Genomic DNA, 67,652 nt, shown 5'->3' on the forward strand with positions numbered 1-67,652 from the left:
CCAAACCATCACTAGCAGTACTATGAACCGGATCACGTAGGAGGACAGATCAATTTAATGGTCATATAAACGTTCACACATAATTGGAAAGTGAGAAAAAGCTATTTCATGCTTATTTAGTTTCAAAAATAATTAAGCTGGAATGCCATTGAGGAGCATTTCAAGTCAATGACAAGCAACTAAGTTAGAGCCATTAATCTCTTTCACGCACGCAAACACTTATACTGTATATATACTATACACAGTTTATAATCACAGAAAAGTTAATAATAGGCTGTCAAGCATACAAGCTCATGTTACTCTGTTACCCTCCAAGTGCTAACGGCAAGGGGATTGATAGAATTAAACAATTAGCATTTAACAATTCAAATAAATTGCTGCACGCTGAAGGGGAACATGAAATTGAATCCATTCCCCCCACCCCCACACACCCCGATTTGCCTCAAATACAGGAAAAATAGATTTAGGGCATTTTAAATTAAACCAACAAAACACATAACATACATCACAGCACACAGGCAATGCAATAAACATTTTTTAGACTGCATAAATATAAACTCAGAACATGGAAGTACCGCATATTATCTTGTACCGTATTTTCACGACCGTAAGACACACTTAAAAGTCTTAAATGTTCTCCAAAATGGACGAGGTGCCTTATAATGTGTGACTTTGATGAGCGCTCCGCTTGACTGACTGGGAGCATTTCCTGCCGACATGCTGATAATATATAGAGGAAATGCGGACGTGACTGAGGACAGCATGCGGACGTAAAGGGGGAAGGGTGCGCGTGAAGGAGGACGCTAAAGGCACGCCCCCAGTAGGTATATAGTGCCGGAGTGTGCATTGTGCAAAACAACATCGGTTTAGCTAAGGACCCCCGACAATGGCACCTATGAAGACACACGCTTAAGAAGCACAGTTTAAACTGCAAGCTGTCAGTTACGCGGCGGAACATGGGAATCAAGCAGCCACGACAGAATTCAAGATCAACGAATCCATGGTTCGCAAGTGGAGGAAGCAGGGAAACGAGCTTCGCCAAGTCAAGAAGACGAAGCTGAATTTCCGCAGAAACAAGGCGAGGTAGCCTTGGATTAATGAGCAAAGAACAGCCGGGAGAAGTGTCTCGACAGTCACCATTCGACTGAGGGCAGTAACGCTTGCAGAAGAAATGAAAATCGAACATTTTCAAGGAGGTCCGTCTTGGTGCTTTCGTTTTATGAAACGGCGCCATCTATCCATCCGGGCAAGGATTATCGTGGTGCAACAATTTCTGGCAGATTACAAGGAAAAACTGGCCATCTTCCGCTCCTACTGCAGTAAAAAGATTGCCGACAAACACATCCAGCCCAACCATATCACCAACATGGACGAGGTGCCGCTCACTTTTGACATCCCAGTGAACCACACTGTAGAGAAGAAGGGGACCACCACGGTAGCGATACGCACAACGGGGCACGAGAAGTCAGCTTTTACTTTTATGCTTGGTTGCCATGGTAATGGACAGAAACTGCCACCTATGGTGATTTTTAAGAGGAAGACGCTGCCTAAAGAAAGGTTTCCAGCCGAAGTCGTCGTTAAGGCCAATCAAAAGGGCCGGATGGATGAGGAGAAAATGAAAGAGTGGCTGAGTGTGGTGTACGTAACTCTGACTCTGACAATGACGAGAGGGAACCCGGCGTTTGTTGGAGAACTTGCCCAGCTGTTCATTTCGGATACAGAAGATGAGGACTTTGATGGATTTGTGGATGAGGATTAATCAAAAAATAACGTGAGTACATTGTTAAATACTTCAATAAAGTACAACCGAACTCAGTTTTGCTCCCGCTGCCTTTTTAAAAACATTGTTTTAGCGTGCATGCATGCTACCGTATGTTTTAAGCTAGCGTATGTTTTACCATGCCTGCGCCCAATAATACGGTGCCCCTTATGTATGTGTTAAATACAGAAATAGAGCCCGTAACTGAGACTGCGCCTTTTAATACGGTGCGCCTTATGGTCGTGAAAATACGGTACTCCTCTTTAAGAACTTTACTTCACATATATATTCACAAATTAATCACAGTGACCGACTTGATGTTTGCTGTGACCACAGCCGCAGTTATGTGTGGATGCTTGAGATGCAGAGTGGTTTGGAAGGAATAGTGATTGTTACTGCACAAGAATTGGAAGCATGCTGGATAAGAAACTGAACATCAAACTTGTGCCCAAGGGCCATGCCGATAGTGCCTTATTAGTGTAAAATAACAAACTCTTGACAAACCAATGAAAGGGCTCGAAGTTTACCGATTCCCGATTGCCCGGGGCAATTTAAAAATATTCATGGGCAAGCTTGCAAAGCATACATTTGCGATCGGGCAATCCATCCATCCATCCATTTTCTGAGCCGCTTCTCCTCACTAGGGTCGCGGGCGTGCTGGAGCCTATCCCAGCTATCATCGGCCAGGAGGCGGTAGTACACCCTGAACTGGTTGCCAGCCAATCGCAGGGCACATACAAACAAACAACATTCGCACTCACATTCACACCTACGGGCAAAAATAAAAATTGAAAGTGTCTCAGCATAAAATACTGAGCCGTTGTGCTTAAAATTATGTTTTCTTGCCGATTATATGAAGCCAGGCAGCTTAGCCAGGCTACTAGAGAGCTTCTCTTCCTCATTTGAGTGTAAATGCACCTGATTGGCTGTGTAACCCATGTGACCGTGTGTGTACATCTACAGAAATACACTGATTGGCTGACTGGCCCGCTGGACTGCAGCGTTGAGTGCGTTAGCATTGCAAGTTGCTACAGCGTACTACGATACGTCAGAGCATCGCTTCACAATGGGCTGGGCGAGATAGAGGCGCCTTGTTGTTCACGCCGGCCTCTGTCCCAGCAAACGCAGATCCAAATAAATCACTGTTAGTAGCCAGTCGTTTTTTATGTTAGTTTGAATAGAAGCAATTTTTAATGTTATAACTTTAAAAAAAAAATTAAAAAAACACAACCAATTCTGTTTAAGTAATGAATAGACAATTTCTCAATAGACAATGGACACTTGCTTTCACCTCTTCGCCCCACCTGCACCGTCAAACTTCTTGCAATACCGTGAGCTTTCCCACAATGCTGCAATAATTGGTGTATTGTGAGATTGATACCATGATAAAACCAAAGCGTGAGATATAGCAAATACTGGAGTGCACTTAACCAAACAGGGCAAGCAAAATAATTTGAATATTAAAAAGTTCACTTCGAGCCCTGGGCATTGGTATCATTGGGTATAGGTTATGTTTTGATTATTTTTTTTTTTTTGTAGCAAGTAGCTGAAAGTATAAAGGAAAGGAAGTGGATCTCAAAACTGAAGCCAAGCACAGCTTTTCATCTACTGAACACACTTTCTACTTACTCTTGAAGGGCAACTATTGTAAGAAAAACAAAGCACATAAAAAGCACAAGAAAATGTTTCTTCTCCGATATTGCAATAAATCAGTGGTTTACCTTGCAAGCTCCTTTAAGCCTTAAAGGAGCATAAAGTACAGTATAGTTCATGGATTATGGTCCCAGCTTGAGTAAAATAAACCATCACCACCAGAACACTGCAAAGGCCGCAGCTCCTTGAACGAATTGGCGAGAAAGAGACAACTATCAAACGACAGTAATGAACGAGGGACTGTGGAGAACTGCAGAGTCCAGAGGGAACATGCATTAGCACGCATGTTCCGAGCTCGTTCATTGTCAAATTTTGACGAATATGCGCAACTAATTAGCAACTTGCAGTGTTTTAAGACACACCAGGTGTCCAGGTACTAGAAACAGAAGAATAAACGTTGTTATTACGGTCATGAACATGCATATTCATGTCCCCCCCAACCCCTCTGCATTTATCCTATCACAGGAGTCAACACAGCAAATACACACTGTTAGTGGCATACTGGTGTAGGGCGCGGCTTTTGCAGTTCTAGCCTTTTGGTGTCTTGCTAAAGGAATGACAGATGTGGCTGTGCATTGAAGGGGATGAAGGATGATTCGTTACTGATTTATTACTGTTTGTTCAGTGATGCAGCAGACAAATACATATTATGGGAATGTGGAGGGATAACGAGGTACCCTCTAAAAACATACAAGTACGAGGAGAACATGTAAACACACAGAGAAGAAAGGCATGAATCAAGATTCTTGTGAGTCAGATGAGTTAACTACTGGGCTTAGATGCACAAAAATTTCTCACATTTTTATTTTCCCTCCCTAAAAACATTTAGGCATTACCATATGGCATTACATAATTTTGTTTGTTGTTTGTCCAGCCAAACCTGGTTTAAGTCTACTTATAAATCTCAGCAATGCATTTCTTGTAGTAGCTGAAATAGATTAGTATAATTTCATTCAAGTCAGAAATCCATATCCCTTGAACCAACCAGATGTGACCATACAAATAGAGCCATAAAACATTTACACGTCAGCGGACACGCACGAGTTATTCACAAAAACACATGCTCATTACACATGTAAAAGATAAACTAAGCTGAGATTTCATTTTCCCAGAGGGAAGATTTAGCACACTTACGTAAATGTACAAACATCTTTAAACATACTCATATATTTAAGTAGTTCTCGTGAGTGTTTGCCTGCTTCTGATCCCACAGGCCAACTGACGCCGCTGTGTCTTTTTCTCATCTAAGTTGTCCAGCCTCTGATTCATGAGCTCAGGCTTGCATGGAGCCAAAAAAACGCCTTTGACCTCTTTCACCACAGTTTTCTCCTCCTCCGTCCACCTCGGTTGAACAAAAATCTTTTGTAGGGCCCCTCATGTTAAAGCGTCAGGGTAGTTTTTTTTTTTTTGTAGGCCCCACCATCCATGAACCGTGAAACAGAAGATGTATGCATGTGTTTGTTTTTTGCTTAATTCAACGCCAAACGAAGCAATTATCACTAAACTATGTGGAGGGAATGGCATAGGAAACCATATACAATATTTTCTGGCAAATGCAGAACTTTTTTTTTTTTTAAAAAAGGTATTCTTAAAGACATGCTTCTTGTCTTGTTTGGCATTACTGTCACCTGCTGGACAAGAGGGGAATACTGTACAGTAGTATTGACCGATTCTCACAAATGTCGGTGGGGTGTGGTGGGTTTTTTTGGTTTGTTTTTTGTTTTATTTGCATTTACAGCAGAAGAAGTTTACACACAACTGTTTCCCTACAAAAATGTTGTAAAATTCATTTGTGGATGCAGTAAAACCCTTTCAGATCGAATTTGCTATGTTCCACGACACTGGTCAACCTCTGATATTTTCTTCTTTATATATATATATATATATATATATATATATATATTCTCATTGGGAAGGGTCCAACTGTTGTTATCATAAACCCTTAAACCAGTAAGGACTGTTAATAGTAAAACATAAAAACAGTAGCCTATAATTTCATACAGAGATCCATTACGACTCTGATCGTGCCTAAAAGATCTTGCATCATTACAGCATTCAAGACACGTGACTTTAAATGCAGTCGCATGCTGAATTTATATGACCTCAGGGACATTTGCCTTTAGAGGTGCCTCTGTATTTTCATCCACTCCGTCTATACTTAGAAACCATGATAAAAATGTCAGAAATCTTCCTTAATGTGTTTTAACTTTCTCAAAGAGCGGAAAACTCTATGGGGTGCCGTTTGTAAAACGGCTCACACTGAAGATAACAGCAACATTTTGTCACATTTAGCTTCAAACATTGTTTAAAAATATCATGTGAATTTTCGAGAGTCACTTTTTTGCACATTTAGAATGATATTTGTCAACTTTATAGTTAAATCCAAATTTTAAATGTTGCATCTAAATCTCAAATCTAAATGCTAAATATATATTTAAGTGTTAAATATATATCTAAATATGAATCTTAAGTATAAATGTTAAATACATAAACAAATCTTAAATGTAGATTTAAAACTAAATGTTAAATCTATCAATGTGAAATCTATATCTAAATATAAAGCTTACACTTAAATATAAATCTTACATTTAAATATAAATATTGAAACTAAATGTTAAATATATATGTAAATATAATTATTAAATGTACATGTTAAATCTAAGTATTTCAGGTTGAACTAAATATTTAGCTACTATGCTAATTAACACAGCCAAAAAAAAGGAAAGAACCAAAATAAAAGCTGTTGTTGTTTGTAGTGTCAAAAAACTTAAAAACATTAAAAACATCTTATACAGGGAAATGGACCCATGAACATGGATGATCACTATCTGAAATAACAAACCAGTTAGGGAAACTTTATTTGACGATTACTTTGAGTGTTTCGTGTCACTTTTATGAAGAAGTGCTGCTTCGCCACAGCTCTGCAATGGGTTATGGCTGGAATAGGCCCCTTCTCCTTCCGGAAATCCTCGCTGGCTGGGACCTCATTCTCCTTTCTCAAGCAAGGAAGCTAGCGAGCTAACACAGCCACCGGCATCTGCCTCAGTGCCTCTGCCATCGGCCGCCATCCACCTTCAGCGCTGGACAACCGAAGCAGAAAGCAGCCATTCGTGTGGACACCGCGGGAGCGCAAGGAGGGAAGGAGGGAACGGGGAGACGCTTCATGCTGAAAAGCCCGGGGGGAAAAAAGAACCACAGCAGCAGCAACAGTTCTTTTTTTCTCCCCTCACCCCCCTTGCCACTTGTTTTTCCAAACCCACCTCCAGGGCTGACGTCCGCACTCTTGCGGCTGGCGAACAAGCACTCTGAGGTAGGAAGGCCAGTGGGAAACACCGGTCACTGGCTGGCTCTCTTTTCTTCCCCCTGCTTTCCCGCGACTTCCATGCGACACTTATTCATAGAATGTGACACTAAACACTCAAAATACATAAAAATAAAAATAAAATAAATACAAATAAAGTTTCCATAAATGGTTTGTTATTTCAAGGAGTGATAAAATATTTCCAAGGCTCAATTTCCCTGAATAAATGTTTTTTTATTTTATTATTATATTTTTTTTATGTTGTTATTTGATGCTACAAACACACAGCTTTTATTTGGTACATCTGTTTCTTGGCAGTGTGGATTTGCATATTGCCTAAATATTTAGTTCGGCCCAAAACATTTAGATTTAGCATTTAACATTTATATTAAATTTTTATATTTGGATTTATATTTAACATTTCAATATATATGTACCATTTAGTTTTAATAAATAAACTTAATAAACTTAAATTTAAGATTTATATTTAGATATAGATTTAACATTTATATATATATATATATATATATAGAGAGAGAGAGAGAGAGAGAGAGAGAGAGAGAGAGAGAGAGAGAGAGAGAGAGATAAACATTTAGTTTGTTCTTTTCATGTTCTCCCCGTGCCTGCGTGGGTTTTCTCCGGGCACTCCGGTTTCCTCGCCCATCCCAAAAACATGCATGGTAGGTTAATTGACGACTATAAATTGCCCGTAGGTATGAATGTGAGTGCGAATGGTTGTTTGTTTGTATGTGCCCTGCGATTGGCTGGCAACCAGTTCAGGCTGTACCCCCCCTCCTGCCCGATGATAGCTGGGATAGGCTCCAGCAGGCCCGCGACCCGAGTGAGGAGAAGCGGCTCAGAAAATGGATGGATGGACATTTAGTATTAAGATTTATATTTAAAATTACATTCATTCATTCATTCATCTTCCGTTCCACTTATCCCCACTAGGGTCGCGGGCATGCTGGAACCTATCCCAGCTATCTTCGGGCGAGAGGTGGGGTACACCCTGAACTGGTCGCCAGCCAGTCGCAGTTAAATTTACATGTATATATATATACATACGTATACAGGAAGTCCTCAATTTATGAACGAGTTCCGTTCCTACGCAGGCGACGTAGCACAAACTTCCACGTAAGTCGGATTTCACCGTTAAAGTCGAAATTTACGGCGAAATACTTCTGTTACGGGTATTGGCCCACGTGATTGTGACAGCACGCTCAGTGTGTGTGGGCGTGTGCGTCGATGTGTGAGTGAGACGGGACTGCGCAGGCGTCGTCCGGCGGGACTGTGAAGGTTGAAGGAGTGCGCGCCGGTGCGAGTGTGTACAGTAGCAAGTGTAGTGACGGCGACCGGGGAAGATTAGCGATTAGCGGAGGACCCGTTGACGTTGAATGTACAGAGGAGCTAATAAAGCTATTAAAGCAGCAAATCGGTGCTTCGTGCCTTTATTGTTCAGCTCAGCTGTGCAACGAGTGAAGGGAGTTAACCCCTGCGTCTCCCGACCACGGTCAGGTGATCGTAGCAGCAAAGGTTAACACTTCGTATAAAGAAACTAAAATACATTAAACTAAAAAATTAAGATGATGTACTTACCATTACTGCTGAGAGTGTGAAAAAAGCAAAGATACTCCCGGCGCACAAACACAGACAAGCACTATGCACTAGCTAAGCAGAAACACTATGGTGCTGGGACAAAATGGCAGACGAGGCACGAGCATCGTAAAGTCGAAACGTCGTAAGTCGAGTTGTTTTGTTGTTGTTGTTTTTATGTCACCTTTTTCATGCCTTTGGTATTTGCATGTCTGATAATTGGCCGGACAAAGACGTGACTACAATCTCAAGACAAAATTGGCAGCATGTTACAATGGACTAGTAAAGTTAACTGTTTAAGAAGTTAATGGCAAGAGGGAAGAAGCTGTTGGAATGTCTGCTTGTTTTAGTTTGCATTCCACCTACCTGAGGAAGGAGCTGGAATAGGTGGTGACCAGGATGTGGAGGGTCCAAGAGGATTTTGCAAGCTCTAGTCTTAGTTCTGGTAGCGTGCAAGGTCAAGTGTGGGTAGGGGGGTACTGACAATCTTTTCAGCAGTTTTGATTGTCCGTTGCAGTTTTTCCTGTTTTTGTAGCAGCACCAAACCAGACTGTGATGGAAGAAGACAGGACTGATTCAAACACATTTTGAAGTACAATGAGAGAAAATGAGCTTTACAAATGGCACCACATAAAACTCAAAATACCCAACCAAATAGTAAAGCTTTGGACAGAAGGTATATGGTGCTGCTGAGACCAAGTTGACCAAACTGAATACAGTTTGCGGGAGAGTCTCATAAGCATGCAGTATTTTGTGGTGTTGGCCAGAAGGAATGCAAACAAGGCCAATGACGTAACACATAGGGATTTTAGCCTATGAGGTTAGGTGTTATAAGATGAGGGATGGTCACGCCAACGCCCTCGATCCCTTCCAGTGATTGACAAAGGAGCTATCAGCATCGCCCACCCTCTCACCTTTTTCTACTCATCTTTTCCCCATTTGTGATGGGCTTTTTTCTTATCCAATGACGTTCACTTGCGATCCGGTAACCACATATGTGTGCACAATTACACGTATATAAACACCTTAGCACTCTTATCAGAAACACATGTCTTCTAGTTCCTTAGCTCTCAAAGAGCAACACAAATATTATGGTGACTACTTTGTTGTGCAGGAAGAGTAATGAGTAACAATGGCTAAATTTAAACAAGCATCTTAATTCTGTTTTTTTTAATCTTGCCAATAGCAAGCAAACAAACGTCAACCCCTAGTCACCCCAATTTCTCCCCTCAGAGAAAAAGCTGATTTGGCAGAATTACTGGAAATGACATACTGGCGTCTGTTTTATCTAAAAACAGCGGGCCTGCGAGAGAAACACAAGATTACTGTTGGAAAAAAACTCTTTGTTGTCTTAACTTCTGCTGCCACACGGCACAATGTTATATGACTTCTTGTTTTAGTAAAACAACTTTACCCGAGTTCCCCTTAATTCCTTGACTTTCGTTTCAAACGATACAATTTGCCCTAAAGGAGATTACAAGCCCTTTTGCACGGATTTAAAAATGGGATTCTCATTTGTCCTCGTCCCTGAGCAACTTCTGGGTTTCTGTCCATATAGTGTCAATTTGCAAAACAAAACATAATATTAAAACCAACAAAAACATGTTTTATAACGGCATGTTTAGATTAAAATAGCAAAACATTCAATGCATTTTTTTACATAAGCCAATGGCTGTGCAAACATATTTCAGATCTATGCTGCTGCTAAATATGTCTAATATAATAATATATATAATAATATATGTCTATGTCTTTTTTGGTGTGTTTTTGAAAAATACTTGGCTGTTAAACAGTTGTTGTTCCTCTTGATAAAAAAAAAATATATATATATATATATATATATATATATATGGTTTTCTTCTAACAGAGACATGCTGGAAAAGAGGATGAAGTTGACTTCAAATCGAATTTGGGCCACTGTGGTACTGGGGGCGTTTCAGTGCATATTCTTTGCCATTAATGACATATACAGTATCTATGAGCGTTTGCAAGTGTGTGCACTGCATCATATTGAAAAATCATTTCTAATACAGTATTTAGCTACGTGAGTCAAAATATTAGAGACACCAAACTCAGTATGAAGGAAGTACAGTTATACAACCACTGTCATTTACAACCACAATATTCAGCTCTGTTGCAGTGAACAAATATTACAGTTAAATATCGTGGCTGGCAAAGTTATTATATATCGTTAGCCTAATAACATTGTTTTTAAAAAACAAGAAAAAAATATTTTTAGCATTGGTAATTTTATTTGATTTGGTAACCTTAAATTAAAATGACTTCGGTAATTATGCTGGCAGGCTAACTATAGTATTTATTTTATTAGAAATGAAAAATATGTAAGATGCAGAAACACTAATTGGCCACCATGTAAATCAAATGCCAAAGAAATAATAATAATGTTATTATAAGAATGCTTGGGTCTTTTTCAATTTTTTTCTTTAATTGAGATTAAGTGTTGTGGTTTTTATTATGTGCAGAGGCCCTTGACACTCGTGACACAGGCCAGATGCAGAGCATTGTGTTTAATAATAATTTAAAAAAAAAAAAATAGCAGACTCGCAAGAGGTAAGGGGAAAATAGAACGTGCTTGTTGAGGTGAAAGCAAAGCAGCTGTTACAACACTGGTCATAATATAGACTTTGGCAAGTTAAATTAATCTATCCAAGTAAAAACAACAGCCCTCCATCCTCTTGTTACATGTAGTGTGTTATAACATGAAACACATTGTCAAACACTTTTAAATGTTCTGTGCCATAACCTTGACTAAGGTATTCACTAATCAAACATAGTGCCAATCAACTGGATCTGCTGCTAATTTTCTTTAAGAAAGGCCAACAGAATGTCACTTTTTCTCTGGAATAAAAACTCCCGATAACCAGAAATCTTGCCCCTTCATTCTCTGTCTTGTGTACATCGCCTGTCTCCACCGATATCACATTTTGGATACAGACTTTTATCCTAGTCACAGTGGAACAGTTCTCAACCTGCGCTGTGCTGTCCTTGACATTAACATCAAATTAGCGATGCTTGGAAAATACTGCAGCCAAGCTCTTTCTAGATGTATGTGTCTACATAATACAGCTTCCAACATCCAAACTTAAGAGAGGACCGTAACTCTGCTCTTCCTATTCAAGCATAAAACTCAAAGGTATATGTAATAAATCGTCATCTGGAAAATCAACTGCTTTTATACAAATAGTTGGGTTTTGGAGTGCCTGCCCATTCATCAAGTGTCAAATAACACAACTAGAGGTGCAACAATTAATCGATTATTCAACAACTAATCGATAAGCAAATTCATCAACAACTAGTTTGATCATTGTTTAGAGACATTGTTTAACTTAAAATTGTCCAAATCCTCAGAATTTGAGCGTCTCAACACTATATATGTATTAGTTATAGTTTTATTATTATAATTTTGTAGCCGTCAATGAAGGCAGACTGATTATCTTTGTGTTTAATTTCAAAATAAGACATTTGCAATTACTTTGGAAAACAATGATCAACAGTTATGCCTATTTTACAGACCAAACCAGTAACTGAATCATAATCAATTGATGTTTGTGTATTTTCTGCACTGTCGATTTGAAATAATGTCCCGTTTTTGAATAATGGGATGGAAATTAAAGAATGTTAAATCTGATTCATTGATTAATACAACAAATAATTGACAGATTAATCGGTGATTAAAATAATCATTAGTTGCATCCCTGAATACAACCAAGTAAATCTCGTGTCAGATGCTTATTTCTGAAAGTGTGTTGAATTGCCAAACCCACAGAGTTTTTCCATCCGTGACAAGATCCACAATTTTTAAGCCGCCAGACCACATAGAAGCGCTACCATGTCAAAGCCAAAAGGTAAGCAACGCTGCAGTAGATTAGCGTCAGCTAACAGCATCATCAATGTTCGCTTCTAACAAAAAGGTAAATATTAGCCCTCAAAGCACGCTAATTTCAGCAAGGCCCATATAATTGGATGCCAAGGACACTGTAATTCTTGATCCTCAGAGTATTTTGACAAAAGTGTGTCACAGACGTGTTATTAAGGCAGCTGGGAAATGTTTTAAATTGTGGAAAGATATGCTAATATCAGCTCTTTTGGACCAGGGAGTTTTATATTTTGCCTCTTTCACTGGTAAATCCTTAGAACTCTTACAACTCCAAACAGAATCTGATATACTGTACTATTATTGTTAAAAAATTATGAAGTGTACAACAAATAATTTATGTATCCACTTATTTTGGTTGAGGGATGTGAGGGGGTTCATAAAAATGTTACTTTTTTTTTTAGACATAAAATTTAGATATAAAAATATATAGCCAAATATAATGGCTCTTTTTATCAATAAATCCTCCTAAGAAATCTTGTAAATCTAAACAGAATTATTAACAGTATTGTTGTTCAAAATGTATAAATTAACTACAAATAAAAGCTAGCTTTTCTCCGGGCACTCCGGTTTCCTCCCACATCCCAAAAACATGCATTAATTGGAGACTCTAAATTGCCCGTCGGCATGACTGTGAGTACGAATGGTTGTTTGTTTGTATGTGCCCTGCGATTGGCTGGCAACCAGTTCAGGGTGTACCCCGCCTCCTGCCCGATGACAGCTGGGATAGGCTCCAGCACGCCCGCGACCCTAGTGAGGAGAAGGGGCTCAGAAAATGGATGGATGGATAAAAGCTAGCTTAGGCGGCACGGTGACCGACTGGTTAGAGCGTCAGCCTCACAGTTCTGAGGACCCGGGTTCAATCCCTGGTCCCGCCTGTGTGGAGTTTGCATGTTCTCCCCGTGCCTGCGTGGGATTTCTCCGGGCACTCCGGTTTCCTCCCACATCCCAAAAACATGCATTAATTGGAGACTCTAAATTGCCCGTAGGTGTGACTGTGAGTGCAAATGGTTGTTTGTTTGTTTGTTTGTATGTGCCCTGCGATTGGCTGGCAACCAGTTCAGGGTGTAGCCCGCCTCCTCCCCGATGATAGCTGGGATAGGCTCCAGCACGGCCGCGACCCTAGTGAGGAGAAGCGGCTCAGAAAATGGATGGATGGATGGATAAAAGCTAGCTGGATGGATGGTATCCAGTACTTATGGCGGCTGGGTATGAGGGGGTGTGTGAAACTATACTGTCAAGTATCAGATACCAATTGTTTTTATACTATGACTTCAAGCCATACATTTTTTGTGTGTGTTGGTGGATTGGGATCATAATGCCATTCCGTCAGTCTTGAACAGGAGGAAAAGTCTGGAGAAGTCCATCAAAATTGCACGGTACTCGTCTGGATGCCGTTGGCAATTAGCTGTTATTTAGGTCTATTTTATGTTGAAATCGAAAAATATTAGTTTGGCGTTTTAATGGTATTAAAAAAAACAAAAAAAAACGTGTATTGTTCATTCACCTTTAGCCTGAAATGAAACGACACAACTCACGTTCGCATTACTTTATTAAAACTTTCCACAAAATTCCACAGTCTATGTCCACCTCTGACCAATCAATTATCTATACCTCTCTATGGTATGCGCATCCCTTCTGTAAGACATCTACAAAACTGATGTGTTTTCCACCTGCTCAGTGCACAGGCCATGTGAAAGCAAACTGTGGCAATGTTTGACAGTCATTCAATTCATGTATTATTCTGTGCTGGCCAACTTTGAGACTTTTCCAGGTCTAAAGGAGCAAAGTCCTTGACTGAAGTACGGGACACGGGAAGTCACACTGAAAACAAACTGATAAGACTGGAGGGGCCGGCTTACTAGAGGTCTTCCTTAGCTTGCCTCCCAATTGTGAAGAGCATTCTTTTTGTTTTTACCTGCCAGTGGCTGGAAGCTGTGGAGAGGCTGCTGCTTTGAGTTGTGTTTTTATGTATTGTAAAACTTTGTTTTCTTCCTCCTGACCAAAAAAAAAAAGAAAAAGTCAAGTGACATCGGAAATCAACAACCTAATCCAAATGCTGTGACTGAACATTAAGATTTTGTCTACGTGCTCGAAGGTCAGTTTTTTATTTTATTTTTTTATTTTTTTGCAATTGTTTTCCTTAGTTTTCCACTGCATCATGTTGTGTTTTAATAGTAAGCAAATGCAAATGTACAAACTTGATGCACAATACAAAGGAAATAAACTCATACTAAATAACCCACTTATGGCTAAATGCGTTTTTTGTTTTGCTTTTTGGGTGCTAATTAGAATCTTCTGCAGTATTCAAAAGAGATGCAGTATGAAGGAAAGATCTCTTTTCCAAATGCCAAGAGGATTAATGGCACTTTGAAGTGAGGTTGGTATATTAAAGTCCTCAGAGTTGCCATTTGTATTGCAGCCATCATACTGTAAATGGATCATGGATTCCAAAGATGAGGGGGGAAAGAGACAAGGCATGTGAGAAGCGGCAGACAAGGCAGAGAAGACGCCTTACATAGGCATCAAGGCAGTAGTGAGAGTCAAATGAAAACTCAGTGTTTGTATTCCAGGGAACTACAGTGAATTATACAATAAATAGCACTAAAATGAATGATGACTAAAGTACTGTATCTATACAGTATATGGAACTTTGCAACAGGGGCAGAGGGCAGACGGAGACATTGAGTTGGAACACTGAAAAACTCATATAGATTGTGCTATGTGATGGGACGAAAAACTATTGGGCCTTCATAGCACAATAGCACTTGAATGTAAGAGAAAAATTCATATTGAATAAGCACATCTGTATTTGTTCATGTTCTAAGAACTGATGCGATCAAGCTCAGAGTACTATCAAGGTTTCACTCACAATATGTTCACTTTGTTCTTGATGGTCCAAACTTTTTTTTCCTCCAACAAACTTAGCGATTATTGCTTTCCCTTAAATGAATATAATACTGTACAGTCGTCATCACTGAACGGTATACAAGTTTAATCAGACGTTTGAAAGATTCAAAGGTAAGGAAACCATTGCGGCTCAAAGTTCATTGTAAGGTACATGGAATGATGTCTCCATCTAGTGTTGAACCCAGGTCATTGCTGAATTTTAAATTCAAAATTCAGTGAGTCTTTGCATAACCACTGCATAAAAAAGGTATTCCCTCCAACCATGCTTACAAAAGCAATTTTTAACCCAGAACTGTGCCTTCCAGACACAAAGATAATCTTTTGTGTCGCAATGTATTCCCATTAATTTAATGTTGACCACGTCACACATACTCTTGAGGTTTCATTTACACATACAATTTCCTAAGTGTTGAAACGTTACTATTCAAAGTTGGCTATTTTCCATGTTTTTCAGGGAGGGGGGGGGGGGGGGGAGATACAGTACAAAAGTATCAAAGTTACTGACATTAGTAATCACATAAAATCAATGATTTTACATAAAGAGCATTTATAAATCATAACTGGACTGACCATTACATACTGATATTTTTAATAAACATGAGAAATACTGATATTGTTCAAACCAGCACCAGAGCTCATAACAGAGCAGATTATTAATGCTTTACATTGTTTATTTTAACTACCGTACACTTCATTTCAAGAGGCATCACTATATACTGTACAGTAACCTGGCTTCAAACAATTGCACTTTCAAAATATTCATGAGCATACTGGTTTTTTTTGTTTTGTTTTGTTTTTCCCCCAGATGAAAAACTATTGCATTGGACTTGAATTTATTTTAGGTTTTGTATTGTTTTGGCACATCTTTTTCTGACAGAATGAGTAAGGAAGCAATCTTGTCTTTGTGGGTTTTTATTACAAGGAAAAAAAGAAAAGTCTTTGCAAAGAGAGGAAAAGGTACAAGTCTTATGAGTTGTGATTGAAAAATGTATATATTATTTCATAAAAATACAGTGTTGATGTAACTGCATTAAGATGATAGCACCCTTGTTCACTGGGAACAAGAGCAGTTTGGAAAAGTACTACAATGCACATTCCACAAGGCAATAAACCCCCACACCTCCATTCAGAGACCACATCCTAAAAAAAATCATAAAATGTGATACCACCTACTCAAGCTTAATAAAAAGGGCAGAGGGGAGGCAAATGTTAGAAGAGTCCAGCTCGCTGAGATAGCGACTGCTTCTCCTCTTGCCGCAAGGGAAAAGTCCTGGCTCAGGTTGTGTTTTGTCTCTTTTGTCTCTTTCCGGTGCATGCTAAATTGAGAATATCTGTAGATTTACAGATTAACTCTGAAAAGTTGTCACCTCTTACAGAAATCGAACCAAAACAATCACCTCCGTTATACAGAAGTGAGAGAGACAGAGAAGGAAAGCAAAACAATTATCTTTGTCCAGCTGCACTCAACTTATCTTTATCGAAAAACAGCGCCCATCGCGACAGCGAGACAACGCAAGCCGTGAGTGCAGTTGTATTGTTCAGGCGCCTAGAACAAAGGAGGGTTTCAGTCCCTGCCTAGAAGAGTGGAGTTTTAGTCTTGCACTCAATACAAAAACAGGGTTAAAGTCCCGTGTTAGGTACGTACAATAATGTGTGTGAGGTTGAGTGATTGTGTGAGTGCCTGCAACGAGTCACCAAACGCAGAAGCAGCGGGACAGCTGGTAACCGAACGGTGTTAACTCAAAGCTGTCTGATCAGTTGAAGTAAGTGAATGGTGACAAGTCGTTGATATTTTGGAAGTCAAAAGTGGGAATCTAAAACAAGTGAAACCTGTGATAAGGTTGAGCTTGCTCCGTTGAGAGATTTTCACTGTTTGCTGCAAGTATTGTCATAGTTACCAGAAAATGGGAAATTGTTGTTGTAAGAATCAGACTGACGATGATAACAGGCCCATCTTTCGTTAAACTAAAGCAGTACCCTGTCGTTCTTCGTCTGTCGTCTCGATCTGATGCCCAGTCAGCAACACAATATGCTACAAGCTCAAGATTATTATCTCTTTTCTTGTAACACAATATTTGATTCATTGTTCCCTTCAAGTATCTTAGAACACGTTTAGTCGTTATCCATTGTTGTTCTGTTGGTTCTTTAAGGTGTTGTGACAGTTTACTGACCATCCAACTTAGGTCAGGTCTTGTACATGTCATCACATATATCAAACTGCCGACCACTTCACGATATTTTCTCGGATTAATCGGTGCACTGTCATTGTCATGCAGCCCTATGGGGGGCACAAGTCAGTGCAAACTGTAGGCCGGTCCCAAGCCCGGATAAATGCAGAGGGTTGCGTCAGGAAGGGCATTCGGCTTAAAACCTTGCCAAACAAATATGAGCGCTCATCCAAAGAATTCCATACCGGATCGGTCGTGGCCCGGGTTAACAACGTCCGCCACCGGCGCCGTCAACCTGCAGGGCGCTGTTGGAAATTCAGCTACTGTGGGTCGAAGTCGAAGTCAAAGAAGACAAAGAAGAAGAAGAAGAAGAGGTGGAAAGCGGGTTCTTCGGCAGAAAGAGAAGAGGAAAACACAGAGCCTAGAACTGAATGTGGGGACTTTGAATGTTGGGACTATGACAGGAAAATCCCGGGAGTTGGTTGACATGATGATTAGGAGAAAGGTTGATATATTGTGTGTCCAGGAGACCAGGTGGAAAGGCAGTAAGGCTAGAAGTTTAGGGGCAGGGTTTAAATTATTTTACCATGGTGTAGATGGGAAGAGAAATGGAGTTGGGGTTATTTTAAAAGAGGAGTTGGCTAAGAATGTCTTGGAGGTGAAAAGAGTATCAGATCGAGTGATGAGGCTGAAATTTGAAATTGAGGGTGTTATGTGTAATGTGATTAGTGGCTATGCCCCACAGGTAGGATGTGACCTAGAGGTGAAAGAGAAATTCTGGAAGGAGCTAGATGATGTAGTTCTGAGCATCCCAGACAGAGAGAGAGTCGTAATTGGTGCAGATTGTAATGGACATGTTGGTGAAGGTAATAAGGGTGATGAAGAAGTGATGGGTAAGTACGGTATCCAGGAAAGGAACTTGGAGGGACAGATGGTGGTAGACTTTGCAACAACGATGCAAATGGCTGTAGTGAACACTTTTTTCCACAAGAGGCACGAACATAGGGTGACCTACAAGAGCGGAGGTAGAAGCACACAGGTGGATTACATCTTGTGCAGACGATGTAATCTGAAGGAGGTTACCAACTGTAAGGTAGTGGTAGGGGAGAGTGTGGCTAGACAGCATAGGATGGTGGTGTGTAAGATGACTCTGGTGGTGGGGAGGAAAATTAGGAAGACAAAGGCAGAGAAGAGAACCATGTGGTGGAAGCTGAGACAGGACGAGTGTTGTGCAGCTTTTCGGGAAGAGGTGATACAGGCTCTCGGTGGACGGGAAGAGCTTCCAGAAGACTGGACCACTGCAGCCAAGGTGATCAGAGAAGCAGGCAGGAGAGTACTTGGTGTATCTTCTGGCAGGAAAGGAGAGAAGGAGACTTGGTGGTGGAACCTCACAGTACAGGAAATCATACAAGGAAAACGGTTAGCTAAGAAGAAGTGGGACACTGAGAGGACCGAGGAGAGGCGAAAGGAATACATTGAGATGCGACACAGGACAAAGGTAGAGGTGGCAAAGGCAAAACAAGAGGCATATGATGACATGTATGGCAGGTTGGACACTAAAGAAGGAGAAAAGGATCTATACAGGCTGGCCAGACAGAGGGATAGAGATGGGAAGGATGTGCAGCAGGTTAGGGTGATTAAGGATAGAGATGGAAATATGTTGACTGGTGCCAGCAGTGTGCTAGCTAGATGGAAAGAATACTTCGAGGAGTTGATGAATGAGGAAAATGATAGAGAAGGGAGAGTAGAAGAGGCAAGTGTGGTGGACCAGGAAGTGGCAATGATTAGTAAGGGGGAAGTTAGAAAGGCATTAAAGAGAATGAAAAATGGAAAGGCAGTTGGTCCTGATGACATTCCTGTGGAGGTATGGAAGCATCTAGGAGAGGTGGCTGTGGAGTTTTTGACCAGCTTGTTCAATAGAATTCTAGTGCGTGAGAAGATGCCTGAGGAATGGAGGAAAAGTGTACTGGTGCCCATTTTTAAGAACAAAGGTGATGTGCAGAGCTGTGGCAACTATAGAGGAATAAAGTTGATGAGCCACACAATGAAGTTATGGGAAAGAGTAGTGGAGGCTAGACTCAGGACAGAAGTGAGTATTTGCAAGCAACAGTATGGTTTCATGCCTAGAAAGAGTACCACAGATGCATTATTTGCCTTGAGGATGTTGATGGAAAAGTACAGAGAAGGTCAGAAGGAGCTACATTGTGTCTTTGTAGATCTAGAGAAAGCCTATGACAGAGTACCCAGAGAGGAACTGTGGTACTGCATGCGGAAGTCTGGAGTGGCAGAGAAGTATGTTAGAATAATACAGGACATGTACGAGGGCAGCAGAACAGCGGTGAGGTGTGCTGTCGGTGTGACAGAAGAATTTAAGGTGGACGTGGGACTGCATCAGGGATCAGCCCTGAGCCCCTTCCTTTTTGCAGTGGTGATGGATAGGCTGACAGATGAGGTTAGACTGGAATCCCCGTGGACCATGATGTTTGCAGATGACATTGTGATCTGCAGTGAAAGCAGGGAGCAGCTGGAGGAACAGTTAGAAAGATGGAGGCATGCACTGGAAAGAAGAGGAATGAAGATTAGCCGAAGTAAAACAGAATATATGTGCATGAATGAGAGGGGTGGTGGGGGAAGAATGAGGCTACAGGGAGAAGAGATGGCAAAGGTAGAGGACTTTAAATACTTGGGGTCAACCGTCCAGAGCAATGGTGAGTGTGGTCGGGAAGTGAAGAAACGGGTCCAAGCGGGTTGGAACGGGTGGAGGAAGGTGTCAGGTGTGTTATGTGACAGAAGAGTCTCTGCTAGGATGAAGGGCAAAGTTTATAAAACAGTGGTGAGGCCAGCCATGATGTATGGATTAGAGACAGTGGCACTGAAGAGAAAACAGGAAGCAGAGCTGGAGGTGGCGGAAATGAAGATGTTGAGGTTCGCTCTCGGAGTGACCAGGTTGGATAAAATTAGAAATGAGCTCATCAGAGGGACAGCCAAGGTTCGATGTTTTGGAGACAAAGTTAGAGAGAGCAGACTTCAATGGTTTGGACACGTCCAGAGGAGAGAGAGTGAGTATATTGGTAGAAGGATGATGAGGATGGAGCTGCCAGGCAAGAGAGCTAGAGGAAGACCAAAGAGAAGGTTGATGGATGTCGTGAGGGAAGACATGATGGCAGTTGGTGTTCGAGAGGAGGATGCAGGAGATAGGCTCTCATGGAAAAGGATGACGCGCTGTGGCGACCCCTAACGGGACAAGCCGAAAGGAAAAGAAGAAGACTGTCATTGTCAATGTTTTGTTTTTGCTCACACGGTGTCACCCTTGCCTTGCAATCAGACATACCGAATTTGTCCAGTATTTTTGTGAGACACCTTGTTTGGTACATTGTGATCCCATTGTTCTGTGGAAAGTCAAAACCAAGAAAATGTTTGAGTTTCTCTTGATCTTTCTTCTTCAATTTTGCTTTCAGCATTGCCTTTACCTTGTTAAGAGCATCCTCATCAGTTGATGCAATAATTAGATCATCGATCCAAATTATTAGAATTATCCATTCATTGCTTGTCTGTTTGTTATAGACACAGTGATCTGCTGAATTCTGCACAGTCGTTTTCAATGAGGTAGTCGTGTAACATCCTATTCCAATTTCTTCCGGATTGTTTCAATCCATATAATGACTTGTTCAGTTTCCAAACTATTCTCGCACCTTTGTTGCATTTGGTTTCAAATCCTTCGTGTTGCTCTATATACATCTCACAATCGATAGGAGCATGCAAATAGGCTGTTTTCACATCCATCTGATGTAATGTCATGTCATATTGTACTGCCAGTCGCATCAAAGTACGCACAGATATCATGTTTACAGTTGGAGAAAATGTCTCCTTGTAATCTATTCCTTCCACCTGATTGTATCCTTTTGCACATATCTAGCCTTATATGTTTCAGTCTCATCTGGTTTTTCTTTGATTTTGTAAACCCAGCTGCCCCCCACTGCATGTTTACCCTCTGGCAGTGTGGTCAATGTGAATGTGTTATTTTCCTGGAGTCCATTTCCTCCTTCATAGCCTGAGCCCAAATGTTTGACTTTGGCGACTGCACGGCTGCACTGTAGGTTTGTGGTACATTACACACCATCCTGTAACAGAAATCTACATTTTTGGATATCAAGTCATCACATTCTTTCACATTCATAGTCCCCGAGGTACTGAGGTCTCTTTCTCTCTCTAGTAGGATAATGTGAGGTAATTTCTTCCTGTCCTGTTTGGGATTCTTTATCACTTAGGGAATGTTCAACGTGGGGTTCCCGTGTCTGCGCTAGACTTTGATCAACCACTTTGGCTTTTGGCATAGAGCTTCTAAACCTTCCCTCACATGGATCACTTATTTGCGGATCTGTTTGCGTTTGCTGTGCAATCGCACTTTTTGCAGCAAACTTCACCAGTCTGTGTTTAAGGACTTTTCCTGTGTCTGGATAGTAGACCAAATATGATGGACTATTTTTGTCATAGCCTACAAAAATCCCTTCTTCACACCTCTGGTCTAACCCAATTACGGTTCTGCATAAACTTCCCCTTTGTGCAAACTTCACAATGTAGATTAGATTGATCAATCTTACCCTTCATTTTCATTCCCTTTGTTACACACTCAAGCTTTGACACATACTCGTAATTACAATGAGCAAGAATTTTGTGCCATGTTTGGATATCGTGGCACCCATGACACTCATCATCATCATCATGTGGTCATCAGTATCGCTTGCTTGTCTCATATTGTCTCTCTTAATTCGTCTGCAATTTGCATTTTTACGAGTCGAGCTCTTGCAAAAACTGCACCGTTGTTTATAGGTATTTTCTTGTGGTTCACTACTGCATTCCCGTGCTTTGTGACCTTTCTGTCTACAGTTATAGCTAGTTATTTCAGTTATTTTAAACTTCTTTATGTTTCATCCAGCCACTTGCCTTCATCACGTTGTCGTCATTTGAGTGGATGTTGAATTTTTCCGTACTTTCGTAGCTTCTCAACTTTGCTTTGGTTTCAACGAACGTCATCGTCTTGTCGCTTTGTGTAACGTGGATAGCGAATGGCTTGAAGTTGTCCGGTAAACCTTTCAATATCATTGCAAGCAGTAGTCCGTAGCTCAGGGTCTCGTCGGCGTTCCTCAATGCGGTAATTGCAGTTTCCGCGCGAATAATATAGTCCGTGACACACTCGTTAGCTGCTTTTTGTAGCAAAGTTAGCTCCGTATAAAGGCTAATCACCCGCGGCTTTCCTTTGCCTGCATAGTGCTCCCGTCATCTGCTGCTTCTCTCATAATCAGTGAGAGGCTCTTGTCGTCCAAAACTTGAATTAGTTCGGCGTATGCTTCTTAATTTTTGGTTATTGTCATGAAAATCATTGTGAAATGTGACAGTATGATGAGTAATGTATTTTTATTTGATAAACAGGAGGGAAATGATGCAATTTTTTAAATATATTATTTCATAAAAATACAGTGTTGCTGTAACTGCATGAAGATGATAGCACCCTTGTTCACTGGGAACAAGAACAGTTTGGAAAAGTACTACAATGCACATTCCACAAGGCAATAAACCCCCACACCTCCATTCAGAGACCACATCCTGAAAAGGTCATAAAATGTGATACCACCTACTCAAGCTTAATAAAAAGGGCAGAGGGGAGGCAAATGTTAGAAGAGTCCAGCTCGCTAAGATAGCGACTGCTTCTCGTCTTGCCGCAAGAGAAAAGTCCTGGCTCAGGTTGTGTTTTGTCTCTTTTGTCTCTTTCCGGTGCATGCTAAATGGAGAATATGTAGATTTGCAGATTAACTCTGACAAGTTGTCACCTCTTACAGAAATCGAACCAAAACAATCACCTCCGTTATACAGAAGTGAGAGAGACAGAGAAGGAAAGCAAAACAATTATCTTTGTCCAGCTGCACTCAACTTATCTTTATCGAAAAACAGCCAGTAGTCACAACATGGCTGGGAACAACCAGGACGCACAAAACGGCCGGAAAAAAGCCAGCAGTCACAACATGGAACAATAAAGCATGTGAAGGTTGTGTAAAACTAATAGAAGTAATATTTGGTATATATAAAATATACATTTTCCAACTCAGTATGTTTGGAATGAAAACCCAGGAAAGCTATGCACCTACAGTAAATAATACATGGAAGGGGATTTGATGGCCTGACAAATGATCAAATATCTAGTTATTTTCATCAACATATTGTTTTGAATGCATCTAAAAATAGATTGACTCACTTTCTGTCATTGAACTGAGCAGCACCTTGGAACCACACTTTCTCCACTTGCTCCTTTCCTATCTCAAAGAACTTGCGTAAAATTGGAATGCCTTTCTTGGACGAATGCATCAGATATTCTTCATTTTCGGGTTGCAAAGTCACCGAAAAACGAGCAATGACTAATGACTGGCAGAGGCGTGACAGGACCAACCAAAAGAGGCAGTCTCTCTCTGACGCGTTGAGAGGAAAGACACTTTCCCAGCCTGCTAGGATAGGTCCGCCCACATCAATTGGGTTGGGGTGCTCCAGCATCATGTACGTGATGGTGATGGCGAGCTCATAGACGTAGCAACCGAAGTTCATATCACCAAAATCAATGATACCAGAAATCTTGGAGCCATTACTTTCATTAGCTTGCACCAGCACATTGAGATCATTGAAGTCTCCATGAATGAGACCTGAGGAAAGACAAAAACACATGGCATATAAAACAATGATTCATTTGTCTATCCAAAGACATATGAAGTATTTGCTTATACTGGAGTTAACGAATCAACCAATACAACACTTACATGCGCGGAAACTAGAGTATTTGGGGGCCACAGCAGTCTTGTACTGCTGGAGGACAGACTTCACAACCTCCAGGAGAGGATCTCCATCGAGTACTTTCATGTATTTCTCCAGAAGGGGAACATTTGACAAACTCCATATGAACCCCTCCCTCTGCAGCACACACAGTTGAGGATGTTCCATCTGGGGGGGAGAAAAAAAATAGAAATATTATGTTTGGAAATATACAGGAACAATGGTTAGCACATCTGCCTCATAGTTCTGAGGACCGGGGTTCAAATCCCGGCCCGGCCTGTGTGGAGTTTGCATGGTCTCCCTGTGCCTGCGTGGGTTGTGCTGGCAAAGTTTTGCTGTGCAACAGGGGAGTTTGAAACACTCCCTCTGTTTATTTTAAATGTTTTAATTATTCTGATGTTTATTGAAAATGCAGCCGGACAAAAAAAGGGTTTTGGGGGGGAACAGACAGAGGGACAAAGTGGACAGCGGAACTAAGGGTGAAAACCACAGCAGGACAATAGTGAGACAGTCTTGATATTTGAACATAAGTAACATTACAACTATAATATAAAAATATTATTATGGTTACCAGGTCCCAGACTGGCAACCATTATCCCTGTACTGTGAATGTGTGTGAATTGGAGAAACTGGTGGGGGTGAGGCGAGACGGTCACAAGGGAATATTGACCCGCCCCCGTCACCTCCACCCAGGCCGACCAGCTCCCCAAGGATGTGTGAATGTATGTAGTGCATTAAAAAATCTGCGGGAGAGAAGCATGGCGGGACAGAGAGTAGGCCATGTGTGGTCCTCAGCCCGGCCCTACCCCTCCACCACAGACGGGTGTATGATGCATTAAAACTGGAGGACCGGCAGAGCAGTGAAGGCGGGGGGACCCAGACCGGAATCGGCACAGAGCTGCCAACAACCGACCCGGCGTGTGCCCCACCATACCTAGTGCCAGTCCTGGCCCAAATAAGGGAGGGGGGGGGGGGTCAAAACCACAAACACACACCCTCCCAGCAGCCCGCGCCGCGGCACAGACCAAAATGAACACCCAACCTGGGGCTCCCCACAACCAGCACCAATATCAAACCCACGAGCCAAAAGGCAATGCGTGCGGAAATAACACAATCAAGCCGGCACCCACCCATTGATGTCCCAGCCATAAGTCAAATACAGCACCGCTAATGCAGTCACCCGGGGCTGGCCCACCACACCAAATGGTCCATAAGCACAAGCCCCAACCTGACCCCCTGCTCCAAGCACACAGCCCCCCAACCCGAAGGGCACGCACCGAAACACCGCACCCCGACACGAAAAGCAACCCCACACGGCACCGGTGACCTTCCACCCTTCCCCTTCAATGGATGAAACCAAATGCCGTGAAACGCACATGCGAACCCCGTCCCAACCCACTGCGACGCAGTGTATGGATGGATATTAACAACCCCGAAGATGGATGGATGTGCAACTGTATTATGTGTATATATTCACACATACACAGACACACACATAAACACGCACACATATACATACATACATTTTCCTTTCTGCTTACCCTCACTAGGGTCTCAGGCGTGCTGGAGTCTATCCCAGCTATCTTTGTGCGAGAGGTGGGGAACTGGTCGCCAGGCAATCGCAGGGCACATTTAAACAAACAACCATTTGCACTCACATTCACACCTACGGGCAATTTAGAGTCTTCAATCAACCTACAATGCATGTTTTTCACACACACACACACACACACACGCACACACACAGATACATATATATATATATATATATATATATATATATATATATATATATATATATATATATATATAAACTGCCCTCGCCAAAATTTGAAAATGCAATTTTCTATGCCCAGACTTATCTTAACTGTTTCTAGATGGTGCACCATTTCCCGTTTTGTGCCTTGCTATAAAACGATTCATGTGTCCATACTGATGTTGTGTAATTGTCTGCATGTAAAAAATAAAAAAGGGAGACTATGGGAACACACATACCAATATTTAACCGATATTTAAAACGTGGGGAGACAAATTCTACGTCAAACAAGTACCAAGACTGATCTGTGAGAGGCAACATGGCACCACAGTTGCTCAAGACTGCCAGAAAATACAAAGAAGAAAATTAGGAGGAGAAGTAGTAGTAGCAGTAGTTATAGTAGTAGTAGAAGAAATAGAAGAAGCTAAGATAACTGTTATCTGGTAACTACATTGCAGTTGCAAACATCTCCTTATCCTTTTTACTGTGGTGATTGGTGAATTACTTGTGATAAGCGTTATACAAACACTAAACACAACCAGTTGCTCCTCCATTTATGTGAGGCAATAGCACAAGCTTCAGTTCGCTTCCTAATTGGCTTTGTCACTTGTCACAATCACAGACTCTATGGATCGGCTAAACTCGGTGTCGACCACGTGCACAAGTATTTGAAATTGGAACTATTGAACCCGTTTAACATTTAGGAAAGTCGAGAGGAAAATTCACCGGGCACCACAGGATAATTGCACAGGATCATCTCTGGAGAGAGCCAGTAACTATGCCTTTCATCAGAAGAGAGGAAAAATGCTCAAATTCGGTGGGATCGTCGGCATGCGTTCAGAAGTCCACACTTATAAATTAATGAAATAATAATGGGTTAAAATCCCCAAGATAGATTAAGAGAAGAGAAAACTCTAGCTCTGACTGAAACCATGTTAATTTGAAATGTATACAGAGGGTGCTGTTGTGACTTATTATTATTGAGTTATTTGTGTTTAAATACTGGTTACACGATTACATACTAATTATAACAGGTTCTGATTATTAAGAAAGGGCACAGAAAACTGTGTTAGTGCTAAGAGTTTATTTTGTCTTTACCGGAAATGTTTTATTGTGCAACACACTAAACAGGAGCTTCTCGGTGCCTTTTGCCGGTAATATTTTCAACTCTAAGAAAGAAATGGTGAGTTTCACAAATAAAAACTTGTACCGTAACGTTCAGAAAAGACATTTGAGCCTCCGTTGTGATTGAAGAAGCTATCACTACGTAACAGGGGCCTTTGTGCAAAGCAGTATAGTTTTGCTGTTTCAACTATTGAAACCCACCAAAGGACATCAAATGCTTTACAGTAGGACTGTGTGAACCTCTTTGAGGGTGTTGTCCATTCTGGCTGCTGTCTGGCCAACTTCATAAAGTAGTTGTGATGAGAAAGGCACATCAGAAATGGGGATTCCTGGCAAATAGGTCAACAGGCGCACCAGGTGCTTCTGTAAACCAGAGCCACAATCTGCCAAATGTAACAAATACAACAATTAGTATTACAGCTTATATCTTCTGTTTTCAATTTCATTAATATTGGGGGAGAAAAATTAAGTACAAATAAAGGAGAAACTTGACATATGGATGTAATTCGCACTGAGTCAGGTCCTGTTAGCCTACTTCCTGCAGCTGTTGACGTAGAGTTTAACGGTGAACTAAAAAGAAGGGAGGCAACCACATTTTATCATAATATACACAACGCAAGGCTGACAGGAGCACAACACATGCAGAATCGAATAGGATCTGTAGAAATGTTGATGTTTCAGTGAAAATATACACTGAACAAAAATATAAATGAAACACTTGTTTTTGCTCCCATTTTTCGTGAGCTGGACTCCAAGATCTAAATCTTTTTCGACATACACAAAAGGCCATTTCCCTCAAATATTGTTCACAAATCTGTTTATATCTGTGTTAATGAGCATTTCTCCTTTGTCGAGATAGTCCATCCCACCTCACAGGTGTGGCATATCAAGATGCTGATTAGGCAGCATGATTATTGCACAGGTTTGCCGTAGGCTGGCCACAATAAAAGGCCACTCCGGTTTCCTCCCACATCCCAAAAACATGCGTGGTACGTTAATTGAAGACGCTAAATTGCCCGCAGGTGTCAATGTGAGTGAGAATGGTTGTTTGTTTAGTATATGTACCCGGCAACCAGTTCAGGGTGTACCCCGCCTCCTGCCTGATGATAGCTGGGATAGGCTCCAACACTCCCAGGACCCTTGTGAGGAGAAGTGGCTCAGAAAATGGATGGATGGATGTACCCCTGCCATATTGGAATGAAAGTGTAGGGTACATCTTTTTGATAATCTGTAGATGGCGGCATAAAATGTGAAAGTCTTCTTCATTTTATCCTATACCTATGTATTATGCACACTATTGACTTTTGACAATTTTTTTGGGGGGGGGATGCACATTATACACGAGAAATTACGGTATGTTTTCACACCCCTTCTTTATTGCACTATGTGGTGCCTATCTCACCATATGTTGCTTGTCAGTATCATAATTACATTTAGCAACCCATCAAAATGATGCGGATTTCATTTTTGAGCACGGTTGCCCTCTTTTTTGGAAGTGCTCCCTAAGCACTGTGCAGTCTGTTTCAAACTGCTGATGACACCCTGTGACACTCTACGCTTAGCGGCCACTTCCCTCTGAGAATATCCAGTTTAGTGAGGTACTGTTGAGCTATTGTTCAATTGTTTGTCTTGGTCACATGATGTCAATATGTGAACAGCATGATGAAGAGGACTGTTTAAATACTAATTATAATTGAACCAGGAAATTTATTGTGCATTTATGTATCAAGTACCTATTGTGAATTTTGACATTGAGCACTGGCAGCATCTTGTTGTCAAGAAAGTAAATTGAAGTAATGTTAGTATATTTGTCATCACCTTGTGGCATCTATAGGCAATTACAAACCTTTTTAGATGGGCGTCAATTTTCACTATTCGCAGCAAAATTTCACCTGAAAGCCGAATATCCCTTACTTGCTGTGAGTAGTGTATATATCGATCATATACTTCCCACTTTGCACTAATTGTACAACTACAAATATTACTATTAATATTTACATAATTAGATTAGGCTTAAATTTATTTCCCTCCTCAGTGCTGGTCTTTTCTTTTGTTTGTACTTTGTTGGTTGTACTACGGTATTAATTCAAGTGATTATGTTTAAATATTACTGCTGTAACAATTTAAATTCCCTAATCTATCCGTCTATCGATCGATCTATCTAGCTATCTATCAGTCTACAGTGGCTGGTCTCCTACCGATGTCTTCCAGGATCATGTTCTGTCCCATTGTTGTTTTCAGGGTTGTTTGGGTAGGAAGTCCATTTTCATGCAGAAAGTTCATTGCGTAAGTCTGCAGTTCTATCAGGGTGGGGTCCTTTGTGTGCACCGAGTTCATAATCTTCAGCAAATACTCGCCACCTTCGACAGTCGCAATGAAAAAGTTCTGGTCATCATAGCTGGGGAGACAACGGAGTTGACGGGGAGTCAGCTTGTAGTGTTTCTTCACAATCTCTGCTGCCTGAGATTGGCTGAGGTTGGGCTTGGCGTGGTTCGCTGCCATGTCCCTGTAAACAACACAAGCCTGTTTCAGTAATGTACAATGCAGCAGTGTTAGGGTTTATCCATCCGTCCATCCATTTTCTACACCGGTTGTCCTCATCAGGGTCACGAGTGACTGGAGCCTATATGAGTTAACTTTGGGCAAAAGACAGGGTGCACCCTGGACCGGTCACCACTCAATCATATATAGACAACCATTCACACTCACAGCGATGAACAATGGAGACTCTTCAATTAATCCACTATGCATGCTTCTGAAACGTAGGAGTAAACTGTAGTACCATGAGAAACTGATGAAAGCACAGGGAGATAACAAACTCCACACAGTTGCTAGTTCGAATCCCGGCTCTGCATGTCGAAGCGTCCTTGGGAAAGATATATATATATATATATATATAGGTTGTTTGTTCCTATGTGCCCTGCGATTGGCTGGCAACCAGTTCAGGGTGTACCCCGCCTCCTGCCCGATGACAGCTGGGATAGGCTCCAGCACGCCCGCGACCCTAGTGAGGAGAAGCGGCTCGATGGATGTATGTATATGTGTGTGTGTGTGTGTATATATATGTATATATATATATATATAGAGAGAGAGAGAGAGAGAGAGAGAGAGAGAGAGAGAGAGAGAGAGAGAGAGAGAGAGAGAGAGAGAGAGAGTTGGCGGCATGACTAGTTAGCACATCTGCCAAACAGGATCAGGGTTCAAATCCCAGCCCCGCCTGTGTGGAGTTCGCATGTTCTCCCCGTGCCTGCGTGGGTTTGTTCCGGGCACTCCGGTTTCCTCCCACGTCCCCAAAACATGCGTGGTAGGTTAATTGAAGACGCTAAATTGCCCGCAGGTGTGAATGTGAGTGCGAATGGTTGTTTGTTTAGTATATGTACCCTGCAATTGGCTGGCGGCCAGTTAAGGATGTACCGCGCCTCTCGCCTGAGGATAGCTGGGATAGGCTCCGGCACACCCTAGTGAGGATAAAGCGGTTGAGAAAATGGAATGGAATGTATTTAGTTAGGTACAGACTGAACGGTGACCGACTGGTTAATACATCCGGCTCACAGTTCAGAGGTCGAGTGTTCAAATCTAGGCTCTGTCCTTCCTGTGTGGAGTTTGCATGTTTTCTCTCAGTACTCTGGTTTCCTCCCACATTGTGAAAAAAAAAATGCACGGTAGGTTAATTGAAGACTTTTAATTCCAACTGAGTGTGAATGGTTGTTTGTCTAATGGTGCCTCGCAATTGGCTGCTGACCAGTTCAGTGTGTACACCGCCTCTCGCCCAAAGTCAGCTGGGATAGGCTCCACCATACCATACCCACACCCCGACTGAGAATAAGCGCTACAGAGAATGGAGGGATGGATATTTTAATTGAATCTTTTTTTTTTTTTTTTCCTACATTTCAGAGAAATGTGGATGGTCACACTGTGCATAATGTTACAGTTACTTACAATCATATTAAATATATTTTTTAGGAATAAAACATCTCGTTTTTATGAACAATAAATTGACTTAATGTTAGTCATGATGGTAGTACCTACTTGGAGACTTAAGTATTTTTTATTTTCATCCCAGAAAAGCTTTACGAAGCTGCGAGAGCAAATATTAATTGTGTTAACTTGAGAAACTAGTTTGACAGAAGTTTCACGCAAGTGAATTGTGCTCTTAAGCAAATTAGATTCTCCTTCGCGCTAAGTATAAGCTCAAACTTCAGAAGAAAAACGTCTCTTTTCAGCTTACCTCGTTGTGTGTGACAAGGTGGCGTAGAATTCCCTCGGATTTATCATCTGACCACGGAGTGGGTGTGCAAAAAAAAATAATACAAAAACGTTAGTTTAAAAAAGGAAAGAACAAGAAGAAATAAATGTCCGGGCAAACTTTTCAAAATAAAGCTATTGCGTAGCGGTCCTGGCCCAATACTGTATTATCACGTTTATAATGAAAGAGTTTGCTGCAGAACATTGAATGAAACCCACACCTCATATTGAAAAAAAGAAAGAAAGAAATACAAATGCTTGCAGATTACGTGCTCGACCACGCTTGGAAAAACGTGTTCCGCCTGTATGCCTTCAAATTAAGAGTTTTGAAAACGGATTCATTGTGAATGAAGTTTGCAAGGATGGAAAGACCATGCCAAGTCAACGCATACCCTCCAGGTGCAACAGAGTACTTCTGAAGGTGACGACCATTTGTGTCCACATGAGTCCTTCACTGTTGTGACTCACATTTTAACACTAAACTGTTAATGTTGTATCCAAAGGTCTAAAAGTTTCCTAACCTTGCATTCTGTTGTTATTAATTACAATTGTAATCATGGATTATACCGAAACCCTCTCATTGGAGAAGTTTGTTTCATGTTTTATGTTTTAAGGTTAATCATCGCATGTGTTTCGTATTAATAGCGGCAAGTATGAAGCAGGAAAAAAATGATATTGTGAGTTTATGCTGTCATGAACGGCCACAGGGTGACGGAATATCCATCCATCCATCCATTTTCTGAGCCGCTTCTCCTCACTAGGGTCGCCGGCGTGCTGGAGCCTATCCCAGCTGTCATCGGGCAGGAGGCGGGGTACACCCTGAACTGGTTGCCAGCCAATCGCAGGGCACATAGAAACAAACAACCATTCACACTCACAGTCATGCCTACGGGCAATTTAGAGTCTCCAATTAATGCATGTTTTGGGGATGTGGGAGGAAACCGGAGTGCCCGGAGAAAACCCACGCAGGCACGGGGAGAACATGCAAACTCCACACAGGCGGGGACGGGGATTGAACCCCGCACCTCAGAACTGTGAGGCTGACGCTCTGACCAGTCGGCCACCGTGCCGCCGGTGACGGAATAGACTTGATTTAAAAAATAAAAAATAAAACATTTTCAGAGTGGATTCATTCAGGGGCATTTAAATGTTCCCAGAACATTGTATTGGTTCACAAAACAATTATTTTTGCAAGTAAGTGTCATCTATCGTTGTTCTGAGAGTTTAACTGCACAGAGAAAATGATGCATGTGTTTTGTGAACTATTCTGTAAGTGTGTCTTTACATTGTCCCTAATTTGTTATAGGCCATTTAGAATATCATCTGAGTAGCATGAAGCTGATAGGATGTCAATTTTACAAGGATGGAGTAGATGTTTCGAGTTAAGAGAGCTCCCTCACAGTCTGAGAATCAAACTAGTATTCCTCAATTAATAAAACATATTTTGTCGCAGATCTTTTCATTGGGAATGTGTAATAATTACTTGACAGAGCAGAATGTTGATGCTTTCAGGCAAACCTAATTATTTGCCAAAACTTAAGAAGATCAAAGTTAAGAAGATCAAAAGCGGCAAGATTAGGGCATTTGGGCGAAGTATTAATTTCTTGTGAGCTCATACTGCAGGTGGAACACAAAGATAAATACAATGTTTTTAACTGTAAAGGCAATATATTTCTACTTATTGATTGAAAATATTATTTTAATACATTAAATATTGGGTATGCAAAATAATTTGTTCTAACGGTTAGGAGACTTACAATATGTGACTATACATGCCCTCATAGGACCTTGTATGCAGGTTGTACCTCCAAGTCAATAATATTAATCAGAATTTTGTAACTGAATGAATTGTAAAAGTAAAAAATCCTTTCTCTACTCTTTTTTCTAAAAAAGTGACTGTTGACAGATCTAGCGACTTCTTCTGGTGTTATTTGCGACGTTTGTAGACTGTTGTTGCAAAGCACAACCACACTTTCATGAAGCCCCCACTGGACTGCTTGATTCTCCCTGAGATTTTCACTTAAGGCAGCACTTAATCACCAAGCTGCCATATTACACTTGTCATTCTAGGGTTTGCATCTGTGTATGAGGCGCATGAAGCAAACACTTCGCTACACAAAAATAGGTAAAGTAATATGTAAATTAGCCAAACTTTGATATTACAGTTATCCCCTGTGCATTTTATTTACTTAATGGAAATTACAGTAGCTCTTGGGTTGGTCATGTTCTCATTGCACTACTACTGCTTATTTGTACATTGCACTTTTTGCAATACTTGTTAGAAATTTTCTATTTTTAGTATAAGCTCTGGACTGTTAATAAGGTGATATTCTCACTGCTGATATTGTCATTGTGTACCTTGTCCTTTCTGTGCTCTTGCTCCAACACCAATTTCCCTTTAAGGTACAATAAAGCAATTTTGATTTAGAATTCGGCTAATTTACATCATACTGTCCACACACAGGCGGCACGGTGGCCGACTGGTTAGAGCGTCAGCCTCACAGTTCTGAGGACCCGGGTTCAATCCCTGGCCCCGCCTGTGTGGAGTTTGCATGTTCTCCCCGTGCCTGCGTGGGTTTTCTCCGGGCACTCCGGTTTCCTCCCACATCCCAAAAACATGCATGAATTGGAGACTCTAAATTGCCCGTAGGCATGACTGTGAGTGCGAATGGTTGTTTGTTCCTATGTGCCCTGCGATTGGCTGGCAACCAGTTCAGGGTGTACCCCGCCTCCTGCCCGATGACAGCTGGGATAGGCTCCAGCACGCCCGCGACCCTAGTGAGGAGAAGCGGCTCAGAAAATGGATGGATGGATGGATGTCCACACACACCCAATTCTAAATGGTTTCTTCACAGACAGGCTTTCAGAAGAGCTGCTCATTAAATAATGTTATTTAATTTGACACTTGATGGGAGGGGAGGTCTTCCAGAGACTACTTGTTCAGAAGCAATTAAAAAGCGCATTTGTCATATACCCTTTATGTTGTCAGGATATAAAATACTTTAGCTAAAATGAGTTTTCAAGAAAATTATTACTGTAACTAAGAAAGCTAAAAAGAAGTCAGGAGGTTCTAGAGCAGGGGTGTCAAACTCATTTTTGTGGTGGGCCACATCGTAAATATGGTTTACCTTGGAGGGCCGTTATGACTGAACTAGGGATGGGCAAGTACCGATACCAGGTACCGATACCAGGTGTAAATGGTACTCGCAAGTACCATTTACCTCATTTCAAGGTAAATGGTACTTGCGAAGGCTGCCAATACCAGCCACAGATTCTTAAGGCACAAAAAATAAATAAATAAATAAATCTGACGAGGTCCTACTCGGCAGTAGTTGGCACTACACTGCGACCTTTGACACAACAGGGAATCATTATGTAGGTCACAAAGAAAGATCTTTGTTCACAATTTTCTGTCTGTCACTTAGGAGTGAACACTTGTACTGTTATCAGTCCAAAAACAAGTGGTGTTGAACATCCTTACTATCAACCCATACAAATGTAGGATACCCAAATATTATTGCATAGTTCCAACAAAATAACGGATAACAAGTTATGAAATCAGAAGTCAGTAAAAAATATTTTATAAATTTTCAGTAATACTTATTTCAATTTATTATAAATGGGGATTGATAAAAAAAATAAATGCTCGCGATATCTCAATCTGCAGTTTTGGTATTTTAGCAAGAGACGTGAAGTCGACGCATATGATTTGCTTTCGCGGGCCACATGAAATGATGCGGCGGGCCGGATCTGGCCCCCAGGCCATGAATTTGACACCTGTGCTCTAGCGCATTCTCTATGTGGGCTCCAATACTCTAGAATGCCCGACTTGCGGAAGAGCAGCTACCTCTGTAGAAATATTTAAATATCGACTTAAGACTTATTTCTACACTCTGGCTGCTTTTGGTTAAACCTCACCTAGTATGCAACTTGTCTCTCACCCCGCCTCAGCCCCAGAAAATCTGAATTTTGGCCTGTCTAAATGCCGCTTCTTTTCGCTCCCCCCAGGCTAGGTGGCGATCAGCAAAGTGCGGCTGTTGCCGTGGAGGATTGCATTACCTGACTGGGACAATATCTAAGTAGGACCATTCATTTGGAACTGTTGCCGTGGAGGATTTGGCATCGACTGACCGGGAAACGTCCTGGGGCCTCATGTACAAAGACTTGTGTGGATTTCCTACTGAAACTTGGTGTACGCTCAAATCCAGAAAACGTCGGACGCACAAAAATATCCAGAAATATAAATCTGTGCGTACGCATGAATCCAAGCACATTTCCTTCGTACATCCCAATCAACGTAGAATTGAGAGCACATGTTGGAGTGCTCCAGTCCCTGTCCACACCCACATTTAAATATGCAAATCATATTTAAATGAACCCTGCACCTGAGATCCCGATCTCTGCATGATCAGAAAAAAGGAAAATGAGCAAGGTAATCAAGAAAAATATTTTTTCTGAACGTGAAGTTGCTCAATGAAGTGGAGGTGCGGAAGAAAATCCTCTTGGGGACGCTGTCCTCCGGCGTTAACAACACGCAAAAGGGGCGTGAATGGGACAGCGTGTGTGCGGCTGTCAATGCTGTGGAGACAGAACAGCGCACACACGCTGAACTAAAAAAGAAGTGGTCAGACATTAAGGTGGATGTGAAGCAGAAGACAGCTGACCACCGTTCTACTATTTTTTGAACAAAAACGGGTAGTTAAAAAGTATTTACGTGTGTTAAGAATCTTTTTTGAATTGTTGTTCTTTATGTATTGAAGGAAGTCACCACCTCTAATTTGAAATTCTTGGAATAAGCTTTCATGTGACATGAATGCATTATTTTTTAACAGATGATGTAGCGGTCAATTCCACTTTGTTCCCATGTGCTGCAGTAAAGGGGTATTTTGTTAATCTCAAAATTGGGATTGTGCCAGATTTGGGAAGCACATGCCTCCAAATATGTGGATAAATTGCTGGATTTTTTTAAAGTATACAAATGGGCACAATTTCTTTGGGAGTGTTCAGCACAATTGACTAGGATTGCCACACGATATGAAAATGATTCTGCTCATGCCATCAGACACTGTTACTGGCCCGTTCTTATGGAGCGATTAAAAACAGTTTGTTGTCAACATAAAAGTGCACTGATCTTTCTCATGATTTGAAGAAATATTAGAAAATAATGGGTGGGAAATTGAAACTGGAAAAAGAGGTTAAATCTGCACACCACTATAATAAATTGATGTCTCAAGCCTCCATCTGCTCTCGTATTTGTTTTGATGTTATGACCTTTAGTGATCCCACTCGTTGTCCCCATCTCCTCTTGACCGAAGCGGTTTGCATCTAACGTGGCAGCTGTCAAACAGATGTCATTGAAAACGATATTGGCTCAGCTTGCATGAATATTTTCCAGCTCACTGGATCATGTTGCCTGACTGTTAAGGATATGAGTTGGAACTTTTATTTAGAAAATTCACAAACATTTCCTACAAATGCTCCATGTTTCCCTTTGGCTTACCGTTGCTCACAATTCTGGATGTAACATTTTTAAGTGGACAAGTCAATGAAGCTTGTTGGACATCTGAAGGTTGCCTGAGAAATGAAGATAGTGAATATTAGAGAATGTGTTACATGTGTTGAGTGTTGTCTTGGTCCAGCAAGATCCAAATTGCAACTAGCCAGGTTAAGCTGCAAAGAATGAGCCTAGTGTCAACCGACAAACCCAATTGAATGTTACCCAACTTAAACACACTAACTTGTGGGAAATCATAGGGTGACTTCACTACTTTGAGTCAAAAGCAACTTTTCTATTTCTAGCACATCCTCTTAACCTAACGGCCATGAATCTACAGTTGAAACCTGTCGTCTAATGCCGTCCAAAATCTGAATTCGACCAATACTTTTCGGGAAATACACTATGCCTCATAAGTGAAGGAGTTTTGCATTTTCTTTGACTTTTAGTGGCTTTTATGTGACACGTATTTCCGAAACTCAACTTTATTTTATACAGCACTTTAAAAATCAACCATAGCTGAAACAAAGTAATGTACATAAATAAAACATGGAATGAGAAGAAGAAGGATAACATTCAAATTTTTGTTTGTTGAAGCACTTGGGCAAGCACAATTAACCAGTTTTTGTTGTCAGCAACAGCACGAGTTAGCTTCGGGTGTCTTTCTAATTGGCTATCGTTGCATTTCTCGTCACAATCACAGCGTCTGATTGTCAGCCCCTGACCATTTTGGAAGAAAAAAATCACCCCACCACACCCCACATCACAGGATGATCGCCCTAGATAATCGGAAGGATGAGAATTGGGCTATTTTTCTGTACAAAAAAAAAAATCTTATCCCCAAGTATACTGTATGTGTACCCACCCACAGCTACTTGCTACTTGCCATCTCTCATATTGCTCTGATTTTTGCTTAGCTGACAATCCTTGCAGCAGGCGGATGTTCAGTCTGTTTCCAGCCGCCCATTTTAAACTGATCAATGATGATTTCCCGCAACCCTCTGCAGCCACGTTTAACAAATATTTATTTTTTTCCCTAGGGTTGTGGGAGGACACCTGTGCTGGGAAACGCATCAATTTGCATATGCATGCAACAGCAGAGGTTCCAAGCTGTCTAAGGTCAGGTAAGCTTCACTGATACATGAAGACGAATACAGTACATCCGAGAACTAATTACCATGCCACTTGTGGGAGTGATTGCTACTTCCCTTCCAGAAAAGGACATGCCATTATTCAAAGGCAGCATCACTTTCTGCTAATATCCAAGATAGTCATAATCCCATGATGGTGAATGCTCAGTTTCAACACATGAGCACATGGTTTCCATGCGAGTGTCAGACGCACACAGCTCCTGTAATTAGCATTGCAGTAATTATACAATTATGATGGACACAATTATGAATGTGGGTTTGAATGCATGGGCGCCATGTGTGTGTGTGTGTGTGTGTGTGTAATACATAGAGGGTGGAGCTTGACAACAGAGGGTGGCATGCGGTGATGGTGAGGGAGGTTTGAGGAGAGAGCTGCAGATTAGAGGCAGAAGTCAGAGACAAGAGAGTAGCACATTGTTCACACTCCATTCAAGCCACTCACCTCTAATACACTCGGGAATAACAAGGTAAGACACTAATTACTCTTTTGACTTTCTAATTAAGTGTAAATCACTTTCTCTGGATAATATTAGTGTACATGTTAAATAACCATTGGATTCTTATAGGATAATGGATTTGTTTTAGGTCTTTGTTGTTATAAATGTTTTCTATATGTTACCTGTAGATTTGGGGGAGGAACTAAAAACAATAGGGTTTTTTAATTATTATTTTGAGTGTGCATTGTTATGCTGCAGTGACCAAGGCAATTTAGGAGCAGGAAATAAAGCATATGGAACAAATTTGAAATATGCTCACTATCTGATCAGGGGCTCACTCACATGCTGATGAAGCTATTTTATCATAGGAAATAATGAAAAGCAAAGCTTCACCAACATAAAACCTTCATCAACTCTTTGAAAAAATGTTTGAAGTTACATTTAAACCCTTTTAAGATTCATACAAATGTAAATACCCAGGTAAAATATGTGAAATATTGTTGTTGTTTTTTAAATACAACTGATGACTGGACAACAACCATCATTAATTTCTTTCTGGTTATGTTTTGGTTAATAATGTTTTTTTCTGAAATGCTTGACAGTTTAATTTGAATCCCATTAAAATAAAATTAAATGTGTATCACCTGGTCCTTCATGTTTTCTTAAAAGAATTGTACACATCTTACAAATTCTGCCTGTGTCATCAAACATATGAGCACAACGGTGTGTTTTCTCATTTACTAAATAAAGGTAGGGCTGTGAATTTCAAAATAAGAGCAAGTAAATAAAAAGAAAGTATTACATGTTCAAATAAAGTGCCAAACTTCATAATAATTCAAAATACAGATAATACTTCATGTGTTGATCATATTGGTAGAAGCAAAATCATGCATTGTAAAAATGCATTATACATAGGTAAATGGGTTTTCCAAAAATTTTAGGTCAACATATACATGGGTGCGCATTATACACGAGAAATTACGGTAGTTCAAGATGGAATTATGACTGTGACTTTCATCTTATGGATGCTGTGATGACCACTAAAATTCCAATGATTGCTTAAGCCCCCAAAGCAGAACTTCTAAAAGACGCATTGCTTTCTTCTCTGTGCTTTGAACGGTTCATACAGAGGCATTGCTAAAGACATTGCTGCTGGCAATGAGCTGCAGATTTATCTCCTATTTAGAAGTTGTACCTTCAAGATAGAATAAAAAACAGTGGGTTGAGTCAAAAATAAATGAACATAAAGCTGTACTGTCAATGTTCCCCTCAGCAAAGCACAGTGGAATTGCTCTTGTTTAATAACAACTCAGTACATGGCACAACACTATGTACCACTTTTTGGCCTGCATCTTTCTTGACATGATTTGTTCACTGGCACAACAAAACTGTTTATGAGACAAGCTGTATTCCTCAAAATAATGAAGTTATGTGCTACTTTAGATGCTATGAAGGCCTAACAGGTCACACTGTTCCCAGGGCTTCCTTGTACAAATATATTAAAAATAATAACGATGAGTAACAATTTGTGAAAATGTTGAATATTGCCTGGAGTGGTGTCCCCAAGGGACCTAAGATACAATTAAATTGCCAATCATAGACCACTTTCAGATTTATATGTTCAGGCAACAGGTTTGTCAGATTGACTTTCACAAATGAAACAAGCTGCAAGATTAGATTGGCAATTCATGTGGTCTCAAATCACATCCTGAATGCAAGGTCCCAAAATGGCTCAACAAGTGGGGACCTATAGATGGGAATAATTAGAAAAGGAAAGACATTATATTGCCATCTTGCTGACATTTGCTAAGAATGCCTAAAAAACTGGAGGGGACACACTCAAAGATGTATCCTATATGATAATGCACAGAACTCAACATAAATGACTACACCCAAACATATTTGTTTGAAAGAAAAATCTTTTAGAATAAATATTTTCTATGGCATACTTTATGACAACATAAAGTCAGCAGATTAAAGAAAAACTGGTGAAAAATCTATTCATACAGTTTTAGTCATATTCTATAGAGGAGCGGTTGTCACCATCAAAAAAGAAAGTTGTGTATTGGGTAAAACAACAAAGATGATATTCAGGTCACATGGTCTAGAGCTCTTATACAAGGGCAGGGAGCAGATGCTAATTTGATTTCATTCAGTCAGTCTGCTCTTGACTGTCACACTTGAGAAGATTTCAACGAGAGAAACCGATCATTTAATTGGGAATTTTCAAGATTGCTTGGAAAATGGTGCACAGGTATGAACATCAGCATGTCATCAACATGGAGGAGGTATATTTTAAAAATGTTGCCCATGCCCAAAGGGCACCAGGCTTGATTATGTGGCTGGAGTATGGGTATGCACACCCCATGGATTCACAGATAAAATGCCTCTGAGCAAGGGACCCGACACTCCCGAGTGCTTTCCAGGCATAGGAACATTTCTAACTGCTCCAATATGTCACCAATAAGTGCTGTGGATGGGAAAAAAAAGACATACAGTGGAAACTCCATAGTCAAATATAATCCTTTCCATGATGCTTGTTGACTTCCAAGTAGTTCTACAACCCCAATTCCAATGAAGTTGTGGCGTTGTGTTAAAAAAAAACAGAACACAATAATTTGCAAATCATGTTCAAGCTATATTTAATTGAATACACTACAAAGACAAGATATTTAATGTTCAAACTGACTAAACTGCTAAACTTCATTGTTTTTAGCAAATAATCATGAACTTGGGATTTTATGGCTGCAACATGTTCCAAAAAAGCTGGGACAGGGTCATGTTTACCGCTGTGTTACATCACCTTTTCTTTTAACAACATTCAAAAAACATTTGGGAACTGAGGACAATAATTGTTGAAGCTTTGTAGGTGGAATTTTTTCCCATTCTTGCTTGATGTCCAGCTTCAGCCGGGGTCTGCGTTGTCGTATTTTACGCTTCATAATGCGCCACACATTTTCAATGGGAGACAGGTCTGGACTGCAGTCTAGTACCTGCACTCTTTTACTACGAAGCCACGCTGTTGTAACACGTACAGAATGTGGTTTGGCATTGTCTTGCTGAAATAAGCAGGGGCGTCCATGAGAAAGACGTTTCTTGGATGGCAGCAAATCTTTCTTCAAAACCTGTATGTACCTTTCAGCATTAATGGTGCCTTCACAGATATGTAAGTTACCCATGCCATTGGCACTAACACAGCCCCATACCATCACAGATGCTGGCTTTTGAACTTTGCGTCCATCATAGTCTGGATGGTTATTTTTCTCTTTGGTCTGGAGGACACGACGTCCACAATTTCCAAAAACAATTTGAAATGTGGACTCGTCAGACCATAGAACACTTTTCCACTTTGCATCAGTCCATCTTAGATGAGCTCGGGCCCAGAGAAGCCGGCAGCGCTTCTGGTTGTTGTGGATAAATGGCTTTTGCTTTGCATAGTAGAGTTTTAAGTTGCACTTACGGATGTAGCCCCAAACTGTATTTACTGACATTGGTTTTCTGAAGTGTTCCTGAGCCCATGTGGTGATATCCTTTACACATTGATGTCGGTTTTTGATGCAGTGCCGCCTGAGGGATTGAAGGTCACGGGCATTAAATGTTGGTTTTTGGCCTTGCCGCTTACATGCAGTGATTTCTCCAGATTCTCTGAACCTTTTGATGATATTATGGCCTGTAGATGATGAAATCCCTAAATTCCTTGCAATTGTACGTTGAGGAACATTGTCCTTAAATTGTTCGACTATTTTCTCACGCACCTGTTCACAAAGGGGTGAACCTCGCCCCATCTTTGCTTGTGAATGATTGAGCAATTCAGGGAAGCTCCTTTTATATCCAATCATGGCACCCACCTGTTCCCAATTAGCGTGTTCACCTGTGGGATGTTCCAAACAGGTGTTTGATGAACATTCCTCAACTTTCTCAGTCTTTTTTGCCACCTGTCCCAGCTTTTTTGGAACGTGTTGCAGCCATAAAATTTTAAGTTAATGATTATTTGCTAAAAACAATAAAGTTTAGCAGTTTGAACATTAAATATCTTCTCTTTGTAGTGTATTCAATTAAATATAGGTCGAACATGATTTGCAAATCATTGTATTCTGTTTTTATTTATGTTTAACACAACATCACAACTTCATTGAAATTGGGCTTGTAATTTCAAACCTAATTTTTCCTTTCCATATGATTAATTAACATTTAATTCCAGGCTTAAAATGTGCCCATTACAAAGACTTTATTTACTGTACAGGCATTGTTTTAAATAAATGGTAACTATTCTGTCACAAAAGTAAAAAGAGAAATCAACCACTGTAACACAAAAAGGTTGTACTCATCCTCTAATGAATAAATACAGAATGTATAATGGAGAGGGAGCACATTTGTACTTGCGCTGACAAATACAAATACAAAAAAAAAGATATGAAAATAAAAGTATACTTAGGTAAAAGTAAAAAAAAAAAAACACAGAATCTGAAATGTACTTGAGTAAAAAGAAAAATGCTTTTTTTTTAAATTAAATTTAAATTTAATTAAAACTTGGCAGAATGGAAAACAAATTATCTGCACTCTTCTATTAACATAAGAATAAAAAACAACAATACAGTATGCTTGGCTTTACTAATGTTGTGAATTGAGTAGGGCGGCACGGGGGCCGACTGGTTAGAGCGTCAGCCTCACAGTTCTGAGGACCCGGGTTCAATCCCCGGCCCCGCCTGTGTGGAGTTTGCATGTTCTCCCCGTGCCTGCGTGGGTTTTCTCCGGGCACTCCGGTTTCCTCCCACATCCCAAAAAACATGCATGAATTGGAGACTCTAAATTGCCCGTAGGCATGACTGTGAGTGTGAATGGTTGTTTGTTCCTATGTCCCCTGCGATTGGCTGGCAACCAGTTCAGGGTGTAGCCCGCCTCCTGCCCGATGACAGCTGGGATAGGCTCCAGCACGCCCGCGACCCTAGTGAGGAGAAGCGGCTCAGAAAATGGATGGATGGATGAATTGAGTAGCAAAAATAAATAAAAATGCAAAACTAGCTAATGATATTGTTTGTTTATATGTGCCCTGCACGGGGGCCGACTGGTTAGAGCGTCAGCCTCACAGTTCTGAGGACCCGGGTTCAATCCCCGGCCCCGCCTGTGTGGAGTTTGCATGTTCTCCCCGTGCCTGCGTGGGTTTTCTCCGGGCACTCCGGTTTCCTCCCACATCCCAAAAAACATGCATGAATTGGAGACTCTAAATTGCCCGTAGGCATGACTGTGAGTGTGAATGGTTGTTTGTTCCTATGTCCCCTGCGATTGGCTGGCAACCAGTTCAGGGTGTAGCCCGTCTCTCACCCGATGATAGCTGGTATAGGCTCCAGAACCCCCGCGACCCTAGTGAGGATAAGCAGTACAGAAAATGGATGGATGGATAGCTAAAGATAATGTACTGTATGTGTTTGTTTGTTTTTTTCTTCAGATTAGACAGATAATGTTTCATTGCCAGAAGCTGGTGGTTGTAAGGCTTGCACAAGACACAACACATTCAATCATTCCTGCGGCCAACAGCATCAAACATTTTTTTTTAAATAAGGACATGGAGAATATCTTGCGTCTCTGAATCTGTTCCCATCATCGTTAATGCTCTCTGGTTCACGTTCATCCATGTCGCTGATGTCACTGTTTTTTCCACCTTATAATACTCCAAGATCTCAATCAGTCAAGATCTCAACCACAGTTTATTTTACCTTTCTATTTGTCTTTTTTAGTCAAAGTCATGTCATCATCCGCGAAGGTTGAAAGAAGTAACAAGCTTATTTTGACAAAGTCAGGAGAAGAGAGTACATGTTAGAGGTGTGCGGTATATACAGGTACAAGTTTGACCTACGGTACAGATTTGGACTATATCAACCAAAAAAAAAAAGACATGATATATATGTCATCTGGCGGCACGGTGGCCGACTGGTTAGAGCGTCAGCCTCACAGTTCTGAGGACCGGGGTTCAATCCCCGACTGTGTGGAGTTTGCATGTTCTTCCCGTGCCTGCGTGGGTTTTCTCCGGGCACTCCGGTTTCCTCCCACATCCCAAAAACATGCATGAATTGGAGACTCTAAATTGCCCGTAGGTGTGAATGTGAGTGCGAATGGTTGTTTGTTTGTATGTGCCCCGCGATTGGCTGGCAACCAGTTCAGGGTGTACCCCGCCTCCTGCCCAATGACAGCTGGGATAGGCTCCAGCACGCCCGCGACCCTAGTGAGGAGAAGCGGCTCAGAAAATGGATGGATGGATGGATATATGTCATCTTATATCTGCCTCGGTGGGAAAATGGCTTCAAGCACGTCTGACCACGGAACTGAACGGAAAGAGCGGCTGACTACAAGCATCATTTTTTTAACCAGTTCTGAGCTGTTTAAAGAAATTATTACGTCCACGTTGCACAGTCACCCATCCTCCCTGCTTTCTCGGCTGCTGAATGTTCAATTTCTGTCTTGTAATAATCTATTGAATTTCTGTCTATTTTAATTTAATGGAGATGGATGTTTAATGTTATTCCTCCCAGGTGGTGTCACCACTTGAACAAGATGACTCCTGACACGAATGGCAGTGACATGCATCTGGAGAACACAAGTGAGACATTGGACAAGTCTCTGGAGAAATATTTGGGACCCCGTCGCTCACCCATGTTGCTTCCCATCTGCATCATTTATCTGATCATATTTTTAGTGGGTGTGTTTGGCAATGTGCTGACTTGCACTGTCATCTCACGCAACAAAGTGATGTGGACACCAACCAACTACTACCTGTTCAGCTTGGCCGTGTCAGACCTGCTGGTGCTACTGCTGGGCATGCCACTGGAGCTGTACGAGCTGTGGCAGAACTACCCATTCCTGTTTGGGAAGGGAGGTTGCTACTTTAAGATTTTCCTATTTGAGACCGTCTGCTTGGCATCCATCCTCAATGTGACAGCACTGAGCGTGGAGCGCTACATCGCCGTGGTGCACCCGCTACGTGCAAAATACATGGTGACGCGCACCCACGCCAAGCGGGTCATCCTCACGGTTTGGGGTGTGTCAGTGTTGTGTGCTCTTCCCAACACAAGTCTGCATGGGATTTCCTACCTGATCAGTAATTCCTCCAGTCCAGACGGGCCACAGAAGGTGGAGATCCCTGACTCGGCCATATGTACAGTGGTGAAGCCTCAGTGGACATATAACCTGATCATCCAAGTCACCACCTTACTATTTTTCTTCCTACCCATGCTTACCATTAGTGTTCTGTACACGCTCATTGGGCTGCAGCTCAAACAGGAGAGGATGCACCAAGCGCTGGAAGCAAAGTCAAGCACCGTTCAGGACAGTTTCTGTAGCGCCCGCACTCAACAACAAAAAGCCAGACGACGGCAGGTCACCAAAATGTTGTGTACGTATTATCACCTGATTTGTTACATTTTCCAGTGAAACGTTTGATTTGTTATCATTTTTAAATTAGTGTATGATTAGATATGATTTACTAAAGGCACAAACCTAAATGCTCACACAAGCTGATGTGGATCGGATAGACTAATGTATAAGTAGTGTATGTACCAGGATTTTTTTGGGCTAACTTGTCGCACATTTCATTTAGCACTTTTGGGTGATAAACCAGCACAGCTGTGTGTAACGATGACTGCGTTTATTTTGTTGAGTAAAAGGCATAGGCAAAATAAGAAGCGGCGGGGTATAACCTTTCTGCAGTATAAACTTTTTTTAAAAGTTAGAAGTCAAAATTATTGAGACACATCGTCTATGCAGTCTGTAAGGACTTGGGCTTTAGTGTCAGAGGACACAGGTTCAAGTCACACTCTGGACAAAAATGTAAAAATGGCAACTAGTTGTTGGAGAGATGCTAGTCTGTTTACTGGCTACTGTCGAGGTACCCTTGTGCAAGGCATTGTCCCCACAACCCCAGCTCAAGTGGTCCAGCATACTTGCAACCCTAGTGAGGATAAGTGGCGTAGAAAAAGGATGGATGGATGGCTCTGTTTTCATAGATGGCACATCTGCATCTTAGCGCAAATGCTGGCGTATCCTGATTGCTCACTGGATGTGTTTGCCAATTAAATCTTGGTGCAGCTGGTTGAATGTGATTTTGGCGAATTTGAGTGGGGTACAGGTAGACAGAGGTATTCCATCCATCCATCCATCCATTTTTTGTACCGCTTCTCCTCACTAGAGGCGGGGTACACCCTGAACTGGCCGCCAGCCAATCGCCGGGCACATATAAACAAACAACCATTTGCACTCACATTCACACCTACGGGCAATTTAGAGTCTCCAATCAACCTACCACGCATGTTTTGGGGATGTGGGAGGAAACCGGAGTGCCCGGAGAAAACCCACACAGGCACCGGGAGAACATGCACCCACAAAGGCGGAGCCGGGATTAGAACCCCAGTCCTCAGAACTGTGAGGCAGATTTGCTAACCAGTTGACCACCGTACCGCCCAGAGGTATTCCATTCATAAGTAAACTTCGAGCCCTTTCATTGGTTTGTCAAGAGTTTGTTATTTTACACTAATAAGCCACTATCGGCATGGCCCTTAGGCACAAGTTTGATGTTCAGTTTCTTTTCCAACATGCTTCCAATTATGAAGAAAATAATGGACCTGTAGAAATGTCACTATGACCACAGTTATGCCCTAGAAGAAAATAGCAAAAGATGTTGAAGGTGTTGTTTGTTGACTTCCTCTATGTTAAAATTAGGAAATTATAGTAGTTGTTACTTGATAACAATGACCTCCAACCAGGGAGCAGCTAATTGAAAATATTTTGTTGAAAAGCCAGCGAGGAGAGAGCATAATTCTTGCAACTCCCATCATTCATATTTGTGACTTGTTAGAGACACTTTTTCAAATACTCCAAACATAAAAAAGGCAGCGGGAGCAAAACTGAGTTTGATTGTACTTTATTGAAGTATTTAACAATGTACTCACGTTATTTTTTTATCAATCCTCATCCACAAATCTGTATCCGAAATGAACAGCTGGGCAAGTTCTCCATCAAACACGCCAGGTTCCCTCTCGTCATTGTCAGAGTCAGTCTCGTTGCCCGGCATTGCCCCCCAGTCTTAGTTGCACAGCGGCTGTGAGATAGGTGCGCATGGAGTCACAGATCAACAGGGACGGTGACGCATGGAAAAAACATCTGGTCTCTTTTCCTACACCTCACTCAGCCACTCTCTCACTTTCTCCTCATCCATCCAGCCCTTTTGATTGGCATTAACGACGACTTCGGCTGGAAACCTTTCATTAGGCAGCGTCTTCCTCTTAAAAATCACCATAGGTAGCAGTTTCTGTCCATTACCATGGCAACCAAGGATAACAGTAAAAGCCAACTTCTCGTGCTCCGTTGTGCGTATCGCTACCGTGGTGGTCCCCTTCTTCTCTACAGTGTGGTTCACCGGGATGTCGAAAGTGAGCGAAAATGAGCGGCACCTCGTCCATGTTGGTGATATGGTTGGGCTGGATGTGTTTGTCGGCAATCTTTTTACTGCAGTATGAGCGGAAGATGGCCAGCTTTTCCTTGTAATCCGCCGGAAGTTGCTGCGCCACGGTAGTCCTTGCCCGGATGGATAGATGGCGCCGTTTCATAAAACGAAAGCACCAAGACGGAAAATGTTCGATTTTCATTTCTTCTGCAAGCGTTATTGGCCTCAGTCGAATGGTGACTGTCGAGACACTTCTCCCGGCTGTTCTTTGCTCATTAATCCATTGCTCGAGTTGGTCTTCCAACTCGGGCCACTTCGTCTTGTTTCCGCGGAAACTCAGTTTCGTCTTCTTGTCTTGGCGAAGCTCGTTTTCCTGCTTCCTCCAATTGCGAACCATAGATTTGTTGATCTTGAATTCTCTCGCAGCTGCTCGATTCCCATGTTCCTCCGCATAACTAACAGCTTGCAGTTTAAACTGTGCTTCGTAAGCATGTGTCTTCATAGGTGCCATTTTTGGGGGTCCTTAGCCAAACCGGTTGTTTTGCACAATGCACACCCCGGCACTATATACCTACTGGGGGGGTGCCTTTAGCGTCCTCCTTTACGCGCACCCTTCCCCCTTTATATCCGCATACTGTACTCAGTGACATCCACCTTTCCTCTATATAAGCAGCGAGTCGGCAGGAAATGCTCCCAGTCAGTCAAGCGGAGCGCTCATCAAAGTCACACATAAGGCGCGTCACATTATAAGGCGCCTCGTCCATTTTGGAGAAAATTTAAGACTTTTAAGTGTGTCTTACGGTCGTGAAAATACGGTATTATTATTATTTGCATGATTTTGTAAACCATCCCACTGGTTCGCTATGGGGGGCTACACAAATGATCAGGAGTGGATACGTGAGGTCCGCAGACATAAGTCACCAGCGGTTATCACCAGCTCATTCTGTATTTAATTCTGTATGTACCGGCTGACATTGTTTGCTGTCAAAACCAGTGACAATGCTTCTGTCATGCTCGGATCGCTACGCCTCATCATCTTCTCCTCAGAGATGTCTCAATGTGAGACATTGTGCCACATTTAAAATGAATGAGAGGAGCCGCTTTCATTGGACATGATTGAAATCGGCTTTGTTCACTACCACAGCGGCGCAGACCTCCCTCTTTTAAATACATTGTCTTGCGCTCTTCTACGAAATTACCAAAACCCAGTCTCACCTGCCTCTGCAAGATTTACACCACCTACCGTGTCAGATTCATGCCGGTCAGGAAAATAGAGCCCTGAATCTCTTTTTGGATGCCTGTATGTGTCTGATTTGGGTGTTTGTATTGTGTAACACAAAGAATACATTGGGGATTTTAGTAACTCAGGCCCTTAATAGGTTAACCGGATTACACACACACACAAACAACAACAACAAAAAATCAAACAAAATTACAAGTATTTCATGTAATTTCCCAGTCAATAATGAATGAATCTTACATATTGTAAGATCGATGCCACAACACATTGCTTATCCCCAAAATCCTTTTTAATGTTTGGTTAATAAACGAGTATGTACAAACGTAGATGCTCTACAACCAAAATGATATATTATTGGTAAAATATTATTATTCTTGTTAGCCATAAATTTTCACATTTTCTGCTTTACAAGCAAGAGAAAGAGTTACAGTAACCACATTATTATTTCTTAAGATGCCAAACTATTACTATTGCATTCCTAAACAGAAGAATATGTTTTTGGAATTGAATGTTATGCTTGATTAATTTCTATCTTCTTAGAATTAATTGCCCTGTATTATGATCATGGATTTTTAGGTCATTCTGGTAGTGGTGAAAACTGTGTAACCCCATTTGTTGTCTAATATTACATGTTGAAAACTCTAATGCATTCACGTTTTCATTGCTTGATTTCAGTTGTTTTAGTGGTGGTTTTTGGGATCTGCTGGGCCCCATTCCACACAGACCGCCTTGTGTGGAGTTTCATCACTGAGTGGACTGACAGCTGTCGGCAAATCTTCGAGTATGTGCACATTATCTCTGGAGTGTTATTCTACCTCAGCTCAGCAGTCAACCCAATTCTCTACAACCTCATGTCCACGCGTTTTCGAGAAATGTTCAAGGATGTGATGTGCCATCGGCCACACAATGCCATCCCGAGAAAATATTCTTTAAGTGTTACTCGAGTGACACTCCGCAGTACCTTAAATGAAGCGCCGCTCAGTATGGGAGCCAATGTTGTGGAAGGCGAGGTAGAGGATGGAGAGCGGGTGGCGAAAGAGGAGTCCACTCTCACATGTTAAGTATTGTGATTTTGAAAAACATTATCTTTTTTCTGTCCTTCACAATGAACACTGACTCAGCTTAATATCTTAAATGACCACATCTATAGCATGAATTGTTCAAAAGCCAAATTATGAGGACAGATTTAAAGGACGATTGAATTTTATTATCCGTGACTGTGCTTGTCCGATTCTTGTAGTTATTGTTTTGGATAGTCTGTCTTCAATAGCATTTGTATTTGTCCACAATTTATCTGTCATAGACATCCACAGATACAGTATACGCCTATTCCAGACATCTGTGTCTTTACAGTAAAAACAACCAACTGTGAATGTCATTTTTCTTTTTTTTTCACGGGCAAAAAAACAAACAAAAACAGTTTTACAGCATTGTATTTCATAAAAACACAAAATAATGTCATTAAACAGCACCAGACACACAGACCTGTTTTCACGGCCATTCCTGTATGTTGTAAAGAGAACCAGCAACATACTCCAACAAAGGTCAATGTCATCAAAGCATGGCATGGACATTTTACATTGAAATCAGCATAATTGATAGTTTCATGACAAATTAAGACACCGACTTTTGACCTGGACACATCAATCAGACTCGGTCATCTTCTAAAAACATTGTGCTCAAAATCCAAAGTGATCAACACTTGCTTCTATTTTTTTTAGGCTTAAACGGGGGTTACCATTTTCCCAAATCAGAAGGGCCGACTCGCTTCCATGTCCAAATAATAACTGCTGTGCCTGGTCAGATTTAGGACTCAATGTCCTTGATTTATTAACTACAGTTACAGTACAAAAAAAAATCTAACTGAACTATGGCAAAAGTTCAAAAGAAAAGGTGTCTCAAGAGCAGACTCAACTGCAGGATTGGCACCTGGAGAAGACTGAAGATCTTAGCATTTGTGTCCAGTTCAAAGACAATGGATGATTGTAGTCTAAAGCTGCAGTGCATGTTTTGAAGGATAGTTCTGGCAGCGAATGGACATTCCTGCTATATAGACAGGGTTCTATGATGTGTTTTCATTAATCTTTTAGCTACTACTGCTTGTAGCAGGGCGTGTAGGACAAGACAACTTATCATATTATGTCAAAATCATGAAGTGGAGATATGAGGTTGTCAGTGGACAAAATGAGTTACAGACACATACACTCTAAACAACACAAACAAACACACACAACAATGCAGGTAGTGAATTTTATGGAAAATGTAATGATCTAACATGGGGAATCTACAGGGAAACAATACAGAAAAACACAAAACAAACAGAGTACAGACGAACATTGGCAAAGGAAACTGACTTGTGATGTGAGATTGGTAGAATGAGCGTGTAGTGAATGCATATAGCTGGGGATTCCTGTTCTCGTTAATTTAAACCCAAATATGCACTAATCTGTACTTTTAGTAGACCGCAATGTTGGACTTGCGTGTCTTGAACACGATTGAGGCAGGCAAGTCACGCTTCCGGGTGTTCGGCCGGCCCGATCCGCACGGGGAACAGGTGGATTTGGTGGAAAGGAAGAAGAAAAAGAAAAAACAAGGAACCCAAAAAGTTCCCAGGCAGGACGGCCGGAGCCCAGGTGTCTCGTGGTGAGGTGGGCGTCCTGCCTGGGCCAGTCTTCGGCAAATTGGTCGAATGAGACAAGAGCTGACAATGAGCGACCAAGACAAAAGGGGGTGGGGTGGGCCCGCCCCCTTTCTTTCACACCACCTTCGGGACCAAAAGGGAAGCTGGACCGCCTCTGAGGGTCACTTTTCCATTTTAGGATAATTTCGTGGTTTAAAATGGAATAAAATATTCATTATTGGATTTGGATTGGATAAAATATTCATTATTGGATTTAAGATAACGGGACAATTTTCCTGCTTTGTATTGTCACACGCCCATCCTCATTAATACCTGTAATGAATGTTTCAAATGTTATGTGATTGTTGAGAACACTAATATTTTCAATGAGGCATTTGTGTGTTGTGGAGTGAAACTTTTCATCTGGTTCAGTTGACAACAGATTCGACATCAGACATTCAAGTTTGCAGAAATACAGTCACTAGTGGCGTTCATGTAAAGTTCTTCCATCCATCCATTTTCTGAGCCGCTTCTCCTCACTAGGGTCGCAGGCGTGCTGGACCCCATCCCAGCCACCATCGGGCAAGAGGCGGGGTACACCCTGAACTGGTTGCCAGCCAATCGCAGGGCACATACAAACAAACAACCATTCGCACTCACAGTCACACCTACGGGCAATTTAGAGTCTCCAATTAATGCATGTTTTTGGGATGTGGGAGGAAAGCGGAGTGCCCGGAGAAAACCCACGCAGGCACGGGGAGAACATGCAAACTCCACACAGGCGGGGCCGGGGATTGAACCCGGGTCCTCAGAACTGTGAGGCTGACGCTCTAACCAGTCGTGCACCGTGCCGCCCTATATATATATCTATATATATAGATATATATAGATATAGATATATATAGATATATATATATATATATATATATTCAATGTTTTAATTTTATTGTGTACATCTATCAGAGAATTAACTACCGTTTGCTGTTTTTAGGTTTGATTTTAAATGCCATTAAACCTGTTTTTTGTTTGTTTTGTTTTGTTAATTAGATATGCTTTTTTTTGTCCAATAATTAGCTCCTTTGCTGTATTGAATGTGAACTAAACAATGACCTTAAAACCAATGTATGTTAAAAATGTTGGAGTACCATTACATGACACACATGCTTAATATTTAAGAAAATTTTGTATACCGCTGAAAGTGGCTTAAATGTGAACTAAATGAAACTGTAGCTAAATGTCTTGTTTATGTGCTATTGTGGATGTAACCATTAATAATGTCATACTATTATGAACAGTTAAAAAAGCAGATGAAATTGTATTGTTGGAAATCAGCAAAAATAAATCAGTGGTTTTGAGCTATGATGAAAAATATATTCACTTGAGTTTGACATTTGTGTATTCAACACAGACCCACTACAACCTTTATTGCATTCTCAGCAAATTCGACAATGGTAAAAACTCTTGTGTGCGCGTGTGTGTACGTGTGCAGAGGGTGGTGGGATGAGTATATTGTCCTTAGAAACTTGGAATGCAGTCTTATCCCTGACATCATTTCGGCCATGACCCATTTCAGTTGAAATTGCAATGCAGCGTGCAAGGTCATCTTGCATTTTTAATCATTTGCGCTATGCCCGAGTGCACGTGTGCTTTTTATTCAAAAGCAGGGGCACAGATAGGATTTTGGAAATGGGGGACGGGGACCAAGTTTATAAAAATAACAAGTATAATATAATATAATATAATATATATATATATAATCTGTAATAGTAGAAAAGGTTGGTTTGGTAAAATATGGCACCTTTAACATTTGTGTATGAACTGTAATTAATTATATAAAATATATCTTTGTTTATCTTTTATTATTGTCGGACCAGCTACTCAACATTACAAAACAATTAACTCCCACATCTCAGCAACAGGCAACATGCATAGGATAGCCTAAAAAAAGAAAGAAACGCTGTGATTGTTTTTTTGTTTCTTCAAATTTGTTTCAAATTCTTTCTCAACACTAGAACAGGCACCACATGACTACCTGTTCCTTAGGAATCTGGCTGCACTCACTACACTAAAAAGTGATGTAACTATATTTTTGTAGGCATTTCATTTCGGGTAGTTTTGAGCAAATGCCACAAGACTTAGAAGTCTTGTGGTAAACTATGTAAAAATAAAGTTACTGTTAATGTTTTACACTGTGGGGAGTGAGACACATGCATTTAGGGTTCAAACAGCTCATTAGATTTGAGAGGAGATTGGCAATGGCATCTCTGCTTGGAGAGAAAAGATATATCCCAACAACAAAATGAGACTAACAATTGCATTAGTAGAAAGGTGCAAAGTGTATTTCCAAATTTAACCCTGCCAGCAAGCATTACTGAATGACTTGAATCAAGTTGTTGCAAAATAATAGCATTCAGTTGTATACACTCAGTATTTCTCCTTTAGGATTTAGATTGTTCAGTTTCTTAGTATATGGTAACAGGCCTAACCCAAAAGAAAAAAGAAATCCATCTGAGAACTCATATGAAGTCAAAAATCAAGATAGTCCTTCAATGAAAAAATGGGAAATCCCTTATTTGTCCTACCAGTCTCCTGGAAAATGGGTGGCCAAATGTCTTGCAGACATCTGAGGTGGCATCCAGTCAGAAGATAGCACAGCTCAGCCCTTGAGATGAGATGAGACAAAAAAAGAGCCTTTACTCAATGTGTAAAATACAATTTATAATCCAGAAATGTCTTGCTTGAAGTTATCAGTTATTTGGAAATAACAATACATACGTCTCCCAAAAATGATAGCACAATAAATGACCAATTAAAGGAAAAAAAATTGTAACTCGATCACTGATGCTGACTTCACACATCGCTCGATTACCCACAATGCTCGGTCTCCGGCCACCATTACTGAGGTGACATCGAGGGCAAGCTTCTAGCAAACAGCATTATGATTGAAGGTCATATACGCATTCTGATTATGTCTCATCTCGATAATAATACTAATATTTATATTGAGACCCTAGAAACTGTTGTAGTTGGAAGGAAAGCTTTTACTGAAGGCAGGGTACAGTAAGTGCGGCTTCGCTTGTTGTTGACATTCACGGTCAATCGGCTTAAACAATTCTTTACACCGGCACAATGTCATTGAAAAGAACAAAAACAAAGAACTGACAATATGCATGGACCCTGGTATTTCAAACCAAAACATAAAATGGGAACATTACCACATTCCAAAACATGAGGAAATTGCAAGTGAGATGGGTGGATGCTGCTCAGGGTTTCTGGCAAATGTAGCGGGACGACAAAAGCTCCAAAATCTTCACCTACTCCAAAGAAAAATTTATTAATTAATTGCATTTTAGAAGCAGGTCGGAGGAGGTTCTCAAAACCGGTAACATTGACACAGCTCGGCCTCGAAAAAGTGTATTGGAGAGGTGACCACACGGGGCGGAGCGAGGCTGTTTGGGGGTACAACCGGTGCAATGGAATAGGCCCAAAAGAAACTCAAATGTGTGGGCCACTGCAGTGCATTCATGCCACATGGGGAAAAAAACAATACTTAGTGGAAAACAACACATTAAATAGAAAATTAAAATAAAATCATACTTTTAACACAAAAAAAACCAACAACACTGGGTTATAGAGGCTCAATGCCTGTGCCAATATAAACGGAACGTTAGTCCTCTGGTTTACCCGAGATTTTTCTCACTTTTTGTGGCGAAGGTCAGGGGGACGGATTGGAGTCAATCTGAAGGTGACATGGCCTCCCGTCAGTACCATCTGCGCCAATGTTTAAAAGTACAGGGGTGGGACATATATATTCATTTCAACATTTGACATTTATATTTCAATCAGGGTCATTGTGTGTGAAATAGAGCACAATTGCAGCTTCGAGTTCAGATACAAAGGAATACACTGGAATCCAATCTGGCATAGGGGAACCAGATAACTGGTCATAAATGATGCATATAAACACACTACTTACTGATAATGACAGTGAGGAGGGCTGATAATGGAATTGGAATATGTGAGCAGATGGAAGTTGGGTGATGAGATTATAAAGTCATAGAGGATCTGTGGACGTTATAAAAATGACGCCTCTGGGGGAGTTCTCAGAGGTAAGGGTGGAGATATGGGAGAAGGGAAGGGGCGTACAAAATATGACAGTCTGTGAGTTTACCAGCTATTAATGCAGCGCATTAATGACTGTGGACAAATCTGGCCACACACACACACACACACACAAAAAGCACTCCAAAAACATGTAGTCTACTAAAGGATATACTTCCTCACAAGTGTCATCACAACCATCCTCGCAAGGATTGTCCGTTGTTTCAAAAAAAGAATCGAATAGATTTGGCATTTGTCAAACCTTGCCTCAAATAAATTATAGTACTTGTGAGAGATTTGCATAGTGAAATGTGTCTTTTTTTTCTGGATCAGATGAATTATGTGATTATTCCACTTGAGGCTATATATTACTCGAATCTACTTTTACTACATTTGTCATATATCAGCAAGCTATAAAGTCTGTATGCCTCTTCATCACATCTCTGTACTTGAAAACAAAATGGATCCCGATTGAATCGGATGCACTTGTATTCTTTTACATTTGCACAAAGCTTGTTGAGGTCATTGTGCCTCAGAAGTAAAGCGAGGGGGCATTTCTGTCTGTTTTCATTGGTTTCATGCAACCAGATGGACAGCATGTGTGTTGTCACTGAAAAGATTAAGACGATGTAGCATTCAGAGCTGGCACGTCCATTAAACAGTACAGTATAGGCAAATGTGAAGGTACAAAATCGATAGATTGATTGATTGATCGATCGATCAGTCGATGGTAACATTGTTGACATTGACACATAATGCTTAGCATTTGAATTAAATGTTCAAAATGTAAACAATGTTATAGTGGCTTAAACCTTTTTTTTTTTTTTTTTTTAATCCAGTACAGTATATTTGTTGAGTACAGTTCAGTTGTATAGAACTTTTAAGTTTAGTACACTTGCATTTAAGAATTTTAGAATTCTTTGTTTCCAAATATTTACTCAGGTACAATTTTTATTTAACGTTTGTGTTCAAAATATTTGAATTGAATTAGGCACGGTGGCCGACTGGTTAGAGCGTCAGCCTCACAGTTCTGAGATGCGGGGTTCAATCCCCGTCCCCGCCTGTGTGGAGTTTGCATGTTCTCCCCGTGCCTGCGTGGGTTTTCTCCGGGCACTCTGGTTTCCTCCCACATCCCAAAAACATGCATGAATTGGAGACTCTAAATTGCCCGTAGGCATGACTGTGAGTGCGAATGGTTGTTTGTTCCTATGTGCCCTGCGATTGGCTGGCAACTAGTTCAGGGTGTACCCCGCCTCCTGCCCGATGACAGCTGGGATAGGCTCCAGCACCCCCGCGACCCTAGTGAGGAGAAGCGGCTCAGAAAATGGATGGATGGATGGATGAATTGAATTAATTACTTATGTACATTTGACTATATTTCAGAACACTGTTAATATTCAAACTGTGTATAATGTTACAGTGGCTTATAATATTAAATATACTTTTTAAGAAAGAAACTTCTGCCTTGTTGTTGTTGAACACTGACTATTATGCTACTGTATTTTAATGTTGGTCATTCTGGTGGTACTTGGAGTTCCAAGTATTTTTGGAGGTGATACTTTGTGTGAAACATTTCAGAAGCATTAATCTACATCAACCACTTCAACTCGGCCTCCTCCATTGGTGAGTACTTTATATACTGTAGTGTCATGCTGGCTTCCGTGTACCTTTGCATCTCTTCTAGAACCAGTAAAAGGGGGGAAATCAAAATGAGAGAGAATTAGAATGAGGGGTGTTATCACACCTTATGACTTAATTCTCCTGGGTGTGTAGATGGTAGGCCTTACTCTGTTCCTTTACTGTTTGTTTATATTTTTCGTTTTAGGTTTTTGAGGTTATTAATTACTCCATGAATTATTGTCCAAAAGTGCATCAAATTAATTTATTATTATTATTATTTATTTATTTTAATCATCATCTGATTGAATGACTGGCGACCAGTGCCAGGTTGACCCCGCCCAAAGTCAGCTGTGATAGTCTCGAATGAGGACAAGTAGGACAGAAAATTGATGGACTGACCGCTTACAATTCATTTACATCTCTACGGGGGCATTTGGTCACATTAGCATTTGCTGAGAAAAAAAAAAGGTGACAGCCACAGATATTTTTATGTCAATTAATTACAAGGTATATTTGATCCCTGTTCTTGATATGACTGGGCAATCAACAGCAGGATGGAAACTTCGAGCAAAGACCAGTATTAATTAGAAAAAATGGGTTTCTATAAATATGGATATTTCCCTAAGGAATACTATAGTTACAGGAACAGAAAATAAACACAAAGAAATATATACAGTATGTTATAATACAATAAATATTAAATAATAGTATACAATATGACATACAAAGAGTCGAGACAGAAAAATTAAGAATAAGCAGGAACAAAGGGGTGTAATCCAAGCCTTGATTGATTGATCGATCGATTGATTGATTGATTAGAGCAGGGGTGTCAAACTGTCAAATTGCACATGGGGCTGAAACTCAAAGAACACTTCAAGTCGCGGGCCGAACTTGAAACCTTTATTAAACACAATGAAATTTAACGTTTTTTGAACATGAATATGAATAAAGCCAGACAGGAAATAATCCAGAATAAATCAATTGAAATTGAAATTATTTTGCGCGCCATAAAAATACCTCCTGTCAAAATTGCACTAGTGAGAAAAATGTACCATGAGGCCAAAAACCCTGAAAAATACATAAAGGTAGTGCTTTTAAGTAAACATTCAATCAACAATAAATCAAAACATTCAATTTTCTTTGCGCTTATGCCTTTTCAGAAATTATATAATACAAATATGATCATGCTGCAAAATACCCTGAAAAGATTCATTAAATTTGTGCTTTTCAGCAAATGTTTTGGCAAAAACAAAACATTTGCTCTTATGCCATTCTCTTAGAGCTGGATGCTTGGCATCTTTTCTTGGCAACAAGTTCATTTAGGTTTGATGTAAAGTTCTGGACATAGACTGACCTGACAGTCAAATAGCATGTCTACAAAGAGATTGTTCAGAGCGTGAAAAGACTCGAAAGTTGTGGCAGGACAATTTGTGGATGCTTTACCATGACAACATGCCTGCTCACACTGTTCACCCGAATGTTCCTGCAGGCTAAGAAGAACATCACCATGCTGAAGCGACCTCCCTACACACCTGACCAGGTTCCGTGTGATAATTTTCCTCTTTCGCAAGCTCAAGGGCGTCATTAACGAGAGCCGTTTTGAAGATGCAGAACACATCAAGATGGCTGTGACAACGGTGCTGCGGAGGATCCCGGAAGAATTATTCTAGGACTGCATGAGGGCGTGGACTGGCCAAGCATGTCTCCAGACCTAAACCCTTTTGAGTCCTCTGTGGGGTGTCATAAAATGGAAGGTTCTAGAGCACATGTCCTTTTTAGGGTCCGGGACTGCTCGCAGTTTTTTTGATAGACCCTGAGGACTCCCTGATTTTAACACAGCAAATGGAGACAGGACAGCTTATTAAAATGCAATGAATTACACTTTTAAAACTGATGGAATTGCAGGAAAAAAAATATCCTGTACCCTCTATAGTTTAGGTAGATAAAGATCTTTTTTAAAAGGTATTTATTTTCACGGACCCCTTGCAATTACACCACGGACCATCAGGGGTCCACAGACCCCTGGTTGAGAAACACTGCTCAAAGCCACCAGCTCCATTATTTCATCGAGGAGAAGTGGAAGAGGATTTCAGTGGCAACCTGTGAAGATCTGTTGAACGCCAAGCCCATGAGCGTTCAGGCAGTGGTGGAAAGTAATGGTGACCACACAAAATATTGAAACTTTCGGCACAATTTGGACATTTTCTTTTAGGGTTGTATCACTTTTGTTGCCAGTGGCCACATAAAATGCTCTGTTTAGTTATTTTGAGGGGACAGTAAATTCACAATTTAATGTACTGTACACCGACTACTTTGCATTGTAGCTAAGTGTGTTTTCTCATGAAAAGATATGAACCTTTATATACAGTGCCGTGAAAAGGTATTGGCCCCCTTCTGAAATTCTTATATTTTTGCTGTTTCCCCACTTTAAAAATAATCAAATAAATGTAACTATCAGACAATATCAGCTCTCCCTATGGTTCTCTGGAATCCTAAAGCTTTCGAAATGGCTTTTGTAACCCTTTCCAGACTGATAGGTGTCAGTTACTTTATTTCTCGACTGTTCTGATCAGATCTTTTGTCAGACTTGATTTTGTCGGTACAGATTATTTTAAAGTGATTTCTTGATTAAACAGGTCTGGAGCTAATCAGGCATGGGTGTGATCACTGAAAATTAACCACAAATTGTGATTAGCAACAATTAAGTAATGATTTAACAAGGGGGTTAATTTTTCACACAGGGCCAGATAACTTTCAAGAGGGTTTTTTTTCCCCTTAATAAATTAAATCATTTAAAAACAGCATTTTAAATTCACTTGGGTTATAATGATCTGATATTTACATTTGTTTGATGATATTAAACAAATTGGGGAAACTATGCAATAAATATAAGAATTTCAGAAGGGGGCCAATACTTTTTCACTGCACGGTACTGAATACATTTTATTCATATGTGGCAACTTTTGGCAATGTCAAGGCAACATCATGTGAGGGTTTCCTGCTAGCAAGACATTCTAGTCATTACAAATGTCAACACATTTAGCTACTACGTCTGCATAAATTACTGTTATGTATTTTGACTTTCAAAAGGTTCATTTGCAACACCTGCAGTACCAAAAATAGCAGGTGAAAGACTTCATTGGCATTATTTATGTAATCAGTATGAGTCATTTCACTAACTGATACACCTGAGCTTGATCACTCAATTGCTCACTTCTGCCTTGTTGGAACTCACCAATGTTGTAGCAGTTCACTCGCCTGACTTCCGTGCAGGCAGCATGGGTTCAGTTTGCCCTCAGTGACAGGTCTGAATGGTTGTCTGATTGACTGGCACCAAGTCCTGAGTTCAGTCTGCCTTTCACCCAAAGTAAGCTGGGATAGGGTACAGCTCCCTCTGACGCTGATCAGCATAAGCGGAATAGAAAATGGATGGACAGATGCCTCATTTGTCTACTGTGGCTGAGTGACAAGCATAATATTTTCCAACTGGTGTAGATTTTCTGAAATTGACTAAGGAAGAGCCCATGTCATTCCTAAAGCACTGGAAATTACCCATTCTAAAAGTCTCATTTTCACATATAGTTCACAACTTCTTCCTGAGTTACCTCTTCTCTTAAATATAATAATAATAAACTTTTAATCCCATAATTTTTTCGAGATGGATCAGGATCAAGGGCGCACACCATTGGATTCAATGATCAGAAGCAAATGCAACTGCATATTGAAATGTGAGGGTGTAGTTTGGTTTCATATAATGTCAGTTATTAACTCATAACATTGTTATAACTAGCAATATGACATTCATATCTGAAGTGGATAGTGAGGTCTCTAGTGTGATGAAAAAGGATGCATGGAAATCAGAAATTATTTGTTCGGAAGTTCTTTAAGGCTGTTGTGAGAATACTTTGCATATATAGAAAGCCTACAGAATTCCCTATTTTACTGAAATCCTCTTAAATGGTTATTTAAATAGTAAAATATTAGCATAAAAGGTGAAAAAGTTCCAACACCAAATCCAGAACAAGCACAAATATGATGAAAAAATCTGACATACATTCATTTGAATTGGGAAATTGTTTTAACAAGGACTGCAACATATATTTGTGTTGGAAGACATACTATTATGAAGCACTGATATATTCAAATATATCTTTTTTTTATAGCTATACAGTATCCCCTACTTTGAAATGTTTAGTTATAGTAATTATCATTAGCAAACTATGATACACATACCCACATAAGTGTATGCAGTTTGTGCGGTGGGGAGTGGTAGTGGGGGAGCAAGTTTTTCATCCTAGTGAGAGTCTTTAGAAAGGTGGAATGAGGTAGTGGGACTAAAAAAGTTTCACATCCAAACAAGGGGAGCCAGCAATTTATTTTTTTGAACGTTTCTGTTTTTGGTGTGTCTATAAATCAAGCTTGTTGCTATTCCAAAGAAAATCATCGCCTCTGAACATGCTTCACCTGAAAAACAACCTGTGACAGCTTATGGTTTCCATTCAAAATCCATTTCAGCAGTGATACCGGTAAAGCCTTACTCCAAAGTTCGGCCATTTTGAGTAACGAGCAAAGTAACGCGTTACTTTCCCCGGGGAGAGTAATCAGACTACAGTTACTTTTTTAAACCAGCAATAGATACTTTTGAGTCATTAATGTCTGTCACCAAGAAGTGATTTGTGACTCGGAAAAGCCACAGTCCAGCCATTCATTAGCATTTAATGATTCACACAAACAGCTGATTTCTCAATAAACTGAAGAAAGCGATTGGGAGGTGATTGTCAATTTTACAATGCACAGTGACAGTGCAGTTCCATAAAAGTGCAAAGAAATGCACGATTTCACTATCGTCACACTATTTTTATATTCCTTTGTTTAAGTGCTTATCAGTTTATTTTTGAAAGGGGACAATGCAATTTCATAAAACACATGAAGTACACATGTTTAAAAAAGCCAGAATTAGCCAGAAGGCTAGTTTTCATCTGTAGTCCCCTGGCCATGATGTAAAAAAGCAGTAAAATACATCTACAAGACAATATAATACAGGATACATAATCAAACTATACTATTAAGAGAGAATAAAAGCAAATGTAAAAAGTGTATTTGATTGTTGTTACTTTTGTATTTACACTAAGAATACAGTTTTACTGGCGTGTTAAGTGCGCAATGCATTGTGGGTTAATTATTCATACCGAAGTGCGCGGTCATAAATCGGTCATGGAGATTAAGGACTGACTCACTGAAGGACTTACAATATTTATCTTAAATAATATTTACAATGAAAAGTAAGAAGTTTCAACTTCGTCTGTAGTCCGGACTGTGAGCTGGTGACACGCGCTTGTAGGGCTGACGTCCTGTAAGTAAGTGCTTCTCCCCCCGTCAATCACCCACAGCTCTGCTCGTTAAACAGTTGCGTAATCTTGTCACTTTTTCTCGCTCTTCGCATCAAAATTACGATGGTGGGAGCAATGGTTTGTGTGTGTTTGTATGCCCCCGAATATCAAACCGACACTCACTTTAACATTTACGTACACGCACACACACACACCCGCCTTCATGGGACCACAATCGGCATCCATCTATCTGTCAGTTAAGAGTCTTTAAAGAAGTGTACTGAGAATGGTGTGCTTGTTTACATTTAGGTACTTACTATACTGTGTTGGCATATCAAATCTGCACTAAGTTCCTCAGTTCATGTGGCTTCAACTACAGTAACATTTAAGTTACTGGTTCATGTTGATGACATCATTTTGTAACTTACCAAGTAATGGGTAAGGTTAATCTAATGCTTTTTTTTGTACTGTGGATAAGTGATATTACTCCCACTTGGCAGCTGCTGAAAGTAACTAAAGTTACTTTTTTCTAACTTAGTTACTTTTGAAATCAAGTAATCAATAAATCAAGTAATCAATAAATAAATAAATAAATATGTTATTTATATTTAAAATGATACCCTCATAAAATATACAATTTACTCATATCATTATTACATTCATAATATTGCTATATCAGTATTATTTACGTCTTTCATTATATTTGAATAGTTTTTTAAATTATTATCATAATCTTTCTGTTCCCACACAGTTCTATTGCTTCAGTAAGAAACATGTAGTTTATTTCAAATTTAAATTATAAAGGGCTTCACGCAGTCACATTAAGTCAAACAAAGGAAAATCGGAATGATGTCATGTCACCGACAGATTTCTGGCCCATCTTTTCGCCTCAGCAGCTGCCATCCTCCTCCACACTCATACTCCCAGCTCCTCAGTAGAAATAGCTTCCAAACACGGCCACCGCACAGAACAAGCTTTCCTGTAAAAGTGATAAAACTATTCCTGTAAAAGTGACAAAAATATTTTAAAAACACACACCAACACAAATGCCCTCCACAAATAACACAGGAGACTGAAAAGAATAAATGTACTTACATTCATGAAAACATCTTCTGCATAGTTGTCAGTATCAGCATCCCATAAACACCTTGAAGACATCCTGACAAAAGACACAAAGTCATCATTAATTGGGACCAACATTCCAGAATATGTGAAGGACAAGTGCAGCTTTAAGTGTCTCAGTCACAGTACTGACAACAATCACAGAAAGAGACTGTTGTTCCGTCAACACATCAAACTTGATATTTGCTTTAAACGTGATTAAATTTGATTAAATCAGACTACCCTGACGGAGACTAAAACTAGCTATTACTGTTAAATACAATGTTTAACGTGTTCTGAATGTTTACTGTAACTTGAGTGCTGTGATAATATTGATCAGTGAAGAAACAGATGTGGTGTTTCTGAGTTTCTAAATAACTATAAATGAAATGTTGACAATGGAAATGGCTGAAATGGTCGACTTCCTCATGAAACTAAAGTATTATCACCAAGTGTCACAATAAACTAAAAATGCATGCTGATAAACTGTATTTTTATATTCTAAAAAAAATAAGAGTTGCTCTCCCAAGTGGGGGAGTTGGTAAATTGTTGTTTCATCACAAATGGCATAAATTTAACAAACATTAAAGAAGGAGAAGTCTATTTTTACCCCTGATGAGATGCTAAATACTTAGTTAAAATTATGGCACATTTTCAACAGCGCATACGTAAAAACGAAATGCAATTTTTAAATGGTGATTTTATTTATTAAGGACAAAAATATTAGCTACCTGGCACTGTGTGAAAAAGTAATTGCCGCTAGACCTCATAACTGGTTGAGCTACCCTCAGCAGTAATGAGTCTTTCACATCTCAGTGGAGATATTTTAGCACACTCTTCCTTGCAGAATTGTTCAAATACAGCAACTCCGGACTTTGACGAGGCCACTGCAAAACCTCCATTTTTTTTTTTTTTTTTTTTAAGCCATTCAAAAGTTGACTTGCTGATGTGTTTTGGAATTGTTGTCCTGCTGCAGAACCCAAATGCGCATCTGCCTGAGGTCACAAACTGATGGCTGAACAGTCTCCTTCAGGATTTCTGTTAAAGAACAGAATTAATGGTTCCAATGATCACAGCCAGTCGTCCAGGTTCAGAGTTAAAAAGCAGCCCCACACCATCACACTACCACCACGTTTGTCTGTTGGTATGATGTTCTTTTTCTGAAATGCTGTGTTACCGAAAGGAGAGTACGCTGGCGCATTTTGGCTGCCGCTTCTCCATCTGAAATGTTTATTTTATTGTTTAATGGTTTACATTCACTGGGAACAAGAGCCATACTGTGGCTGAAAGTGGAACTTGGGCAGGCTTTCGATTGTCTCGGTGTAGTTGGCTGTCACTGGAAGGGACCACTCCCCCCTTTTTCATGCCAAGTACCTAGCGAGCTCCCTCAGTTAGTCGGCTTGCTCTCGTCAGCATCCACCCTAATGGCTCGGGTGCACGACTCTCTGCCATGCAGTGGTTGTCCTGCGCCACCTTCGACTCTTTTCCATCTACCACATGGTGGTTGTTCCTGTCCTATTTCTCCCATTCATCTGTCATGGCCGATGTCTAGCTCCAGTGTTGGCTCCTTTCCGGACAAAGACTCCGGTTGTGGCGCTACCCTGTGCATCTGTGCGGCTCCTCAGGCTCAGCGATCGGACGCTTTCTTTTGATGTCCCCACTGCATCTGATGAAGCCCAAAACTTGTCCACAATTTCGCCAGGCTGGACGGTGTCCCATCTCTGTGTTTTGACTGCGGCTTGGACAGATTCCTAAACGTTCACTCTTACTGTTATTGTTTCTGTGTTGTTTGTAAAGCATCGTTGACTGTCATAAGTCCATGAACACTGACCTTAACTGAACTGAAGTTCTTGAGTTGTCCTGATTTCCTCTGTGACCTCCTCGATGAGTCATTGCTGTCCTCTTGGGGTAATCTTTGTAGGCTGTCCACTCCTGGGAAGGTTCACCACTGTTGTTTGTTGTTTTCTCCATTTGTGGATAATGACTCACACTGTGATTCACTGGAATCCTAAAGCTTTAGAAATGGCTTTGTAACCCTTTCCAGACTGATAGATGTCCATTACTTTATTACTTGTCTACTCTTGAATTTCTTTGGACCATGACATTTTGTTGCAGCTTTTTGAGATCTTTTGGCTAACTTAATTTTGTCAAAGAGGTTATATTTACGTGATTTCTTGATTGAACATGTCTGGAGGTAATCAGGCTAGGGTGTGGTCAGTGAAAATAAACTCAGCTTTACAAAACAAAATTGACTAGCCACAGTTAATTCATGATTCAACAAAGGGGGGGGGGGCAATTAATTTTTCACACAGGCGTAGGTACATTGTGCAACATAAAACTGCATTTTGTGTTTACTTGGTTTATCTTTGTCTGATGTTTTACATTTGTTTTGATGATCTGAAACATTTAAGTAGGGAAACTGCTCAAAAAAACAAAAAAAACAACAACAAAAAAGAATTTGAGACAGGGAAATTAGTTTTTCACAGCACTATGTGATCTGTATTACGCCTGAGAGTTTATAATCAGTAATAAATACATGTTTTAACAAATTTTATACATTAAAATAATTTGAAACAACATGACACTCACTTGACTCCTTGTCCACGTTGTTCTCCAATGGTCACCTGCACAACAAACTTGTACCTGTGAAACCCTAGATCTATGTATGAAGAAAAATTCAACAACACGGTGATCAGTAATAATGAAAACATTCAATTGGATATTCAATTTGATTGTTTAAACATTTGATAAAGGATTGCTTTTCACTGTTAGGTTAGGAGCATGCATGTGTTTGTGTGGACTTGCATTACTCACTCTTCACTTTATTCTTCACACAGTCCGCCAGTGTGCGGGTAAGCTCTGAGACCTCATCTGGGTCGTATTGCACTTCAGACAGGCGTGCCTTCACTGTTTCGCGAATGCACTCCTTTACGACTGCAGGCTTGAATCTAGAATTAGACAATGGCCAGACGGACGTTAAAAACTCACTTTAAAAGTGGCCCAAATACACCTTGCCAATAATGAGGTGTTCAAAATCATACTGTCTCCATACAACAATTTTATGAACATTCTTTCAAAAACTATCCGCAACACAGGGTGAAACTAATTTCTCTTAATTTCAATGTTCCTCGCTCCTTGATGCTTCAACTGTGACCCAGAAGTTGTTCTCATGCCGCAGTATTAAGGAGCATCTCAATTCTCCTCAGTGCATCAAGTACCAAGGATCGAGCCTCAAGGAGGTTCTGCAGAGGAGCTATGAGGAGCAACCACTGATGTTTCATGTACGGAACTCTTTTAGCAACTCAACAGTTTCATTTCATTTCTATTTCAGTTGAAATATACACATTTTGCTGACTCTGTTTTATTTTGGGGCGGCGCGGTGTTTGACTGGTTAGAGCGTCTGCCTCACAGTTCTGAGGACCGGGGTTCAATCCCCGGCCCCGCCTCTGTGGGGTTTGCATGTTCAGCCCGTGCCTGCGTGGGTTTCCTCCCACATGCCAAAAACATGCATGGTAGGTTAATTGACAACTCTAAATTGTCCGTAGGTGTGACTGTGAATGGTTGTTTGCTTTTATGTGCCCTGCGATTGGCTGGCAACCAGTTCAGGGTGTACCCCGCCTCCTGCCCGATGATAGCTGGGATAGGCTCCAGCACGCCCGCGACCCTTGTGAGGAGAAGCGGCTCAGAAAATGGATGGATGGATGTTTTATTTTGGGCAGTATTTAATACTGAAATTACGTAATTACACTGCCTCAAGGTTACTACACAATAAAAGTCTGCAATAAATAAGATTTGTAATTTTGTCAAATGCATTTGATCACATCAAGAAGTGTTGAAGTTTTGATGTTTTTACATTCCATGTAATAAATGAGCTACGGGTGCAGGGTATATACATTACATGCGG

At 40.7% G+C, this 67,652-nt stretch overlaps 3 protein-coding genes across 10 annotated transcripts in view; 1 reads left to right on the top strand and 2 right to left on the bottom strand.

Annotated features, from left to right (window-relative positions):
- Positions 1–22,677: 22,677 nt before the first annotated feature.
- hykk.2 (hydroxylysine kinase, tandem duplicate 2) lies at positions 22,678–60,666 on the bottom strand. 7 transcript variants are annotated; one of them, XM_061779146.1, is made up of 8 exons: positions 60,553–60,666; positions 55,281–55,367; positions 54,179–54,258; positions 31,205–31,251; positions 29,175–29,482; positions 27,217–27,359; positions 24,083–24,263; positions 22,678–23,968 (listed from the first exon to the last, which is right to left on the bottom strand). In XM_061779146.1, exons 4-8 carry the CDS (start codon positions 31,249–31,251, stop codon positions 23,526–23,528), a joined length of 1,122 nt encoding a protein of 373 aa, XP_061635130.1. In that variant the 5' UTR covers positions 54,179–54,258; positions 55,281–55,367; positions 60,553–60,666; the 3' UTR covers positions 22,678–23,525. The 7 variants fall into 7 exon arrangements, with proteins under 7 accessions (XP_061635130.1, XP_061635126.1, XP_061635128.1 ...); XM_061779142.1 differs by having other exon boundaries at positions 54,179–55,367; XM_061779144.1 differs by lacking the exon at positions 60,553–60,666 and having other exon boundaries at positions 55,297–56,476.
- Positions 44,845–50,649, top strand: nmur1a (neuromedin U receptor 1a). The gene is made up of 2 exons (XM_061779138.1): positions 44,845–45,690; positions 49,652–50,649. The coding sequence occupies exons 1-2, from the start codon at positions 44,853–44,855 to the stop codon at positions 50,035–50,037; spliced, it is 1,224 nt and encodes a 407-aa protein (XP_061635122.1). The 5' UTR covers positions 44,845–44,852; the 3' UTR covers positions 50,038–50,649.
- Positions 60,667–63,407: 2,741 nt separating the features above from the next.
- The window catches only part of dynlt2b (dynein light chain Tctex-type 2B), a 6,316-nt gene continuing 2,071 nt past the window's right edge, over positions 63,408–67,652 (bottom strand). The window contains exons 2-5 of one of the 2 annotated variants that reach the window (XM_061779147.1): positions 66,563–66,696; positions 66,338–66,407; positions 63,743–63,806; positions 63,408–63,626 (exon numbers count right to left, since the gene is read on the bottom strand). In XM_061779147.1, the coding sequence (XP_061635131.1) occupies positions 63,579–63,626; positions 63,743–63,806; positions 66,338–66,407; positions 66,563–66,696 (316 nt within the window). In that variant the 3' untranslated portion in view covers positions 63,408–63,578. Of the gene's footprint in view, positions 63,650–63,742; positions 63,807–66,337; positions 66,408–66,562; positions 66,697–67,652 lie in introns of both variants that reach the window. The other variant, XM_061779148.1, reaches the window with a different exon arrangement.

This window comes from Phyllopteryx taeniolatus, chromosome 7, assembly GCF_024500385.1.
Source record: "Phyllopteryx taeniolatus isolate TA_2022b chromosome 7, UOR_Ptae_1.2, whole genome shotgun sequence".
NCBI lineage: Eukaryota > Metazoa > Chordata > Actinopteri > Syngnathiformes > Syngnathidae > Phyllopteryx > Phyllopteryx taeniolatus.

Excerpts from the sequence above, each read along its gene's own strand:
- hykk.2 (XM_061779146.1), bottom strand. The coding sequence starts at position 31,251 with ATGATAAATCCGAGGGAATTCTACGCCACCTTGTCACACACAACGAG. Across the intron at positions 27,360-29,174 it reads CATGATCCTGGAAGACATCG|ATTGTGGCTCTGGTTTACAG; the intron begins GTAGGAGACCAG and ends TACATTTGGCAG. Across the intron at positions 24,264-27,216 it reads TGGACAACACCCTCAAAGAG|ATGGAACATCCTCAACTGTG; the intron begins GTTCACACAGTC and ends TCTCCCCCCCAG.
- nmur1a (XM_061779138.1), top strand. The coding sequence starts at position 44,853 with ATGACTCCTGACACGAATGGCAGTGACATGCATCTGGAGAACACAAGT. Across the intron at positions 45,691-49,651 it reads GCAGGTCACCAAAATGTTGT|TTGTTTTAGTGGTGGTTTTT; the intron begins GTACGTATTATC and ends GCTTGATTTCAG.